This window comes from Sebastes umbrosus, chromosome 23 (genome assembly GCF_015220745.1).
Source record: "Sebastes umbrosus isolate fSebUmb1 chromosome 23, fSebUmb1.pri, whole genome shotgun sequence".
NCBI classification, from domain to species: Eukaryota; Metazoa; Chordata; class Actinopteri; order Perciformes; family Sebastidae; genus Sebastes; species Sebastes umbrosus.
This window is the reverse complement of record NC_051291.1, coordinates 17,003,537-17,075,625: the sequence shown is the minus strand read 5'-3', so window position 1 is coordinate 17,075,625 and position 72,089 is coordinate 17,003,537. Positions and strand designations below refer to the sequence as shown.

Here is a 72,089-nt window from a genome sequence, read left to right as displayed (position 1 = left end):
GTCCCGCGTCCCCCTGATGCTAGGCTGCTGAAACACTCGGTTATGGTTAGAGAAACATTGTGATTTCGGTTAAGCCTGTCTGTCGGTTTAAGAGAGGCTTACACGTGAACTGGTTGTTGAATCTAGCGGTCAGTCCTGTTCTCTACAAACAAAATAAGCGATTCTGCTTGGTCCGTGGCAATATTATGCTTGAGTTATACTCCCGCGGCTGTGCACTTGTGTGTTCTGTGCAGGCTGGTACAAGGCAGGCGCCTCTCGTGCACGCCAGGCATACATAGTGCTGCGGCAGATTGCACGTGGCATGTAATTTCTTTTTGATTTGGAGCTGCGTTTTTTTTAAATCCTTTGTCAGGCGGTCTTCGATTTATTTGATAGGCGTGATTGAATAGTTCCATATAAGTTTGGCCCAACACAACTACATGATTGGAAAAAAAATATATGGAAGAGATGGATGAAGAGGAGGAACGCCTGTGCTTGGTATTAATAAGTTGTTGCTGTTGTGACATGTAACACGTCCAATCCAACTTCTAGTAGTCACATTTTTCAGGAAGTATGCGGCGTGTCTCTGCGCGAGCTTTTCTGCAAAAGTATTAGGCATTAAGCCTCGGTTATTCTTCGAAACAGATGTGTAGACGGACAGCTGTGGTCACCACGCACGTGTAGCAGTTCTGTTTATACCGTCCACTTGGAGGACGTGTTCCACATGTGCACAGTAGATCGCTACGCCACCAAGTGTAGCGGCACAACAAATTAGCGGTACACTCTCTGATGACGAAATTTACTTCACACCGACCCTAGTGGACCCTCGTGTATTCGGCTTTAGCAACATGTTATCATCAAGTTCGGTTGTGTCAGACTGTTGAAATAAGGAAAAAGGCTGTACAGAGTTCACTATTTACTATTCTAACCAGTAGCCGATGTTACTTGTTGCGTATGATGCTGTTATGATTCATTCATATTCAAGCAGTTGACCCTTGACCCCTGCGAAGTCAGAAAGATGAGTGCATGATTTGACTTGAGTAAAAGTTCCATGGAGAGAAGGTTTGCTGTGGTAGTTCCTGTCAGCTACAGGTTTCACTGGTTAGTTTCTGTTCTTTTGAATCTGATACCTCCAGAATTTTAATAAAAAGTTCAACAGGAATGTTCAAGGCGAACATAAATTCTACATGAACGTCTGAACCATTGTAAATATTGAATGCAACCATTCACATTACATATTTCTTCATTTTCAAATAGCCTGAAAATAATAAAAGAAAATGTCCAATACGTCCACATTTGAAGCTAATAAGAGACTTTGTGAGGCTTTTAGATGGAAGTAGAACAAAATCATTTTTGCATGGAATTAGTTAGACAAAAGAAAAGCCTGCATTGACCAATTTTTGTTCGTAAGGGTGTTGAGTTGCCCAAACATAACCTTGAAGATGTTAATTACGACAGTATAGAAGCAAAGAGACGAAACGCCGGTGGTTTTTTTTCCGCTGCTGCCATTTTGGACTGAAAACGCTTATTATATTTATAATGATTTTTTGTTCAACACAGGCCATTTCGGAAAAATATGACAAGAGAATAGAATTTTTTTTTTTTTTACTTTTGTGTGGAACTTTGTAGGCGGACGTTTTACTGGCGTTTGGTAGTTGCTTTCAGTCCAAAATGGCGGAAGGTTGGGGAAAATGCAACACATTGGCAATGAAAAGTTTGCAAATTACTTTCCTTTTTATGTCGAAAAAAAAAAGCAAAGGCAAAAGGGAGATGTCACATTCTGTTTAAAACTGTTGCTAATCCAACTTTTTTTTTTAGGAGGCAGGGTCAGGACAAGAGAGGACGAAACAAGAGAAGGTACTAGAGATTTGGATCAACAAAGGACAGAGCAGAAATTACAAGCAAAACCGCCCGAGAATGACAGCAGCTAGGATTATTCACAGTAAATATAACATGTGGTTAATGTGAACCCCGGGCTGAAAACCTTCTCTCCGCCCGCAACTCTAATCAAAACCAGGTTGTGGACCGCACACACACACCGTGCTGTTTTCCACACACTCGATATAGTCATCACAAATGAGATGCCGCCGAGGCAAAAAAGAAAAGCGTCATATCTCTTATTTTAGGGTCTTTTCTTATGTAATTGTCAACATCTGTGCGTAACAATGTGATTTTACACTTTGTCCCTTGAAGTGTGGCAGAGGAACGATGCTAAGGGTTTGATAATTAGATGAAGTGCTCTCTCATTCTCTCTATCTCTCTCCCTCAGTCTGCTTTGCATTTGTTCCCTCCTCTCTGTCTCAATCACGTAACATGACTATCTCTGTGCGCTCGCTGCCTGTGTCTCCTCTGCCGTTACCCTCTGGCTCCCTCTCATTTTGACAAACTAGGACATGAAAATAAGCCTCCGCCGTGCCAGGAGAATGCTAAATACAGGCCCTCTTTTCTTTGGCAGTGCCTCTTTAATCAACTTCCTCTTATCTCTGCCGTGCATCCCGTGTTTCTCTCTTTTCAGAATGTAATGGAGGAGAAATCAGTACACCGCCAACGTCTTCTCCTCTCAACGCTCTTCCTCCTCCGTCCTCCGCTCGCTTGTTCATTCGCCTGACGTGGTGTTCCTCGCCCGCTCCCTTAATCTCTGTCGTTCCTCTTTGCCACCCTTGCTCATTCTCCGCCATGCTGTATCTCTTTCTGTCTCGTTTCCTCGTGCTTTCCTCGCTTCGCCCGCTCGCCGATCTCCCTCTTTTTTGCCTCGCTGTCTTTCTTCTTCTCTGCGTCTCGTCCCTCTTTGCTCTCAAATTTCTGCATTCCCTCTCCATTTTTTACACTTCTTCCTCTCCCATCTACCTCTGCAATTGTCTCGCCGCCCTCATTAAGTCCTACTATTATTTATATCGGCAAAATGTCAAACTGAATTCAATTCAACGGAACCGCCGCCATCAGTGGACTTGTCCCCGGTGTGGAAGTAAAGTTGGAATATGTAGGAAGCAGTTATGTCAGAGGTTGCATAAGCATGACCCAGCTTTACGTTGGACATTCACATACCAGAAAGACGCACAATGACACATAGAGGTGTAATTGGTAAATCAGTGGACTTATTACTGTGATTTCTATTGTACCTGAAAGGATTTTCTTAAGATTAATACCACACCGCCAGAGCATGTGGACAGGTGGAGTATTTAACATTTCATTTAAAGACAAAACAAAAATATATCAAAGTCAAAGGAAAGATAATAATAAGCTCAGAGCTAGTGACGTAGAATAAAAAGTTGGAAAGACCGCTTATGGCGGGCGGGTTAGATGTTAGATGTGTCCAACAAACATTGGACCTTGACTATTAACCAGGAGACCGGTGTTTTGTTTTGTCAGTTACGTTGGTGATGTTTGTGACGCGTTTTCCGTACTGATTTTAGGTTGTTTCCACACGTATTGTACTTAGTTTACGTACTTATTTTAAGGCCAACCATGATGTTTTTACTAAACCTAACTAAGTGGTTTTGTTACCTCAACATAACTAAGTGGTTTTGTTTCCCCCTGCTGGTACTGCACGCGTGTAATATTGACGCCTCGGCGAGGCAAAATGTGACACTGACACGCTATCCTCGGGTGGACAGGCGAGTCTATTCCACGCTTAGGCGTGATACAGGGTTTGTGTGTGTGCGCACACAGTGTTGTACAAATGTACAGGATCCATAGGTCACCTGTTGGAGCTCATTTTGTAAAGTGATTTATTGAAGTGAGTTATTATGTTTATGTGTGTGTGAGACAGTGAAACCAAGACAAAAGCAAAAACCTGAATCCAAAACACCGACTTGTCATAACAAACCACATTCTCCTCCTCTTCTTTATCTCATCCATCTTTCCTTTCCTGTGTTATTCTCTGACTTTGTTGTGTCCCTTTGTTTTGTTCCTGCCCGTTCTTAGTTTCCTCAGCAGTATACATTCTCATGTACGTGTGTGGTATTTATGTATTGGCTAATAAACCCCTGTTGAATGGATGCAGGCCAGACTCCTGTCGACTCCAGCATGCCTGCTTAGCATCGATTAAGTTTGCTGTGAACCACTGCTATTATCTCCGTATTCTCACCCTTTGTCAGTTTCTTTTTTACGCTCTGCTGTCCAGCTTCATCTCCTTCTGCCTATTTTTTTTGTCTTTCCTTCATTTCCTCATTTCTTTCATTTTCTCTGTCCTTCTTTGCAAACACAGATGTTGACCCTTCTCTCTCCCTCCGCTCTCTCTCATTGATTTGACCTGTGTGTTTTGTACTTTTACTGAACTAAATGCTGGTGGAGTTCGGTTGTGGGTAGAAGTCAAACCAACCACAAGGTTTGTGTGATAGTCAAAGTGACATGTATTAAGTTAAACGACACAAATGTATTGAATGAGTCTGCTGATCATGGCACCTTTCACGCTAGATATGCCCTGCGTAGTTATCAATGATCTGCAATTTGGTTACCATGGTAACAGGTGAGAACATCAGCAGATAGATGTGGAGACTTTACCCAAATAGTAAGGGAGAGAAAACGGGTTGAAATAGATGTGTTGTGCTTGTGGCCATGTCTTACAGCAGGTCTTCATTAAAAGGACAGTAAATAGTGACCAGAATCTTTTATTTGATGGAAACATTCTGCGGTACAAGACGCCACGTTTTCAGCCTCCGTTTATCTGCCCATCATTATTTATGACTGATGAGGTCAAGTTAAAGACTTGACTAATGATGCTCATAAACAACAATTTCTTTGTGCGCCCTTTGTTACAATTAGAGGAGATAATTAATGCTTTCAAATGCTGTGACGTGCAGTGTGACTGGCTGTCAATCACTGGAATAAAATTAGTTTTCCTCATGCGCTGACAATGCAGGACGGCAGGTCAACAAAATGTCCATGATTTACCGGTCAGCTTGGGTAACCTTGTGTTCACAATTCTTCGTTTGCAGTACTGTAATTCAACGTGAACCCAAACTGGAATAAAACTAAAAAGGAAAACAAGGAAACTGAACCGCACCTTTAGATTGTGATTGTAAGGTGATCATTTTCTGTAAAAAGGGCAGTTTGGTAATGCTTCAGTCAGGTGAATGAGAGTGTAGTGCAACGCAAAGTCCGTGAGGCTTAGTGTCTGTCAATGTTTAGGTGTCAAGAGTTGTGTTGGGCCAGATGTAGCGTGAGTACATATATGTTTGAGGGTTGTTTATTAGTATGGTATCCACCGTTAAAGGTGCTCTAAATGATATTCAGAGCATTAATACATTAGCAAACAACTATTTGCTATGTAAAGATATAGAGGAGTAATGTCTACCTGAGCAGAGAATGAAGTCACTCTCCCTCTCAGATCTGAAATTCTACGTGCTTTGTTGACATCGCCGGGCCGGGTGCACGTGCTTTTAGTGCATCTTCGTGCATGCGAGTGTGCCCCACTGGCTAGCTTATGGCTCTGATACGGCAGTTACAGCTGAAAATGTCGTCTCGACCGACGGCGCCGTCGGTGAAGCGTAGCGCCCATCCTCTGGTCCCCTCTCGGATTAATACTTTTAGCTCAGTCAGCAGTGTTGCATTTGTTTTCACAGTTAGCAACGATCCAACGGCTCCGCCGCTGCCATATCGAAGGCCGTGCGGATGCAATAGAAATGCTCCCACTCTCGCATTTATCACCTTTAACTGTTACTCTATTCAGTGTAGACCTTTCTCTTCTTTTTCCCCCTTAATTCTTCATCATCCCATCCTCTTTCAGTCGGTACACTCATCTTTTTTTTTTTTATTTAGAAGCTGTTGTTGCTGCCTAAGCAGAGCCAATATCGCCTCATTCTCAGGATCTCCGTCAGCCTGACTGTCTAAACTGGCCATTACAATAAAATAAGTAAAAAGAGGAAGGAAGTTGATGTTCAGAGCATAATAATCTGGAGATGAACATTTTGTGTCTCTCCCTCCCCGCCCTCTCATGCCCGGCAGTCTCTCTCTTACTGTATTTTGCTTCTCTTTTTTTTTGCTCAATAGCTGTTTTCCCTATTGCCATCACATTCCTTCCACCTCCATGTCTTCCGTGTAAGAAAAGGCCGCAGCCAATTACTCTGTGAAAGGGGTCAAACTCAAGTCAAACACTAGTCCTCCCACTCTCACTCAACCCCCACCACCCTCAAAACTCTATATTGGCCTTTTCCTTTATCCCAGTGGGGTCAAACATTACACCGTCGCTATCAAAGAGATCACACCAGCAGCCAGTAACATGTCAGGTCGAGCCCTCGCTTTCTTGCTTCCACTTCCTCTCCTCCCCCTCTCTTCTTTTCACTATTCTGTGTTCGTCTTCCCTGTGTTATCCTTATCATAATGGAGGGATTAAATAATGTATTAAGCTGAGCTATATTGCGGATGTCCAGGGGATGTCACGCAGTGGCTTAAACATTGCCCCTATGAATGAATGTTTTAAAAGGGTAAAGGATTCCTTAAATCCCAGAGACACCCTGCCAGTTTTGGGAGCGCGGATAAGTCCAAAGGGCAGAAGACAATTAAACCTGAGGATTTGATCCCTGTAGACGAGGCAGATGGGGGGGGGGGGGGGGGGGGGGGACGAGAGGCGGTAACATATTGCCAGAAGAGGAGACAGACTGACAGGCAGACTCGACAGGTTTCCTCTACACCTGGCGACGCTGTAAAATGCATTTCATATCCAGAGGTGATTTAGCTGGATTATATTTACACATGGGAATAAACTACGTCTCTATGCTATAAACATCGCAGTCTCAGTTGTCCCGCCAAACACAGGTGTCAACTTCCTCTTGTTTAATTTACATCTTTTCAGATTGACAGGAAACATAGGCATGCTGGTCATAAATGTTTTACAAGTAACAATTTAAATATCTCCCTGCCACCTGTTAGTTTTGCTTGTGCTATACACAGGCCAATGTGGAGTTCTTATTTCAAATGTTCTTATCTTTCATATTTTTTATGCTAAATGCAGTACCTGTGAGGGTTTCTGGACAATATTTGTCATTGTTTTGTGTTGTTTATTGATTTTCAATTATAAATATATACATACATTTGCATAAAGCAGCATATTTGCCCACTCCCATGTTGATAAGAGTATTAAATACTTGACAAATCTCACTTTAAGGTACATTTTGAACAGATAAAAAAATGTGTGATTAATTTGCGATTAATCACTATTAAATATGTTAAAGGTCCCATATCGTGCTCATTTTCAGGTTCATACTTGTATTTTGTGTTTCTACTAGAACATGTTTACATGCTGTAATGTTAAAAAAACTTTATTTTCCTCATACTGTCTGCCTGAATATACCTGTATTTACCCTCTGCCTGAAACGCTCCGTTTTAGTGCATTTTAACGGAATTGCGTTGCTAGGCAACAGTTTGGGTCCATGTTTACTTCCTGTCAGCTAATATCATTCACATCCACTGCAACAGGAAATAAACTGAGACACATTTAGAATGTTTACGTTTAAAACCACGTAATGGTCTAAATATTGTATATTTGTGACATCACAAATGGACAGAAATCCTGACGGCTTGTTTCAAACGCACAATTTCCAAATACGGGCTGTGTGTATTTCTCCGTATATTGAGCGTTTTGATAGTTTAACAGTATTTATATAGCACTTAAACCTATTTTATAATATAAAAGACCTAAAAAAGATCTAATTTTTTACAATATGGGACCTTTTATTGATTGACGGCACTACTTTGTGACTAAACAAGACTGAGGCTATACTTGGGCACAGCAGTGCTTCAAGCTAAATGCTAACGTCGGCATGCTAACATAGCAGTGACAACGCTAACATGTTGATGTTAAGCAGGTACAATGTTAACCACGTTCACTATCTTAGTTTAACCACAAAGTACAGCTGAGGCTGATGGGAATGTCATTAGTTCTACGGTTTGACCTGATCATAGCAGTAGATAAGAAGTTGGAGGTTTACCAAAAGTTATTAGAATCCATTGAGTGGAACATGAATGTCTGCACCAAATTGCATGGCAGTCCATCTAATAGTTGAGGAGTAATTTCCCTGAAAACCATAAATGTCAACCTCATAGTGGTACTTGAGGAAAAGTCAGATGATCACAAAGTCAGTAGGATTCATCCTCTGATATAAATATCTGTCGAAAACAGACTGACATTGCCTCCCTGGAGTCATGCCGCATATCAAGACTTAAAAAATGAGATATTTCAGAGTTTAATAGCAGTCGTGTACAAGTCAATGCAGCTGTGGATCAATACTGGGAAGACACACTGATAAAGAGACAGACAAAGTGGAGACAATAAGTCTCAGAAATGTCCCCCGGAGTGTAGTAGGAATACTTATAATGTTTTAATAATAGGGTGCAAAAGGTCATCTCCTCTTTTTTGTCCTCATGTCTCCTGATGATCATTGAGGGAACAAAAAGACCGGCAGACGAAGAGAATAAATCCCCGCAGAGCCAGAGACACATACAATGGAGGGAAAAGACGGCACATGTTTTAATAACTACCATCACGGATTGTTTTTGTACCACAGAAAAAAGCTTGTTTTGAACCGCGTCTTGGTTAATTAGTGATCATATCAAGAGTCGAGAGACCTGACCTGTGCCTCAGCGTTTAGAAATGACACAAAAGAGATGTAGAGGTTTGATCTTATTGTTCATTTAACACGTTAATGATGGGAAATTAGATTCTTTTAAAATAGGCTTTTACTCATCATGACTGACAAGACAGTAGAAGATCACATAAAAGACGTCTTTGAGCATAAAAAACTAAAAGGTACTACAGTAATTCATTCAATCTTTTTATCATTATAAAAAGAGTAAAACATGTTTGAGCACTCAAATGATAGTTTTAATGTTGTAATGATGGCAGTTTGAGAAAATCAGAACCTTTATTTCCATGACATATGCACAGTAATGAAAGCATCTTATTCATTATGAGGAAATTGACTTGAATCTTGGCCCATTTTCTATTCTATTTTGAGATATGTATTAACTCACATACAATATATACTGTAAGTGTAGAAATGACTGGAAAGTCCCCGGCAATGCGCGTGAATTGAATTAAGTTCAAGGTGAATTTAGCCTCTTTAGGCAAATCACCAAACGTTGTCATGTTAAATCATCTCTCCGCTGTTTTCCCATCGAAACACTCCGCACCTCGCGCTGTACCGACATAAATACATTCCTTTAACTTGAGTTTCAAAAGTGGCATTAAATTGCCCTTTTTAGTTCTGGAGTGGTATGAGTGTCTCGTGGGAATTTATGTTAATATTTGATATGTTAATATTTGTTTTGCTGTCAGCGAATGAATAATGCAGAAAAGCTGGAGTGAGGATTGGCACACACACTGGTGTGTTTTCATTGCTGGATTCGTAATGATTGTTCTCTGAAGGCTTTTTATTCCTCCCGTTGTGGCCTTTGTTTTTTTTTTGGGGGAGGGGGGCTCAATATTGCCATTAATACGGCTGTTAGCTGCATCACTAATTCATACACACACACATACACAAACATATCTGCGGGCACACTCTTATGCAATCCTACCTACACATTAGTTTTAAGGAAATAGTGTTTGTATTACAAATATCACTGCATCATTCTCTCTTTCTGCGCATTTAAACAGGCGGATGCAAAAGCATAATGGATATGAAGCTTGGAGGTTCAACCACCAAACAACACTTTTTTTGCATAACACACAGAAACACACACTAGACCGGTAGGTTAGATGTGTCCACATGTACATATGAATGCTGCAGCTACCGGGCAGATCAAAGCGTGCGGCAAACAATCGGAGCTTGATTGTAATTCTGTGTTAATTTCCATAATCACTGTTATAATAACATGCTGCTAATTCTGTATACTTTGGCCCTTTGTGCTGCAATTAAGGGTAACAATGGTGATTACCATAATCACGTTTGAAAATACACTGGCCTCAATACTTCACATTTATGCATTCGGTGCATTATTCACTACACTGTAAAATGCATTCCAAGCTGCCTGCAATGTGAAGGATATAACTGATATATTCAAGGCCTCGATGACATCGTCAGTCAGGACTTAACATGTAGGTCTAAGGCCCTGTTCAGACCTGGTATTAACATGCGTCCTCAGTGATCGGATCACAAATGGACAGCTTTGAGTTCGTCTGTTCACACCTGGCATTAGAATGCGTCTCCACATGACGTCTTCAGTGGCCACTCGTGATCCGATCTCACTTCCGCGCTCTATATGCAAATAAACACGTAGTAAACACACGGCTGATACAGCAGATGTTGTGACGTAATAGTACATGAATGTCAGTAGTAATATCCTACATATTTGTGACTTCTGGTTCATTGTATTAACATCAAAATAAAAGGTTATTGTATCGGCGGTCCCCGGGGACCTCTGCGACGCTGGCACAGCGGGGTACGGCGCTCCAGAGAGACGGGGAGGACAGAGAACAGGCGGGCCGGCGGGCGGCTGTCAGCTCCGCGCAAATCGGCTGAACAAAAACATCTCCGACAGTATGATAATAATGCACTTTGCGTGCCTAGTCTGATAGTCTGTAGCCTACAAACAAGATATATTTTAATAAAATACAGTTGTACCGACAGGATACAGTAGAGCACAGAGGCCGTTTCCATGCTGTTTATTCACCTGAGGGGCGCGGTCATCCCGCGGATCCCAGCGGGACATCAGATGAGTAGGCCTTAATGTAAAAGAGTGTGGTCATATGTGGCCCAGACCACCTCTGAATGTGATCTGAAAGATCCGATCTCAATGCGTCCTCAATGTGTCTTGAGTGTGTTCACACCTGTACTTAAAGCTGTCCACTTGTGATCGGATCACTAATGTTTTATGCTAAACGCAGTACCTGTGAGGGTTTCTGGACAATATTTGTCATTGTTTTGTGTTAATTGATTTCCAATAATAAATATATTCATACATTTGTGTAAAGCAAGCATCTTTGCCCACTCCCATGTTGATAAGAGTATTAAATACTTGACAAATCTCCCTTTAAGGTACATTTTGAACAGATAAAAAAATGTCTGATTAATCGCTATTAATCATGGACAATCATGCAAATTAATTGTGATTAAATATTCTAATCTATTGACAGCCCTAATATATTGTAAAGATAGGAAATGATACATTCAAAGTTTTATTTGTCACAGTAATATGTGAGATAAAATGCAATAAGATGTGTTAAAAGGATTAGAAAAAAATGTACGAAAGGAAAAAAGTTAAATGTACATATATCGTAAGTGCAAATATGCAATGTGTGGGAAAGAGCAAAGGATTCACTGAAGACTGTTAGACATATGCATGCACACATGCACTTTCTAACATATTTAAATTAAAAGAAATTATATCAAGCCTCATTAGAACAGCTCAAAAGATAAATGTTGACAGAGGTCGCACGAGCAAAACTTCCCCACAAAGTGTTTTAGGTAGATCAAAAGACACAAATCCACTTAAAACACAATAAAAACAAGGATGATTGTGTTACATATGAATGAATGAATATGAATATGTGCATTATTTTATTCATCCACTAAGGAATAAGCAAGGCAAATAAACTAATTGCAGCTTTATATCCAGAACATAAGGCAGCTTCACCCAGCATATTGTGTGTTATGACTAAGTGACCACTGCAGCCACATTAAAGTTTGATAGATCTTTGTCTAATGAGGACGGACTATTTTTGACCTGTGAGCTTGTTCTAGACTCAGTTGAGTACCGTAAATAAACACTTATTAGCACACTTATTTTTAATTAACTGGGCTCAAAAACAATAATTAGCATATGATTTGTATTAATATGGAAGTGGGCCACCAGCATCACTCATTAAGTAAACGGATTGCTGACTTGTTTGCTGTTCTCGGTCTGATTTGATATGGCATGATAGACTGGGAAGAAAAAGAGAGCGAGAGAAGGTTAAATATGCAAATGATGAGCTGCTACCCCTTCCGACTGAAAGAAAACAAGTAAAAGAAAGGCATACTGATGTGTTGATGTTTATAGTCTCTTGAAACTTAAAAACTTTAAAGTATGACTACATGCTTACACAAGGGGAACTATTGGAAATAATCCTTTATCATAAGCAGTCAAGGTTGTCAGCTATACAGTATTTGAACTTGTGACATCGACAGTAAAAAGTGTGCTTACTGCTCTGTTAGGTACCTCAGCTCTTTTTCCCTTTTTCACAATTTAGTTAAATTAGGTTTTTAACAAAAAAAAGCTAATAGATAGCTGTAATTCGAGAATACCCCCCATATCTCTCTTATAGCTGAGGCAATTATAGGGGACACTGCTTAATCAGCTGAATTCTAGAGGCCTGCAAGGATATTATCAGGTTGACTTATGCCCCCCATCCTATAGCTGTATACCACTAAAAGTAGAAATTATATTGTCTCAGACCAATGATAAAGGGCAGCGTCTGAAGGAAGGAGAGTTAGATAAAATAGTCTGAAGATGGGATGGGAATTTGCAAATGGGATTAAAAAACCATGAGGGTGTGAGGAATTAAAGTATTATTCAAAAAAAAAAAAGTGAATTAGTAAGTCGTGATTGGTGTTTAAATAGAATGAATTCTCCATATGAGGCCTGTCGATTAGGGAAGCTTTAAAGGGTCTGCACACCACAGGATTTATTCATTCCGATGGAATCGCCGCGATTAGAGGATCCGCTCGAGGAGGCAAATTAAATCCACGCAACACTAACTGACAATTGGCAAGCTCAGAGAGATTATTTTCTGTCGTCGATAATTTTGTATTGAACGAATTGTATTGTATTGTATTATATTCGAGTAGTCACTAGATCACCAGCCTTCCGGCCCCAGCTATTTCGAGGAGCAAATGTCAGTTTGTGGTGTGACCGCCGTTTAAAGCTGTCAGAGAGAGAGAGAATTTTTTTGGGTATTGACCAACGAGTTAGCTGACTTTTGGTGCCTTCAAATGGGGTCTTGTTGATAGGAAAATGATGATATTCCCAACGGCCCCATCTTTCTCCTCTGTCATAATGTCTTTGCATTTACTGCATTATGTTACCCACTTGCTAAATTGCTAAATTGTTAGCCTCTGTGGCTTCTAGATGCCGACAGTAACGTTAATATTACCGTTGCTTAGCAGCGGTGTTCTCACGACTTAACCTCTTGAACGCCAAGCATATTGTGTACACGACTTCCCGTGTTGTAAACACGAGCTCACGAGTTTCATTTGAAGACACCATACGAACAGGTGAGGTAGGAAGAGCTGGTCAGAGAGAGAGATAATTTATTTGGGTGTTGACCAACGAGTTAGCTTACTTTTGGTGCTTTCAAATGGGGTCGTGTTTACCGTGTTCATGAGAAGAGTGCATATGAACGCCCTCCTCTTGTGGTATTCACAACTTCATAAGTGGAAAGTTTCTGAGAGCTCCAAGTTCACGAGTTGTGACGTGTTTGTTGACGTTGTCAGAAATGGAGAAGGCCACGGAAGTTAATTTTTCGGTGCATAATAAGTTAATATATCGTAATTTTAGTCATATATTGGTTTTCTTTGTAATTCTATAATATGTCTGAAGAAAACGTTGATATTTCCAACGGCCTAATTTCTTTCCTCTGCCATTATGCCTTATGTTATCCGCTTGCTAAATTGTTAGCCCCTGTGGCTTCTAGATGCAGACAGTAACGAGCTCACGAGTCTCATTTGAAGGCACCATCTGTTCCGTCAGTCCTTTGTCTACGCAACACTTATATAATGTTGAATTTCTCCTTTTGGAATCAGCCTTGCAAATATTTGCACAAATGTACAGAATACACCAATTATCTACATGTATTTACTTCAGTTTATCCATGTTTGCTCAGAATATATTTGCTTTACATGATTATAGCAGCGACAATATGTAATATTGAACGTCTCCTGTGTGTGTGCAATTATGCAGCAATCATAAATAGACCAATCTTCCATTTAATTGAGAAAAGCCTGAGAACCACATGACTGTATTTTAGCGTGCGGTATGTGTTTGGGAATGTAAATGGGAATTGGCCATTATTAATTTGATCATTTACAACTGTGCTTTTACTACTGTGACACGTCAATATGTCTTCTGTAAAAAAAAGGCCTATTGTACAATTGTCCAATGTTACTATTGAAAAAAACAAACACATAAAGCACCCCTATGATAAAGTGGTTCCCAGGCTTTTCTCATGGTTTCAGCTTGTAAAAACAGTTTGCTCACAGTAGTACGTAGTATTTTTGATACAGAGTTCTGCTGCTCTGTTTTTTTTCCCCTCTGTATTTTGTTCGTACTTACTGTACAAACATCCAGTGGTCCAATGGTGCTGTTATATTCTCTCTCGCTGTGTGTGTGCTTCTTAAAGGGACATTTTGCCACTTTTTATGTGGATGATAAATGTTGTTCATTGAAGCAATAAATTCCCCAGTGCATGCTATATTTAATGAGTTCTCCTCAGCAGCACTAGAGTGAGAGCTGTGCAGGCAGTGCATACATGTACCAGGATGCATTGCAGCAACTCCTTGTACCTCCTCAATCCTTCTGCCTCGCAGAGGTGGGCGTTTCAAACGCAGGTCTGTGTACGGATTTGATACTGTACAAACATATCAATATGCAACATTACCATATTATCATCCTAACTGGTAACCTGTTTTGGCATTGCGTATATTGTTTTATGTTTTGATTGCACTTTATTTGCAGCTTACTGTTATCTAGTTTTGTTATAGTTTGCACCTACTCTAATGTTTATTTATTCTTTTTTGCAATATTTGTATTTGCACTCTTTCAAATTTGTGTTGCAAGAGCTGGAAAGCAATTTCCCTCATGATGTAATAAATCTATGGCTTTCTATCGATTAAAATAACGCATTATTATCACGTAAACTTTGACAGCACTAAATAAAATGCAATACATATCCCTTCAAATGTGAATGACCTCTGCGTACGCCAGCAGGTATGATTCTGCATGCATCCACAGGTGTACCTGCAGCCATATTTGATAGTCAATAGTGTGAATATAAATTATATATTTAGAAAACAACTTTATTCAAACCAACACGTTACATTGTGTTATTACATTTTCAAATAAATGTTTAGCATATTGCACATCATACTTTGACACAAAGTCCAGATCAGTCAACAAGCTTTGAGGTAAAAGTGTCCATTGTTAGCAACATTAAACTTTAGCAGCATTACACTAAAATTTTTTGCATATCATGTTCAAAGCTCGTCCGTTGCGTCGTCCACTTCATGGTATAGTACTGACCATTGAGGGGGGGTATTTGGCTCTGATGCGATGTACGACACAAGATGATGCGGTTTGCTTTTCCAACTCTCTCCCCTTGTAGCACCAACTCAAGAAAAGCAGCCAAACGATATCGTCTGCAGAGAGCAAGAGACAGAATAGAAGATGGTTTATTTCTCTGGAAGCTAACATTACTAGTACTGAATATATACTGTAAGGTTAGCAGCTATTGTAAACACAAAACACAGCGGTAATTCCAAGTTGCTAGTGAAGACAACAAATAACGTCAGGGTGCCGATACTCTGGGCATCTTTTTGGCCAATATTATAGGGCAATGGTTCCCAACCTATTTTCCTCAAATCGGCGAAATTTTCCCTTTAATCTTTGTTAAATGCACTGAGTACTGTGTGTGGGTTTCTCTAAATGGTAAAGTTTGGATTTACAGCACTACAGTACATGTTGTTTTTTCCCCCGTGATATTTTTAAATGTACATATGCAGATGATTGTTGGTGTGTTTAGGATTATAGCAGCTACTGTGGGCGTGCTTCACCCATGAGGCAGAAGGCTCCTCATTTAGAATATGTATAAGAAATGAAAGAAAGCCTTTGTTTTGCAGAGTGAGATTCCTTTGGTCTCTTTGAATCACTGAGGAAATAAAGGGGGAAAAATGGAACAAAATACATTGAATTTGTTTGGTAAAACTGCATAAATTAATGGAGTGACGGGACTCATTTAAACACATAGGGGCCAGGTTTACTAAAGCTTTTTCTTTCGTCTGTTTTTCAGGCACAGATGTGACCCATTCTGCCCCAAACACATGCACTGTATTTATCAAGCAGACATGTTTACAGAGGTTGGTCGTGTTTGCAGCTGGATTTTACACGCTATATGTGTATTTGTCAGGTTTGCAGCTCAGATGGGATTTAAAGAAGCCGTAGTGACGGAAATAAACATGAAATTGTGGTTTATCTTCATCACATTTCAATTTGAACTTAACCATCAATGAACTGTAAAATCACGTCACATGTGTTTGACTGTGTGTACATGCTAGTGCGTCTTTGCCCCTCCCTGTTCAGTGTGTGTAGCGTTTCTGCAGGTTTTTTTCGTGCTGTGTATGAATATCTGTGTGTATGTGCTTGCTTGCGTGTGTGAGTGTGTGTAACTGTTTTTCATTGACGGCTTTGCGCTGGTGGGGTTGGTCCACTGCTGAGAGGAGACCACTGGAGGGGAGCAGAAATCAGCATGAAAGCAACAAATTACACACACAAACACATATTTCTACAGTTCCATACAGAACTCCCAACTACACATATACATACAGGGGGAAAGAGTAAGCACACACAAACACTCACAGTTCCAACCCTATAAAATGTTTGCCTTCAACATCAAATACCCTTAATAATATGCATACCACACATACATCAATTCTAAACACACTGGGATGTGTAAAGTTCATAAAAAGCACCACTTATAGTCTCTTTCAACCCTGCGGTCAAGTGATGCAATGAGTAATGATTTATGAAATACATTCAACTAGCTTCTACTCAACATTTAAAGGCACTCGACCAGCCCATTTTAATTCGCCGATATATGTTATATAAGCCCGTACTATGCATTAATTTAAACTCTTCACAAGCTGAATGCAAGTATTTTTGTGACCCCTGTATTTTTTACCATTTGCTCTTTGTCATTCAGACTGATTGTGATACGGCTGTCATGGTGAAAGAATGTCCTCTGTGGTGATGATGATTGGCTCAACAGTGCGATATTTGGTATTATTGCAACTTTTTTCAAAAGAAAGCCAAATTAAATACTTGTTTATTGTTAAATGCTGAACACAGAAGGGCAACGAGGCGCAGCGTTTTGTTTTCAACTGAGGCGCTTTGGTTGCGTCTGGTTGCTATGATACGGAATATCAAAACGTCAGGCACACGGTAGAGTACTTGTTTTGGATGAAGGGAAGGCTGAAGCACGTAGGGCGAGAGGCCGGATCCGCCGGTCTATGTGTATTAATTTCTCCTCTATTGTTGTTGTTGTTTAGCACTTGTAGCTACATGTAGGATGTGACGATTGGGTCATTGTGGAGTTTTACCCAAAGTTGCAAATTTTTCAACTCTCGGCGACCAGAAAAAAACACCATACGCACAGCGCGTGGTGCAGAATAAGACGCTCTGTGGCTCGTCACGCTGCTGCTGTTTGTAGCAAAGTGTAAATTGCGGCACTCCCATTGCAAAGTATTAAAAAAAGGAAAAACTTGAACATAGCAGTTGTTTGTGAATGGGTCTGTCATTGTTGTAATAACTGTGAGCCAGATACTTCACTCATACCTGTACAACTGTACTTTGTATTTTCCCTAATGCCACTAACTAAGGATACAATTGATTTCTTCTGTTAATGCATTTTGCCTAATTAGATTGTAGGACCAAGGATGACGTATGTTTAACTGATTTTTTTAATACATCCAGTTTGATTTGGGGCAATATACATAAATATATTAAAGTTGTCTGTACAGTAAATATCAAGCAACTACACGCCGCTGGTTATCTTAACACAAAGAGGTGAAATAGGCGACCGGCACCTCATCAACACATATCTTTTTTTGTTTAAATCCTTACAAACATCAAAGTGTAAAAATGAACATTTGCTGTTTATGGAAGATTAATTGTCGGGTTGTTTATTGGGTGGGACCAGTTGCCAGGCAACCAGCGGCAGGCAGATTTAGTTAACTCTGGACTAGGAGAGTCGCGATATACCAGTATTGATGAAAACCATGATATTTAAAAATGAAATATTGATATCATGTTAATAATACACATATGATGATATTGTGTGAATAATCCAGCACCTCTTAAATCATTTTATACAAACAGTTATGGTTACAGACTCTCTCTCCACCTTCCCACACTTGTATTTTTAGTGTAATTAATTTGCCAAAAAAGAGATAAAACGCATAATCAACAAAGTTAAAGATGAATTTGACTGATACCATTTTTTTTTTCTCTAGATATCACGATTATGTCGTTATTGTGAATTCTTTTCATGTAGTGAAAGTCTGGTTTTGTGGCTGCCCTACTTTGGACAGAGTAGTTGTTTCCCCCTGTTTTCAGTCTTTATGCTAAGTTACTGTAATCTAAGCTAAACAGCTGCTGGCTCCAGCTTCATATTTACTGTACAGACACGAGAGTGGTATCAATCGTCTCATTGTACTCTTTGTAAGAAAGCAAAAATGTTTCACAAAATGTCCAACTACTCCTTCAAGAGTTAACACGCTATAGTTCGTCACCTCATCAGAAATTTGATGAAAAATGGTAAAACATTCTGAGATTCTATTTCAGCATTGCTACCCAGTGTTTTTCTTTAAACAAAGATATTTCTAATTTCTGTAGAAAACTCTTCATGTGTGAACTCAGTTTTGGGGGGGTGTTTTTCTCTTTGAGATATTCATTAGGAACAAAGCCTGTAATTTGCATTTATGATATCTTTTATCATTTATGGTAATGAATACCCACACAGGTTCACAACCCGTATCTTTCCATCATTTTCATCTATAACAACAAAACAAAAACAACATTACATGAATGACAGCTCTGTGACCAGACATTTATCTCCAAGTGGCACTATTCTCATGCCCAAGTTGTTGCTATGGAGATTCTAAATAATCTGGGATATTTAGTTTGTCCCTGTAGCTGTATATGTATGTGTGTGTCATCGCGTTTAAGCCTATACTGTATGCATGCGTGGGAGCTTTAGTGTTTTTCATTGCCGTTAGTGTGCATGTGAGAATGTGAGCGATGTGGAAGCATAATGCAGTATTTGTGTATCTGTGTCAGTGCGTGTGTGTGTGTAACGTGCATGTGAGCGTCTGTACTCCCTAGATAAGAATATGGTGTTACTGCTGAATAAAAGCCCTTTAGAATCGGCCCTGTGGGAAAAGTGGACACAGTTATCAAGGAGCCAGAGACCCTGACAAGACGTCAAGACTGTAGAAATAATATAACACGAGGATGAATAAAAGAAAACCTCGATAACATTAATTCTCTCTCTTGCTCTCTTTCTCTTCCGCATACTCCCACATGCTTATGACTTTGGCTTTCATACAATACCCCGTCTTTGGCAATTTTTTCTGTAGCATTTACATGAACTACATGACATGAATTGACTGTTATTTCTCTGCACCAGTTGAGATCCCTCAGTCAGGCTGTTCTCATACAGCATCCTTAGTTAAACCTACAAAAAGTAATGCACTGTAATATGCCACAAAATCAATTTGTGAAACAGGAAGTATAAAGAGCAACAAATGCTGTGTAAGAAGGTAGTTTGTCACCTAACTTTCGTAGTTATTTTAACCCAAACCACGATAATTTCCTGAACCTAACCGAATAGTTTTGTTGCCTAAACCTAAATAAATGATTCCCTGTGAAGACGGAAGTTTGTTTTGAAGACTGTATGCATGTAACGAGCGGAAATTGACATGTGTTGCTGGACATTCGTCACATTGCTGGTGTTCGTAGGAAATTAGCTCAGTAATGTGTGGATGATGGCCTTAAAGGTAGATTCAGAGATTGTTCAAACGACTTTAATGTCTCTCCTCTCTGACTTTTTCGTGAATTTGTTAGTGCTTTTTGTCCGCATTTTACAAACAAGATACTTAATACATTGTAGTTGTTTTGGCATGTTTAAAATATAGTCCCTGTCTTAACTGCTTACGACGAATTCATAAATTGGACAAAAAAATAAACTGTCATGGCAATGAACTTCCAGCGGCAGATTAGAAAGTAGGAGAAACATATTTATTAGTTCAAGTTTAGTTTGAACGGGTTGTCTACAGGATGCTTGTAGTGTGTTCAAAGACATTTAGTCTTCAGTATCGTTTTACTAGAAAACTTTGTAGACTACTTGTTGCTCGACAGTTCCTCTTTTGCCACAGGAAGTTTCAGCGAGCACATAGCAGTTCTATCAACCTACCTATCTATCTACCTACCTATCTACCTACCTATCTACCTATAGTATCTATCTATCTATCTATCTATCTATCTATCTATCTATCTATCTGTCTATCTATCTATCTATCGTATCTATTTACCTACCTGTAGTATCTATCTACATACCTCTAGATCTACAGTATCTATCTATCTATCTACGTACGTATAGATCTATAGAATCTATCTATAGTATCCTTCTATCTATCTACCTACGTATAGTATCTATCTATGTACCTATAGATCTATAGTATCTACCTACCTACCTATCTACAGTATCTACCTATTTATCTATAATATCTATCTATCTATCTATCTATCTATCTACCTACATCTATACTAGTCAACAAAAATGATTGAAAGAGTAATTTAACAGTCATGATGCACCGCTCTGATTCCTGACGGAGACTTGGCTCCTGAAGGTGAGATATGTGCAGGTCAGGCAGGTCAGCAGCAGCGTGCACAATAAAGCGAGGAAACCCAGGTAGAAGTGGTTTCTGCTGGCAGAGCTGCTCAGCGTGTACAGCACAACCGCAGCTGGAAGCAAGATGTCTAACTGAGCAGTCTGATTCACTTAGTAGAAGCAGCAACTAGTTGTCAGCTCAGCAGCGTCTTGGTTGCACGAGACAAGTTTCTAGTGAAGGATCAAATGTAGCTTGTGAGAGCCAGTGGTTCTTTTGAGTTTCTTAACTCTCCACGAACGCATTTTCCCAATATTTTAGAGTAAGCAAGCTATTAAATTGATCAAATCTGCCCTCTGAATGCATGAACATACTTCAAGGAATCTAGGGTAATCTTAAATAACCAAGATTGTGGTTATGTGGGAGTATAGCTGGTTTATGTGAATGACATGGTTAGCCTAATATCTGCTAATCAGTGCTAATGCTCTAATATGGCAATATCTGTTGGCAACTAGCCAGCTAGTTGATAAAGACGACTACTTGCATAAGCATTTAATGTTACACTACAGAATAGCTGCAGTAATGTTGACTCAACAGAACCTAAACATCCACACGTCACCGAAACAACAACAGTAGAAAGTAACAAAGAACATTTACTCAAGTACTGTTCTTTAGGGTGGAAACGATTCCTTTAATAATTTGAATACTAAAAATAATCTATGCAAATTCTTTACATCGAAGCTTCAGTGAAGCAGGGCGACTGACAAAAGTTCAGCTCAAAGCGTCGAGTCACGTCTCTCGCAGCCAGTTAGAACAGTACAATATAAAACAATGTAGTCAACCTAATTTTGTCGCTGACGCTCGCGCATGTCGCATCCAGTTAGGACACGGTGTAAGAGTAGAGAGCTTGGAGTGTGTGTGTATACATGCTATGTGAGTGGTGAAGCAAGAGAGAGAGTGTGGCGGCGATGACAGCGAGTGACGTTATCGACAGGAAGAGTAAACAGTGTTTGGTTTGTCCGTTCTGGGCTACTGTAGAAACATGGCAGACTCTGTGAAGAGGAATCGCTCCCTATGTAGATATGAAGGGCTCATTCTAAGGTAACGAAAACAATGGCAATTTTCTGCAACAACAGTAAATCAGTAACAGCAATTCAGTTGTTCAAGATGTGGTAATGTTAGGTAACTGACGCAACCATTACTAATGGTAACACAGCTCCTCAGGGATTGAAGCTGTTATTATTCTCATTTTGACAATCTAACCGGTGACAACACATTAGTTAAGGTTGTAAAGACTATGGCTGTTGGTAGTTGTTGATGGTTGTGTTTAAATATGCTGAATTGTAATTTTATGGATTGTTGTTGTTTGGACGATTAAGCTAAGACAGCTTATTTGTGCCAACGTTAGTTGTCACTTGTTGCCACTTGTTGCTTGATAAATATTCACGTATTCTGCAGCCTGATGGAGACACCAGTGTCAGTGTGGCAAGGCAGAGGCAGTATCCTTTTGTTGCTGAGCAATTGGGATTGGTACCGGAGTGAAACCGGGCGCTTACAGTCAAACTCAGCCATTTATCTGTTTTTTCCACACTAATTGGCAACTACCAAGACTGTTGATCGCTGACGGCACAGAGATACCATGTGATACCAACTTTGTTATACTATTGGCTCACAAGCGACAACCAAGCATCAGACATCTTCCACAGAGATAAACAAAATATTGATTTTGGACACGTTTTGGAAGTCAGATGGAGGCTGGTGGCGCCAAGGTTTTGGCCTTCAGGTAGCGTAAAAATGCGAAAGGCTCTCTCTCTCAAGCCAGTGTTTGGTTTGTCCGTTCTTGGCTACTGTAGAAACATGGCGAGGGAACAAAATGGCGGACTTTGTGAAGAGGACCCGCCCCCTATGTAGATATGAAGGGCTCATTCTAAGCTAACGAAAACACAACGATTCTTAGTTTCAGGTGGTTATACACAAAAGAAAACATAGTAATGAATATTATATTCCATTTCTGCCAATAGATCCTCCTAAATGCTACACCCTGTTCCTTTCAGTTGGTTATTCCTAACATCCACTAATGGAAACAAACATATCGGTAAGTGTGGTTAAGGTTAAACTAAAACTACTTGGTTAAGGGTTAAAGAAAGGTGGTGCGTAAGTGCTAAGTACTAGGAGGAGATGAGATGCAACCCCATGCTGCTTGTGTTCTTTTTTTTCTCTTTTTGCTGTGCTATACTGTATCAATGTCACACGACTCCCAGCACCGGCACAGAACGTTTGCTATGAATTAATAATGCAGAATACTTGCATATAGATGTCTTCAGAAGACGAAAAACTGAATTAGTTAAGGCATGTAGGTGTGCGTCCCAGAGGGCTGTTAAGTGATCACAAATTTGCTGAGCCTTCTGCTTTGCCTGTTATTTCTGCGTTTATATTCCCTGCCAAATGTTTCAATCTATACCTTCTACACCTCTATACTTACTCCCCTGGCTACCATATCAAACTGTAATGTGGAGTCGTTTTCATGATTCATCCAGTTTCTTAATTCTATCATTATACACACACACACACACACGGTTATGGCAAATTTATTATGAGACAAAAGGCCTCTCCCTGGTGGTACTGCTGGTACAATGGGCTTTCAACTAACCATTTAAAAGGCTTTATCTCTTATCATGAGGCAGCAAATTAATATTCCAAATGTTTTATGTCTATACAAGCGTGCATGTGTGTAGCTCTGTGTGTATTTATCTTTTTTGTTAGTATCTACAGTATTCTGTTGTGTGTGTGTGTGTGTGTGTGTGTGTGCAGATGAGTGTATTGGCATGTGTGCACAGACGCTGTGTGTAATAATGATGCAGTGCCTTTGGCAGCATTGTGCCTCATAAAACAATGGCCATCTTGTGTCATCTATTGTCCCTCTCCATTATAGCCACATTGCTGCTAATTTAATTCCATTTTTCTACAAATGAAATATCACCATTGTGTTTATTACTCTATTAGCTTTCTTGTCTGTTTTTCAAACCATCACTTCTTCTATTTTGTCTCGTAAACTGACAAAATGAAATACATTATTATAGTGATTTTTGCCTTCACACACCTGCACATACACACACGTTGCTAAATACATTTGTTATAGTCAGCCCATTATTGAATGAATGCAGTGAATGCTATACCATCTGCTGGCTCTGCTGCTGAATGCTGAGCGCTTTTCTGGCATGCTTCTATTTTGTTTCCTCTCTGTTTATCTTGATTTGTGTCTCTGTTTTCTCACCTTCTCTCTCGCTAACCTCAAGGCTGTCGCTCGCTCTCTTTCTTTGGAATGCAATCGCAAATGTTGGCGGAAAAAGCTGATTCGGTTGCCTGACAGATCGGGTGAGGGAATGCCATGGCCCGCCAAATATTTGGGTGACTTTTCAGACTGTCTGACTGGGATATTTGGCTGGTAGGCTGCCTGGGAGCCTGGCTGACCACCAAATGACGTAGGCTGCTTTGTGGCTGACAGACTGGCTGGCACTCGTTGGGCCTGCTGTACGGCTGGATGATTGAGCTACTGCCTGCGTGACTGACTGGCTGGCTCGTTGTCTAGTTTACTGAATAAATTAATATTTGGCTGGCTAACTGGACGGCAATCAGAGTGTTTAGTTTTGCCTGACTTAAATGCCTGTCCATCTGGTAGACTGATGGATGGCTGTTTGTCCATGTAACTTGTAGGCCTGCCACGGTAGTCAACGTTACCGGTCTTACATGGTGTTCAGGCATACACTGATTACATTACTTGCCCACCACCCCCTCCATCGCTTTGCTTCTTTTATATAAATAAAACCCATTTAGTTCATTTTCGCGTATCAGCGCCGTGTTATCAATACATAGTTGGACGACAGACGCTACAGACTGAGAGTGAAAGTGTCTGCTCCGTACAGTATCTCAGCACAGAGTTGCAAGAGTCTGATTTCACACAAGGGACGAGAGAGAGTCGACAGACAAGACGATGGCGGAGGCCTTGGTGTCAAAGCGAAAAGCAAAAGTACCTATTTGGCAATATTTTGGATTTAAACCCAATGCTATAAAGGAACTGTAATGTTAAATAAAAACAGAGCGGTCACAGCCGTAAAGTTGTATCGTTGCCGTTGTATTGGAGCCGCTTTGAGAGTACGAGTACATGAGCACAGTATTGGACCCGATCCCCAATACTGGTATCGGTATTGGTGCATCCATATTTGAGTTAAGTTCTGTCATTAGAATAACTTGAATAAGTAATGGTGTTTTGGCATTTATTTGAGTTATATGGCATCTCATTTTCATTCATTCTCACTTTTGAAGAAGTACACTCTTTTGTAGTAGCCCCAAACATCCAATGATAAAAACGAGTTGTCATTGATTTCCAACAATTTGGCTCTTAAACCACTAACCGATGTGACTGGATTTAACAAGCATATGGCATTATTTTACAGGCAATGTACTGATCTATCAAATGAAACGATGCAGCGATCTATCAATTGATCACCCTGACACTAATGTGAATGCATTCCTAATTATCCAAGAATAGCTATACAGTGCATACCCATTCAGGATTCTTACAGTAGCACCAGCATTTGCAAGGAAATGTATGGTTCAATCTGATTTTTTTACAAGTAAGTCAGTGCAATTTTTTAAGACAGCCTAACTGGAAAATCTTTGTTTGTTCCGCAAATTGGCTTTCTCTGCCCGCTGTATGCATTTGATTCGGCAGCCGTTGAATCAATAGCAGGCTTTTGTTGTGAGCATTTGTCTCTCCGCCTTTCTGTTAGTGAAGAAATGCTGAGTCAAGAGGCAAATAATGCTACTTAGGATTGTTTCCCCAGTATGCAGTTGATTGGGCCACTTACGAGTGTGAGTGTGAGTGTGTGTGTGTGTGTGTGAGTGTGTGTGTGTGGCTGATTCCAATTGGAGTGCTCTTACAATTGGATGAGTTGTTTTTCTCTGCGGTGTGATGACTGGATTGTTCAGGTTAAAGAAATGGGCTTTCTTTCACTTTAGTCTCTGGGCCCTTTCAGTATACATTTTTCAACATTATTAGAATAAATTACAAGCTGTCATTCACGCATTCAACACCTTAAAGGAACAGTGTGTGGCATTTTGGTGGATCTACTAGCAAAAATGGAATATAATATATTTAACTATGTTTTCATTGGCGTAAAATCACCTGAAACTAAGAATTGTTGTGTTTTTGTTAGCTTAGAATAAGCCCTTTATATCTACATAGGGAGCGGGTCCTCTTCACCATGTTTCCACAGTAGCCCAGAACAGACAAACCAAACACTGGCTCGAGAGAGAGCCTTTCGCGTTTTTGGCCACCGTAGTTCTCCGACATGCAAAACTGTGGTACCGCCAGCCACCGACTTTCAAAACGTGTCCAAAATCAACATTTTCTTTATCTCTATCCGATGCTTGGTTGTCGCTTCTAACAAGGCTTGTGAGCCAACAGTATAACAAAGTTGGTATCACATGGTATCTCTGTGCCGTCAGCAATCAACAGTCTTGGTAGTTGCCAATTAGTGTGGAAAAAACGGATAAATGGCTGAGTTTGACTGTAAGCGCCCGGTTTCACTCCGGTACCAATCCCAATTGCTCAGGAACAAAAGGATACTGCCTCTGCCTTGCCACACTGACACTGGGTGTCTCCATCAGGCTGCAGAATACGTGAATATTTATCAAGCAACAAGTGACAACAAGTGACAACTAACGTTGGCACAAATAAGCTGTCTTAGCTTAATCGTCCAAACAATAACAATCCATAAAATTACAATTCAGCATATTTAAACAAAACCATCAACAACTACCAACAGCCATAGTCTTTACAACCTTAACTAATGTGTTGTCACCGGTTAGATTGTCAAAATGAGAATAATAACAGCTTCAATCCCTGAGGAGCTGCGTTACCATTAGTGATGGTTGCATCCTGTTACCTAACATTACCACATCTCGAACAACTGAATTGCTGTTACTGATTTACTGTTGTTGCAGAAAATTTGCCATTGTGGCTCCTTTTTCCACAAACGACCAAAATACTGTCAAATTAACGTGAAAGACTGCAAAACAACACACTTAAAGTCAGACAGAGGTGGCCGACACATTACCACTCAAACCCTCTATTTCATCTAACTTGGCCGTGAAGATCTGGATTAAATTAATAATGTGAAATAGATGAGACAATGAGACAGGTTTTATTTGTCCTCGTTGACAGGATGTTTTGCAGTGAGAATATTTGTCCGTGTCCTGCAGCCTTGACACCATTTTTATTTCTTACGTTTTCTTGGTGCCGAAAATGTGTTTATGCCCCAAGGCCTTCTCTCAGCATCAGGTCCTGTGGCCTCTTAGCCTTTTGAAGTATCTCTTTTTGTGAAAGTCTCTGGTGTTCATGAGTTGGCTGTCTGTTTTTTTCTTCATTTTCAAGTTGGAAATATCCTACAATATTTGTAAAGTTAAATTGTTAAGCAGTGGTTGGTATTCAGTTGTTGCTTAGTAGAGTGTAACTACAATTACTCAAATACTGTACTTAAGTAGAGATTTGATGTACTTGTACTTTACTTGAGTATTTATATTTAATGCTCATACATTGCACGGCAGCTAGATTCTCGCGATATCACATATCACTTGAAAATCCATCTTGTCAGGCTTCAAGTAATGCGTTTGTGTTTGGCCAGCCAGTGACCGGACCGATCAGCACTCTGTGCAGCTACAGGCGTGGTTTAGGTGTGTGTAACGCGATGACACGGAGAGGCGACTGTTCGTTCAAAACAACCTCCTAAAGAGGTTAGCGTAGATGCTGCAATAGCAACAGTTATATCAGAACTGGAGAGTATTTCTCATTTGAAAGAAGAGCAAAGAACGGCACCGAGGGCTTCTCTCCTTGATGGAAATGATGTCTTTGCTCTTCTCCCGACTGGCTTTGGCAAGAGTTTGATTGACAGATGGTTCATCCAATCACCTGCCAAGTATTTTTTGAAAGCGCCTGCCCTTTTCTAAACAGTTTCAAATGACGACTTCTTAGATGGTTCTGTGTAACAAACCATCTGGCACATCAGACTTACTTCACACTTCTACTCGTCTACAACTTAGAGGGAAATATACTTTTATTACATGTAATTGACATCAATAGTTACTAGTTACTTTACTGTTTGAAAATGTAATTTAATAAATTTACATACAAAATATATGATGAACTTATAAAATATGATGCACTGTTATACATTAAGGTTTGGTTAAGTATTCTATGGCTTGTTGCAAGAGCTCAATTTTATGTTTAATAGGGGATAAATGTTAATAAAAATGTGACTATGTATTTGTACCTATATTAATGCCATGGTTTGGGTTCAAATAAGTATGTTAAGGTTAGGGAAACATGGTTTTTGGTTAAACATGAATACTTCCCTAAGGTTAGGGGACCATTGTCAGCATGGTTACAATAGCAAACATGTGGTTATGGTAATGGATCGATTGTGGTAATGTTAAAAGAAATAATACAAATAATTCAGAAACATACAAACAAACTGTCCAATGTTTGTTTTTTTTAAGTCTGAGATGGGTTTACACTATTCATGACATGGCCTGTAGGAGTCTGTTCTTTTACAGGGAGGTCATAGGTTTTATCACTCCTGACCTCTGACCCATGAGATGAAATACAAGAATGCACTTGATGTCTAAGAGGGATTCATATAGGTGCAAATACATAGTTCCATTTTTACAAAATATTGAAACAATTTATCCCCTATTGCTAGGAACAATGGGAAGACAAAGTGATGGATGGTGGAGATTATTGTTGGACGCATTATGCAATAGGAAACTAAGAGAAAGATGAGGGAGGGTTTGAGCTCTAGCACAAATTCATAGAATACTTAAAGCATATAGGCCTAGACCCTTTTAACCTTGCCTTGAGGTGCACACATAGCCCTAAGAGCATCTGTGTTTTCCTTTTATAATCACTCTCAAATGCTCATTACTCTCAGCTCATCTTGCCGTCCTGTCTTTCCTCACTCTCATTCCTTCACCCCGTCTCTGCAAAGTTTTTCGTTTATTTCCCGTCAGAAAAATCACAACGACAGACACAACCCGACAGTGGCCGAATCGGTAACGCGAGATATCAAGCAAAATACACTTCTCATTACAGCGTAAAAAAGACAGGTGAGGGAAAGTGTTTTTAACCGAGCTCGCAGCAACAGTTGGACAAGCATATCAAAAGCGTATTAGGAGCAAAACATGAATTTCTCAAAGTAATCCGTCCTCAACTTTGGTGTTCAGTTTCTATGAAACCAAATTTAAAGTACTCAGCTGTCGATTCTCCCTCTCCCACCCCTCCTGTGGTTTCCACTGGCAGGTTGCTTTGCTAAAAGATTTCATTTTTAGGATTTTCTTTCTGTACATTTTCTCTTTCCATTTCTCTTCGTCTAGTTTGCTTTTCTCTCCCTTTCACATCGCTATATCTCTTATTGTTGACTATTCTTAATGTTCTGTCTCGTATACATTTTTGCTGTTTTTATATATCTATATTTTCTCTCCATGTCTTTCCTCTTTGTGCACCAACATTTCTAAGGACTGGGCCCTCTTTCTATCCCCATTTCTTTCCTTCTTTGTGATAAAACTGTCCATGAATCTAACAGAGAAAAAAAAATATCTCTGAGTAACTTAGTTGACACAGTGCAGTGACAGATTTCTTGGCAGTGCATCAATTAGACTTGTCAGACAGCTGAGCTTGGCTCTTTTCTCCAAAAATGTGTCAACCTCTCAGTGATCTTTCTGTAATCATTCACTCACTCACACTCACACACACACACACATACACACACACACACACACACACACACACACAGTCAACATCAACAGACTAATGTCCCCATGGTTTTTTCCGGTCAAGACTCTTTGAGTGCTGTGTAATGTACCCAGGCACATTGGCACGCAGTCCTGGCAATCAATCTGACCAGGATTCACCAACAGGACAATTGACACATGCACACACACTGATGCAATAAAATACACACCACCGCTCTGCACTGCTCTCATACGGCGGTTACAGCTGATAACGCCGTCCCGACTGACGGCGTCGTCGCGGAAACGCAGCACCCTGTTATCTCTGTAAGCACTTTCGCTGTTTTTTTTGCTGGCAATATGTGAAACCCAAAGTGTTTTGAATCTTTACTGTATGTGTAGTGTTTGCCACTTTGGATTTAAAATGTGAGGGTGCAGGTCATATCCACGCGGACCCTCCGCCGATTTCTGCTTTGTCGTTTCGGCTCGCTGCGGTTTGTTTTAGTTTGACGGATACGGAACGGATTTGACGTTATGTTACTCAGACTACAACAATAAAAGCGGTAACTTCCTTCTACCTCCGCATAGAGTCAAATGAAGCAATTATTTTGATTCTGGCATTAAAAAAAAAATGATTTTAAAACCTTAAAAAAAACAACAAACAGCTTTTGGACATTTTTTTAAATTATTTTTTCTATTTTCAATTATATTATTTCTGAACAAATCTTTTGTTTATCATTTTTTTTTTTTTTTTCCTATTATCATAATCACAGAGAAACCCAAATGTATCGTGAGAGATTTTCAGTGCTTTAGACTCCTCTTTACCTTCACCTTCTCAGAGCTCATTAAAGACACACTCCTGCTCCACACTGCACTGCTCACATACAACACAAATGTACTTGAGGTAAATGCCGACATACTAGTATGCTCATGCATAAAGACCCATACCCAGGCGTACAGTATGCAGAGGTATGCTCTCTCTACCTCCCTCTCTCTCTCCCTTCTGACAGCCCAGCTTGTGTTAAGCAGTCTACAGAGAGCCGGTGTGAAAACAGCCAGGCCAAGAGTTAAATGACTATGGGATTTCTCCTAACGTCAGTTAGAAAGTCCCTCTGGTCAGCAAAACCTGCTCGCACATGTCAAACTGTCTTGTTAGCCAGCCACCTGTGTGTGTGTGAGTGTGTACATGTGTTGGATGTACCTGTCTGGTCATCCAGTCCATAACATGTATGTGTGTGTAGGACTGCAGGATGGTGTTGTGAATGGTGTTGGTTGGATAAGTTGTGGCACAGGCGAAGAGAGGAGCACTCAGGCATGTTTTACAGGGACAAACACAGGTGAAAAGATTAATAGAAAACAACACAAGACTACAGCCAACAGGGCAAAACATCAAACTGAATTACTTGAAGTACAGATACAAGGATTTTCAAGTGCTTAACTCGAGTAGAATAGCAGTCAGTTATATGTACAGTATCACCCACTGTCTAAATTGTCTTGTGAACCTGAATCATGGATGCAGTTCATGCCTGGCTCAGCTCACCTTGTGCTTGGGAGAGTAAACAGCTTGAGAGCACTGGTTATTTTTAAAGGTAAGGATTTATGAAAAATGTTTTGGCATATCAGGTCAATTAAAGATTAATCGTTGAAAACAAGGCCAGTGTCACAAGTAATTCCAAGTACATTTAGGAGTCATAAATTACTGATAGATATTTAAAATGAGCTCAAGGTGCATTTTTTGTTTAGTACGTTAAAGGTTCTCTATATGATATTTAAAGCATTAATATAGCCGAAAACAACTATTTTCTATGTTAAGATATAATGGAGTAATGGCATCCTGAGCAGAGGATGAAGCCGCTCTCCCTCTGTGTGTGTTATAATCCGAGCTTCTCTGTGCTTTGTTTATAGCCGGACCCAGCGGTGCGTGCATATTGGTGCATGCTAGTCTCTCTAACTTATGGCTGCCGCTCTGCACTGCGCTCATACGGCGCTTACCGCTGATAAAGCCGTCCCGACAGACAGTGTCTTCGCGAAAGCGCAGCGACCACCCTCCGGTTAAAACTATTAGCTCCGTCAGCACTGTTGCCGTTGTTTGCACTGTTCATGCTGTTAGCACTGTTCATGCTGTTAGCACCGATAGCTGCTAGCCGCCATGTTGAGAACCGTGTGGAGGCAATAGATAAGCTCTGAAGTTTGAATTGAGAACCGTGAAGTATTTATTTATGAATTGAAACATCATGCAGAGAGACCAGAGAGGGGAGGAACTAGTCGCTAGTTGGATTAGCATACAACTCTGACAGAGTGAGGGGAAGTAAAGGCAGCGCAGAGGTACGATGGCCAAACAAATTGGTCCCCGCGCTCTGCTGTTATTTGTTTAGACAGCCTAAGATACGTGAAAACAGAGAGGCGACAAGGAGAAGCTCTTTGGCCCCCAGTCTCAAAAATGTTGATACAGAGTGTACAATATCAGTAAATTGTTCAGATTTTTATTATTTTATATCATTTATTCATTTATTTTCACCAAAGATCTAATACCATGACCACCTCCCTGGGACGGGTATCATTCACTCAAAATAACTTTGCCTCTTAACGCAATCCAGGCAGGGATTCTATTTTGTCGCCACAACGTAATTGGGGGAAACAGTTTAGTACTATATAAATGTAATCTCCAGGTGACAAGGTTGCCCTGCTGACATCACTAGTGTTATTTTCTTAGACTTGAAGCTCCTCCAGAGCCACAGAGGACGTTATGAATATTGTTTTCACGGACGGAGTAGTATTCCCTGTGACTCGTAATCTGATGTTATACAATTGGTGGAGTAGAATACAATTTCCAAGTAGAAACCTGAAAACACACTAGAGGAAACCAATAAATGAGGCTGCGATGCTGCTCTGTTCTAACATGGAGAATAGAGCAAAAAGACCAGGCAACTCTCAGGTGTGGATGTGTGTATATTTCTGGATGTTGGAGCTTGTATGTTTAGGAAAATCTTTACAAACCTTCCCCTGGTTCCCATATGAGAAGGGGAGAATAAAATAGTTTACATTAAATGTAATATGCTATAGTGTAACATAGTGTACAATAAGGGAATACCCCCTCTCCTGCAGGGTATAAATAATATATATAAGCACATTGTGGCCTACCACAGCTGAATTAAACAATCCATATGAACGGGAGAATGTGGGCTCTTGTTAGGATAACATTTAATTCCCCAGATAAACTCTATACAGTACATATTTAAATTTACATACATATGATCTTTTGACTGCTGACTTTTTCTCACCCTCCGTGCAAACCATGAGCAAGCTTCTAGAGATGCTTGATTAGACAGATGGACTCAAATCCATCACTAAGCAGATGGCATGAAATTGTTTATAGTTGCAGCCACTGAAATAGCCCACAGACACAAAAAAAGGCCATCTGGGTACATGTGGGGTTTCCAACATCAACTCATCTTTTCATTTGTCATTTACTATCACAGGATCCAATGTAGCGATCCCCAACGGTGTTGTCAGTAACGATACCAATGCAGAAAGTAGCTTGATGACTGCAGGGAAAGGGGTGATTGGGGTTAAAGGGTAATTCCGGTTTATACAACTCGGGTGTTAATTTTGTAGTGTTGGCCATGATTTCTATCGGTCATTATAACATTGTGATAACCAAAGTAATTGCTGAGATCTGGGAACACGCCAACATCACTACAATGAAGTCCAATGGGGCAGAAAACATGAGGGAGTCTGTAAACTGTGATGGATGTTTACAATTGGCAGTTAAGGTAAAGGTCAAGGTCCACTTACTTGCTTGTTCAGGAGCCTTTGATTGCTCAGTTTTATATGGAACGAGATGGTCAAACTTTCCATTAATCTGAGCACTTGGGATTAAGGATTTCTCGTCCATGTTGGCTTAAAAGTAAAGACAGAAAACTAAAGATTTAAGTGGAGAGAGTGGACGTTTAGTAGAGATTGTTTTGACAACTGCTGTATCTAAGGTCAAGAATGAACTGTTAAGCTCAAGTTTTGAGTCAACATGTATAGTAAGTCCTACAAGTGCTCAGGATAAGGGGAAGTTTAAACATCTACAGTTCTATGAAAACCAAGGAAACATCTGCTGATCAAGACCATGTCATACGGTCAAAAGCTCCAGAACAAACCAGTGAGTGGATCTTGAGTTTATTTGAAACCTATATGATCATCTGACTGCTTGTTTTTGTTGTCCCATCTGACTTGTAATAGCAATCCAAATAATGTTTATAGACGTTTCACAAACCAATTATTAACCATCAACAAAATGTTACAAATATATATTTATGTAATGTTTATAGATGTTTTATAAACAATTTCTTTATGGTTTACAAATAATATGTTAATCATTAACAAATACATATATATATAGTATATAAAATGTTATATCTGGACCAATGAACTGTTCAAATAATAAATTATAACATTACTAATAATTAGTAAACATTATTGATTATTATTTTGTTGTTTGTTTCCATTTATAAATGATGGTTATTATAAAGTGTTACCCTTATTTTTAATGATGACATTCCCAGATTCCATTAACCAACTTAGTGAGTGCTATGTTATCATGCCAGTAAAAGTGATGGCAAAAACTACAAAAAAAAATAAAACCGAAGTTGTAATCAATCAGAATTATATTTTAATTCAAGTGGGAAGGTGCTATTTTAAGTGTTATGTCTAATTAAGCCCAACACAACAAGAGAGACCTACAGCAATGTCTGCTATCACATCTACATACCTTTTCTTAACACATGCATTCTCACCAATATCATGCATTCTTGCTTGCAACTTTCAGTGAACTGACCACACAATACAGCATTGGTTGCACAGGTCGATCCTTTCAGCCTCGTCAGCAGTTCAGAGATGGAAGAGATGGAAGTGTAACAGCAGTCATGTTCTTAAGTAATAGCTAGCCCTGCAGTTCAGAGGCCAAGTTGTACTATTAGACATAGTATATAGTATAAGAAACCTGATTCTGCTGGCTCGGCAGCCCACTCAACAGTTCACAAACTTAAATTGCTCCAACAAATATGAGCCTCATTACGTTGAGTGAATGAGTTTGACAGCGATTTGAATTGCAAATGCTTTTCAAATACAGGCCGCGCTAACCTGTTTTGTTTTGGTCAGCTGTGCGTTTTGCATATAGAGGATATTGAGTCTGATGAAGTCTCAGAGTTCCCTTTGATGTCTCCCCTGATGGCTGACTGTTGGGAGAAGGCTGACTCATTGTCGGACAGTTTGCTCTGTGTCGGTGGGGAGAGAGACGGAGAAAGCGCAGTATAGCATCAGGCATCACCATATGGGTATCTGATCTCTCAGCTTGGATCAATCTGCCAAACCTGTGGGAGCTTGGCTGTATTCACTGCACGCTCCATTTCAAACACCTCCGATATCTGTCAGTGGGCTAAGGCATACGTATCTATGATATTCTTTTCACAGATGCTATCACCATCTTGTATCTGCTCTGTAGTGTCAAATTATGCAGAAATACCACAAAGAAAGCTTAAAGGAACAGTTTGAAATTTTGGAAAACATGCTTATTCATTTTCTTGAGTGCTAGATCAGAAGATCAACGACATTCTCATATGTCTCCGCTAAACATAAGGCTCCATGTAGGAGATGGTTAACTTATCTTAGCATAAAGACTAAAAGCAGGGGGGAATAGCCTATCTCCTTAGCTAACTAGTTATAATTTGTTTGTTTAATCCGTACAAAAAACAAATTGTAATAACAACAAGTTGTGGTTTTCACTGACTTCCTTGAGTCTCCGATGGTTGCTTCACAGTTCACAGTTCACAGTTTTTCAATTTGGGTTGTTGAACAGATTAAATAAATGTTTTAATTTGTGAAATTTAGATTAGACGTTATGGTAGATGGATTTTTTTTTAACCATAAATTGACAGTAGGCAGTATATTTTTGGCATCATTGGGCAAAAATTCCATAATAACCTTTCAGCATATTAGAATTCAAGTGTTCTAAGAGAAAACTAGACTTCTGCACCTCCTCATGGCTGTTTTCAGGCTTTAGAAAATCTAGCCCGTGACGGGAGACTTTGACCAATCACAGGTCATTTCATTGAGAGAGCGTTCCTATTGGCTCTGCTCCGGTCATGTGACCGGAACTTGCCGTTCCTTCACCAGATTTCACAATGGCGGCGGCGTGACAAACTTTCTCATTTTACAGCTAAACCGTACACTACAAGATGATTCTGAAAACATTTGAGGCGAGAAATAGGCATTAACGTAACATAATATTAATTCATATTTGATCAGCGCTGTCTAGTTTGACCGTTTGGTCGGAGTGATTGACAGCCGGCTCTCATAGACGGCAGTGGGACAGCGGACCTTAGATCAGCTCTTACTGCTTGTTTTCCTCCGGTATGTGAAATCTTGCAGATGCTGTTAGGAGTACCGGAGGACACCAACAGGGTACCTGTTTCACGTACTACTGTCACGATATAGCAACCGTTTTATAAAGATAACTTTTTTTTAAAATCATATTTGCTCCAATATTGCCTACTTCAGCTTTAACAGACAGATGTGGACAGATTTGAGAGTGGTATCAATCTTCTCATCCAACACTTAGCATGAAAGCATATAAGGATATTTTGCAAAATGTCAAACTGTTTTCTTATTTCTGTGTAGATCATGGCAGCCACAATCTGGACACAGTCAAACTTGATCTCGTATTTCAGCCCTGCTCTAGCCAACATTGGCATGCCAACCATTGATGATGCTTAATTGAATCCTTGCAGCAAATGGTCCCCAATCACTGCTGGTTATAAGGTGCCCAGGTGTTCATTACTTGCAAATACTAACGATAACCTGTTTCATGACGGAAAAGAGAGGAAAAATTAGATTGTTGAGACACGAGTGGTGTTCTGTCACGATTTGAGTTGCAATTAATTTGAGTTGTTGAGTCATGCTTTGCCTGTTGTTATTAGGGCCAAAGCAGATAAAAGCTTTGCAGAAATCATCATGTGGAGAAGGAAGTGGATCCAAATTGGTTGTATGCACTTCATACACAGCTACACACAGTTTAATCCACGTGGGAGTCCATCACTGAACACAGATCTCTTACACACACCAGTGTGTACCAGCGTACATTTACCCAAGTACTGTACTCAAGCACAAATTTGAGGTACTACTTGAGTATTTACATTTTATGTAACTTTATACTCTATTCCACTACATCCCGGAGGCAAACATTTTACTTTTTACTCCACTATGTCTATCTGATAACTATGGGTATAGTTTTTTTCAGATTACAATTTTTCAAAAACTTCCTTCTCAGAAAAAAACATGTATCTCCAAATTTGGTGTATTAGAATTTGCAACTGACTGGGTCCAGTATGAGACAGGCTGTCTAGTATAGCGACCGGTTGGGTCAAGTATAGTGACCGGCTGGGTCCAGTATAGCGACCGGCTGGGTTGAGTATGGCGACCGGCTGGGTCGAGGATGGCGACCGGCTGGGTCGAGGATGGCGACCGGCTGGGTCGAGGATGGCGACGGACTGGGTCAAGCGAGTGACCGGCTGGGTCAAGTATAGCGACCGGTTGGGTCAGGTATAGCGACCGGCTGGCTCAAGCGAGCGACCGACTGGGTCGAGTATGGCAACCGGCTGGCTCAAGCGAGCGACCGACTGGGTCGAGTATGGCGACCGGCTGGGTCAAGTATAGCGACCGGTTGGGTCAGGTATAGCGACCAGCTGGCTCAAGCGAGCGACCGGCTGGGTCGGGTAATGCGTCCGGTTGGGTCGGGTGTAGCGACCAGCTGGTTCGAGTATAGCGGCCAGCTGGGTCGAGTATAGCGGCTTGCTGGGTCGAGTACAGCGGCCGGCTGGGTCGTGTATAGCAACCAACTAAGTTAAGTATAGCGACGGACTGGGTCTAACGAGCGAGCGACTGGGTCAAGTTTAGCGACCGACTAAGTCAAGTGTAGTGACCGACTGGGTCGAGTATATAGAAACCGGCTGGGTCGAGTATAGTCACCGACTGGGTCTAGCAAGCGACTGACCGGGTAGAGCGAGCAACTGACAGGGTCGAGTATATACTTTTACTTAAGTAAATGATCGGAATACCACCACTGACACACACCATGATAAGCATGCGTAACAAACACAAGCAGACATGTTTATCAAAACAGATGAAGGTATCTTATTATCCTAGGTGAGGTTCACTCCCCAATGCTCACACCCTTTTTGCTGTGTGTCAGAATTTCATTATTAATTCATTGAATCATTTTTGAAGGGGCAAGCAGGGAGACTGTCATTGTGATTCCTCATTAGCTGTTATCAGAAACATGAGCTGAGACAAAACACAGGCTCATTGTGATCACAGATACTGAGACAGAGTGAGAGACAGAAAAGGATGGAGATGGGGTTGAATAAACCCCCTAGAGACCCCATCATATCGGCAGAACGACACTCGCACTAGCTAAATTTTAAGCTGAACACTCAACCATACTCATAGCCAGCCTCATACAGTATGCACACACTACATGATAATAAGTTGTTGTGATGAAGCAATTACACAGAGTGTCTCCTCAGAGACTGAGCACTGTAGCCCACCTGAGCGAACTGTCTCCTCTGGGATGCAACACATGTCCCTGAATACAAAATCACTCCGATTTGTCACGTTTGTTGAACTCATTGAATACCTTTAAAAACAATGGAATTTGATACAATAGAATTGCAACATATACTGCCGTTTTGGAGCTTATAGTGTTCAGTTTTGTTGAGACTGACACTTTGGTGATGTTATAAACAAGAGCAAACTAAGAATTTCGAGCAAACAGGACACGTATGTTGATAAATCTTCAGCCTCTGATTGGCGATGTGCCGAGTTAGAGCTCAGTGCCATTACGCGTTACACGCAACCTTCTACCGTGTTTACCTTGATTATATCATGTGCAAATAACACCAGACCGCTACAGAATAACCGAGCACACCTCTACACACATCAGACCGGTTGGTTTATAATTCAGTATTCTGCTGTTTACGCAGGAGATGTCTGATTACAGCGGCTCATCAATCCTGTCTTAGTTTTCAGCAAAAGTGGCTTTTAATATTTACGGTACAATGTAGGGCTGGGCGATACGGCCAATTTTAATAAGTAATTTCATATCTCAATAAAGATATGTATAACGATACCATTTTTTTTGGTAATTCAATAAATAAATAGATAAATAACCACAAGGTAAAGCTTATTTTTGTATACACCTGTGTGAATGAAATACTTGACAAATGAAAAGTAGAGTATTTCGTCTTTTACAAACTTTAGTGCAAAATGAATATAACAATTTGGAGCGAAATTATAGAGAAAAAATAAATAAATACAGGCCTCACCTCTATCTTATCTGAACAAAGGGGACGGCAATGTAATATGAATCAAAAACAGCTGTTAAATACATTTTAGAGGACAGGCGGCAGACATTAAGGCCCATAATAATTTATGAGGCTGAGTCTGAGAAATGTTCCGCATGTTGTGCCCTTTTGAAGCAATACAGCTGATCGCTCCAGCTCCGCTCTGGCTCCCACATGCAAGGAGCGTAAAGTTTCGTCCAAATAAGGTAAATATTGCCATAACGATGTCCGGCCGTTACTTTTTCGACATTACGATAGAAACGATATAGAAAAAATATAAACAATAGACATTTTCATACCACTTGACGATATGTATCGACATATCGCCCAGCCCTAGTATGATGCGACCATCTATGACGTGAGATACAGTACGATCAAAAAGGAAAATAGCGTTCATATGAACAGCTTTTTCTTGTACTTGCGTGTTTTATTTGGGGCCCATTGTGTTTTTTTTCCTATGTCACTTTTGTCAGATTATGTTGTTATGCAAAGAAATATTAGAGTAGAGAACAGTCTGGACAGAAGCCATTTAACAAGCACGTTTATATAACTGTTCTACTGTAGTACCATTCAAGAGACACTCTTGAAGCGGCCCTGTAGTACTCATGTATAATATACGGGATGAATGCAGAGTGGCATACTACTGCGTTGACTACTACTGTACGTTTACGAGTCCATGGCCCATTGATTCCATGGGGACAGGTAGGCGCGACAGGGTGAATACATCATGCCCATACATAAGACAACATAACCAGGCATGAGGGAAATGAGCAGGGAGGGAAATCCCCTTAGGCTAACTGCCGTCTACCTCTTTAGCCACTGCATCAAGGTGGGTGGGCAAAAGGTTAGGGGTATGAGTGTATGAACTGTGACTATCGTCGCCATACTGTATGTGTTTAGACATTTTAAACTGAGAACATTGCTACGAAATGATGTCATTTTGGATAGTTTGGTACAGTTGGGTTTTATAAACTATATTGACCATTACAGTTTTTCATATTTACACAGAGAAGCTGCAGATAATGTATTATAAATGGTACAATTCAAGAGTCGACTGACGTCACAGGTCCGCACACTCCATGTGTGGCCTACCTGGATACTGTCCCTGCCCTTCTGAAAATCATCCATCAGTGAAATTCTGTTGCTTCACTGGGACTTCTCCCTGCCTCTTTCTTTCTCTCTCTCTCTTTTTTTTTTTTTTTTTGCTGCTCTGCAGGCTCTTTCTCCTGATTAACTCTGATATGTTTGCACAAATTACCACTGTAGCGGACAGCCTTCCTGCATAATATTACAGTTGGCGACCTTTTCATTAACAGGCAAATTATGCTGGCTTTCCGCTAAGCCACCGTCGGGGGGCCAAGGGCAGGGCGACTGTGGTCAGGTGACGACTAATCTCTTCCAATAATGCCGTTGTGTTCGTGAGTTGGCAGTAAATGGAGGGAAAAGAAACTGTATTTTACAAATCGTAGAAGGGGAATGCTTTGTTTCTATTTATTCTATATTAATATGGTAGTATTAATACATTTCTATCTGACCATTCTTGGCCATTGTTGCATGGTGAGTAGCAGAATTATCAAATAGCAGCTTCTCTCAAAAGAAGGGAAATATAATGCTTGCCTAAGCCTCGCTTTGGCAAGGTTACTTGATTCCTCCTCTTATTCTTTTTCAGTTTACCTATGACTCACTTCTCTTCCCCTTCTTTTTCTTTGTCTAGCTCTGTCTGTCCTTGCCATTGTTCGTTTTAAGATTAATTCTGAATTAAGGGAGTTCGAGCACACCACATCTCTACTCAGTCACTCTTTCTTTTTCAAGCATACAATGAGTGTCTGGTGTTTACACACAGCCATTATGTCTGCCTCACGTATAATCCATATGATACATACAGGTCCTTTTCACTTTGAGATTTTGAGAGTCGGAGTGATAAATGACCGTTTGAATGAGGTTGGACGTTCAGGATTAACACAGTCTGTTCTGTTTCGCACGGCTGCCAAAAGAAAAACGCCCGCGTCTTCACCGAGTGCTATTCCCGACCCTAATCCAATCTTCATCACAGAAACAGGTGGCCTTGGCTACCATTGGGGCGACTTGAAGCAGAGATGAATATTAATGAATTGATGTCTATAATTAATGTTGGCATACCAAAAAAAGATATGCATCAACACACCGCGTCTAATGGCTTCATAAAGGATGAACACACTTCATGCTGAAGCCAACATGCTGTTCTTTTCCTTTTAACTCGCCTTTCGATTTACATTCAGATTTCCGACGATGTAAAAAACTAATTCTCACATCACCTACTATTGCATTTTTTCTTTTCACCCTTTTCACTTTAACCGAGAAAGTTCTTTATAGAATACATTAACTAACGATACATTATACATTCGCCATTGCCTGAAGGTTAGTTGTAGAAAGAAGAAAGGATGTTATGTTTCTGTTGTGCCTCATTTTCTTTTCTCTTTTGTTTCAGAGAGAAAAAACAGATATTTCTCTTTGAACCAAGGTCAAGCAAATTCCTATTGAATTGATTACTTACACACTGTACAGGGGAAAAAAGAAAAAGGGGAGCAATCTAAGTTTGTTCTAATGTGGGCGCCCTTCAGAGAAGAGAGGTGATCAAATCGAGGTGGGGGGACGCGAAATTGTGTTCTGCCATTTCAACTACAATGTCTATTACAGTTGCAGGTGAGCATACGTTTGCATACAGTGGGATGTATGAAGATTAAACGGGTACTCTCAACTAAGAATATGAACGAAAAATGACAAAAACTTAGATTTAGCAGCCATTCCATTGTCAGAAAGTTCGAGATCTATAGTTCAACATTTTGGAAATATGCTTATTTGCTTTCTTGCAGAGAGTTAAAGGTGCTAAATTCAATATCTAGAGCATTAATTGATCAGCAAACAGCTATTTTCTATGTAAAGATATAGAGGAGTATCGTCTACCTGAGCAGAGAATGAAGTCACTCTCCCTCTGTGTGTGTTGTAATCTAAGCTTCTCCTCACTTTGTTGACATAGCTGGCCGGCCGCGCGTGCTTTTGTGCATGTGAGCGTGCCCCACTGGCTAGTTCACAGCCACCGCTCTGCTCTCATACTGCGGTTACAGCACCCACCCTCCGGTTCCACTGTTATCTCCGTCAGCCCTTTTGCCGTTTTTTGCACTGTTTAGCCACCGTTAGCTGCGATCCGTCACCGTGTTGAGAGCCGTTGAGAGGCAATGCTCCCTGTCCCGTAATAAGCCCCTTTAAGGCCTTTACACACCAGGGACGTGAAGATTAAATGACACGGAAATGCGAAATACTGCGAATAATACATTTTCTAGGGCTTTTATTGTGAAAGGTAAGAATGGAAGGAGTGTATCTGGTCTGTGCTGCCTTTGTGTAGGTTTAAAGGAGTAATAAAGTTTGCCGTCCTAGTTCGGACTACAGCCTCTGTGTTGTTGTTTCATAAATATAGGCGCAACTCAATCCGTTCCACACAATGTGATTGATTGATGCCTTTATTTGTGGTGCGAAAACTCCGAAAATCTACTTTGTGCCGAAAAAAATTGCTTTGCTTTTTCACCACGTAATATTCGCATTTTGTGTGAAAGTATTCATGACAAAAACAACAGTTCGGAAAAAATATATTGACATGCAAATTAATCGCACGAAAAAAAACTGCTGCCTTTAGATGAGAAGATAGACTCTCATTAATGTCTGTATGGATCAAACTTTCATCTCGCGAACAATAGCTTTGTTTATTATACAACAAAGGTTAAATTAGACTCTGCAACTGATGGAGTATTATTCCCAGAGATGTGGGCAAAAACAGTTTACACAATGAATGACAGTGTAAAAACAGACAATTTAATGGACCACTACTGCACCAATTAATATCTCAGCGGCTCCCCTTAATGAGGATTTCTTAAGATGGCAGCAACCAATTAATCTCCCTTCTGATCATGAAATATCTTTTTTGTCACTTCAAAGGAATAACTCTAATCTGTAACACGGGGATTTGATATTCCGAACGTCGACAACAAAAGGCTTCAATGAACGGCTTTAATCTGCGTCTTTCTCATTTTGCAATTGCAGAGAAAAAAAACATCAATCAAATACATCTCAGTGTTTTCTCACGTCCGAACTGTGAAATGTTCCCCAAGGGGACATCCGTCCATGTATGATTCTTCCTGTGGATTTATTTTTTTGACGTGAGATGATTTGAGGGTCCATGAGTGGGAAAGACTACATTGTTTGTGTCTCTCATCCTCTTTCTCTCATTTTGCCCTCCTGTTTCAACTCTCAACAATTCAGATAATATTGGGTTAGCTGTCGGTCACAAAGTTGCTTTACTCCAAGAGCTTGCTGTTTCAGACTGTTTTGCAGAAACGAATGATCACTAAACAACATTCAGTATTTATCTTTATCTATTATTGTCTATTATACGCTTCATTTAAGAAAGGAATCACATCACAAACGTACACTACAGGGTTGAGCAATATTGAAATTCCCCTATATATCCACCGACAATATATAGGCAGTAAGCTCTATTTTACACCAGGGCATGCTGGGATCAATACATCAGCTGAATCAACTGGTGAGGTTAGTTTTATTAAATAACACCTTTATCAACATTGATGTCTGCTTTTTGCCTTTTTTTTTGCCTTATGGATGTCTCAGGTCTCTCTTTCACACACTTGCTAACGTCCCGGGCCTCCTCGCTGGCGTCTCGTCACCCCAAAAAACACATGAACTGTCTAGTAAACAAACAACATGTGCCGTGTGCCTCTTCTGTCTCTCTCTCTCTGTCCTCTCGTACACTTCACGGCTGGCGGAAACGGAGTCTCGTCACCCCAAATAAATGCATGAATTTCCTAGTAAATGAACACAACGTGCGCCTCTTCTGTCTGTCTCTCTCTCTCTCAACCTCACACACCAACACTCGCTAACGCTAAGCACACAACCAACGCACTGACTTATTCTTTAAACATACATAAATCCCCAATGAATAGACCAACGTGGGTCAACTTAGTCCCAGCGGGCTGCCGGGCTTGCAATACAATGGAGGAAACCTTGCTGTCTTCCTGAAGTGTCTGCGGCTTAGTAAGTCATATTGGCGATCTAATGTACCAGTATTCACCATTTCCTTGAAACTGGCTTTTTCAACTGTATGGATAGAAACCATCGTTCTGTTATCGCGGAGAAGTGACGACCATTATTGTGGCCGACGAATATCATGTTGAGCGATAATCTTGTTATAGCGCCCAAGCCATGAACACTACAGTATATCCCCCATAATAGATGATTCACAGGCCTACACTGCCTTAAAAAGGCAGAGAGCAGTAACTACAGACACAATGTTTTTCACCAAACTGTGCACAAACCTTACAGAATCATAAAAAAACAACTACAGTAAATACTGCACGCTAAATGTTGCGGGGAAAAGTATCAACACAAAATATGTTATCGTTTCTTCTGAAGCTTTCCTGTCCGTTTTAACTCATTAGCTCATTTTAATAAATTCCTTTTTAGATTTAATAAATTTAAATATGCGATTTAAAAGGTATAAAAATCTCTCTTTCCACTAGAGTCAGAGACAGCAGAGACGGCATTTACTCCTATTCTGTAAAGTTATGCCACAGAGAGCCGAAGTGAAACTGGAACTTCCAGAAATCAGAAAACCTCATTCAAAATCCCACTGACGTTTGTAACTAGTGTTAAATATTGATACATATCGATACTGAATATTTGAAACTGTTTCAATACACATGTACCAGCTGTGCTTTCTGCTCCCTCTTCTTTTCTTTCCGTCAGCGAGTCGACGCACACACACACACTGCTATTTATCTTCTAATAAAAAAATCTACAATTTTATGCCCTCAATGTTGTGTACATTTTTCCCGGAAGTATTTAAAGTGGTATCAAATATCAATATTTTTCCAGATATTGTATCAAAGTTAGAAATGCCAGTATTATGACATTATTTGTAACTATGCTAATAACTGAAATTGAGTGAGTTTTATGGATGTTGCCGAAGTCCCGTAAAACGAAAGTACCCACGCTGCCGAGCTTGTAGTTTTTTTCTATAATCGTTGTTTAACTTTGTTAAAATCACGGAGGTTTAAATCTTTTATAGCAACGGCTATAGTGGAGACCGCTTTGTGTGAGATTATGGACAGTAAACCCCAACAATACGCTTCACTTTTTCAGAAAGGCTGATGCATTGAGTTACAGAATCTAGTGGAGCTTGTGTAGTAACCTATATAGTTTACAAGATATATTATGCCTCTCGCACCACAAGGACAGTTTATTTGCTCTACAACAAGGGTAGCATAGCCATCTAAGATGTGGAAAGATATTAATAAATCATAAAGTTTCCTTTCTATTGAGCCTTTTCCTACATCAATGAGTCTAAATAAGTTATTCTTGCCTACGCACAAAACCGTTTTTTTAACAGGCATCTTGTACTTAAAGATGCAAACTGATCGACCCCCCCCCTCCCACTTTCACCCTTATATAAAATGGACTGACCTTGTAGGGTGAATTAATTCAAGGCGAGACCTACCTTGCTCTGTTTTCCAGCATCCAATGGTCCGGAGGGCAATCATGAGTTTCAGGAAGGACTTGATGAAGTGGAGCCTGATGTGAAGAACAAAGGCTTACTCCATCTTGGCTCTATCGGGCTGACATCTTGGGTCCTCGGGGAGTTTTAGCTCCCTGCCAGTTGTTCATTCTCCGAGTCACGCTGTGCAACGGTTATAGACTGGGGGAAACAAGAAAAGAAAGACAAAGGAAAGGGTTTACTGGAGGCAATGGGTGCTGACTGGGATCAAGTGATAGCATTGCATTTGACTTGTTAGATATAATCTCATTCACACACTTGCACTATGATACCACAGTTCCATTTGCAATAACCAGGGCTTGAATTGGGATACAAAAAAAGAAGGTGGCAGTACTCTACAGCAGCCCTGTACACCATGCAATTATAGCTTTTATGAGAAAGGGTTCGCTCTGGCCTCAGTGGGTAAATTACCAACTAGGGGGCTTATGAATGCTTTATGCGAGCTGATCATTTTCAGACACACAAAAATTCAAATGAAAAACACGTCTTTCAACCATTTTTCTTTCAACCAGAGCAAAAATTAGACAGCCGCACAAAGATCCGACAAAAGGCCGAGATTTCAGAGTAAACTAATGTATTCACTGATAATACATCACGAGAAGCTATTTCACTCTATGATTTAATAGAGGCTCCACTCTGAGACACCATGTGATTTGTTCATTTTTATTGTTCTATTTTCCATCCAGGGATGGTATTCATTTACAGGCAGCAGTATATCCCAGGGTAAAAAACTGAGGAATTCTTTTGTTTCTGGCCCTAGTCAAGAAAATGAAACAACCCCATAACCGCAGCGCACCATGAATATATGATTTATACGACAGCTTCGAAACATGAGTAAATTGAGTTCAGATGGGTTTACCAACCAATTCATCCAATTGTCAATGAAAACTACCTTAAAGTGGGTTTACAGGCTCGCACGCCCATCTGACCGGTCCATCTGTTGTCCCTACATCAGTACGGTACTGCAGAGCCTTTACCGAGAGCAGAATTTGGAGGCCATAGCAAAGGTCTAAGCTATTATCCAGCAGCTGTCAGTTAAAATGCACTATATATTACATTGCCGAATAGCAGTTTCACATACTTTTTTGGGGATAAACAAGAGCGATCTACCCTGATACTTAAAAAAAATACTGTGTGTACCCGTATTCATTATTAAGGGGCATTAAACAAGTAAAAGCGTATGCAATTGGCTATAACAATATCATACATTCCAGAAGAGTATTTAAGAGATCAGTGGGGAGTAGATAACAGATGGTGGCTTTGGAGTGACAAGGCATCAGCAGTGAAATAGAGCTAGGAATGTTCCTCTGGGAATGACTCTTGCGCCATGGCGTAACTATACCTGTCACAAATTCACTTGAGTTGTGCTTCGCTCAGTGATTTTGTTTTTTTTCTCTGTCACATTGTTCTGCATTTCATTTTCGTATTTACAGTATATACAGTGAAGATTAGGGATATTCAACAGTGATGAGGTGAACCCAGGTAAAAGCTATTATCCCTTATTGGTGTATTCATCTATACTGGTTACGAGGGCGACGACGTAGGTAAGGAAAGGCAGATCATTTTCTTGACTGTTATGGTTTTCCCCTTCTTATTCTGATTTTTCTGCATTCATTTTCTACCTCTCTTTCCCACGACCCTTAGCAGGTTTGCACTGTCTGCATCTCTCTCGGGGATCACTGCATTGCCTTCCTTGGGGGATAAACACACTAGCAATTCACGTCCCTTCGGGGCGCACATTCAAACTGACCGGTCGCACATCAGGTTCACTGTAGATGTTATAAAAGATTTACCAGCTCTGCTAGAATAATTCATGCTGTGCTGTATTCACTTATGTAATCAGTAGTATTTTCCCATTTACCGTAGTTTGCTGTGGAACGTGATATTGCGTAATGGAATGAGTGTAATCAGCCAGTTTCATTTCTAAAACATTTTGGAGCAAATGACTATATAATAGAGGGAGAATATATATTATTCTCTATATTTTACATTATTGTATGAGCAATATTTGTCAACCTTTGTACAAAACAGTGTAATTGTGGTTTATCACTAAAAGAAAACACTTTTGGATGTTTATAATGTTGTCAATATCAATGTAGCCCTTTACCATTTGTTGGAAAACAAGAAAGACTATACCCTATTCACAAGGGACTAGTGAATCATTCACAAGGGATAAACAAAGTCTGTATTTTACTGACATTATCCCCCAGATATCAAGGCATAACATCCGGTTATATTAAAACAAATATCACACTATATAATATTTAGAGTGCATGTGAGTGTGCCCAACTGGCTGCCGCTCTGCACTGTGCTCATACGGTGGTTACAGCTGATATCGCCGATCCGACCGACCGCCTCGGCGCAGAAACGTAGCGCCCACCGTCCGGTTCCCCCTCAGGTTAACACACTGTTAGCTCTGTCAGCACTGTTGCCGTTGTTTGCACTGTTCATACTCCTAGCACCGTTAGCTGCGAGCGCCGGATCAGCAGTCGCCATGTTGAGAGCCGTGTATATGCTCCGAATTCTCTATAGAGAACCTTTAATATTATAAATATTTTTATATTATATAGGCCTTTTTACGCTTATATAATAGTCACAAAGACCATTTTCTCCTGTGCCCATGCAAATGTTCTCATGTTGCATAGCGAGATGATTGAATTTGCAACCAAAATGCCATCAAAACTTTCATTTATAATTGGCCACGCAGCCTCTATAATTCTAGACCGGGAAAGAGGCAGAAAAACAAAAAAAACTTGCAAAGAAAGAAAACATACCACCCTAAATAACCGAGATGCTGATTCGCATGAGATTAATATCATCACAATATCTATATTTGGCGAATTTTTACTTGACAAATTATGGACATAATAGATTGTTACGGGATTAAGATCACAGACGACCTCCACAAATTATTTATAATTACCAGAAGTCCCCAGGTAATACAAGTTCCATGCGAATATGGCTTAAGAGTCCACAGACATGCTATTAGCTTTTGTATTTAGTCATATCTGCGCCAATTGTTTGTGGACATACATGTTTGTGCAAAATTCCACTTCTAATAGATGTTTAGATATTAAGAGATTAAGATATGGCACTATTAGTAGAGGGATCAGGAGGACAACCACTCACAACACAAGATGAAGTAATATTCAATGCTACAGAACACTTCACTGTACAATATCTCTGAATAAACTATCACCACCATCAGCAAGGACATGAGGAGTTGCTTTTTATTCTATGTTTCTTTTGTGCATGAATGACTTCATTATTAACAAGTAACCTACTCTTATAATCATCCAAAGCTCCAATGTATTCATTCTTTAATCTCTTATCAATTCAAGTTTTAGTCTGTACCAGGAGCAGTTACACCATGGCAACCACTTCTGGGTTATGCAAATGCCTCAAAAAGGTCTCTGCACCTGACATAATCTTATCTCCATACACTGATCATTTTCACACCTGCAATGTTTCAGAAGTAAAAGGCATCAATGTATTAGTTTTTCTTTGGTCCTGCCCAAATAAACAAAAACTACATATAGAAAGCAACCTTGCATTTCAAAGCATTTGTTTCTGTTACTTCAGGAACAATTTCTAGTTTTTGTTTTGTAATTGAAGTGATGGCTGAGTACACAAACTGCTCGACACCATTCGAGCAGAGGCGCTTTAACCCTCAATGAGCTTAATAGTCCGAAAACCTCTTTAGCAGCTGCTATTTAAATGAGAGCACTCCTCAGGTGTATTAGCTGTAATTCACCGACATAGGGTCCTGTCAGTGGTAACGAATGGCAGGAGGACGATGGGCTAATGTGTGAGGTATACCTCCCGGGCCACTCAACTCTAAAGTAGCCGACTGGAGCCCATTCTGAAAAAAATATAGTCTGTTTCTATTAGTAACTCCGTATGGGCCCAGTACTAAAAAGTCCTGAGTCAGGAGGAAAAGGGGAGATGAGTGGAAGCAGCAAAAATAGGTGGAGGAAAAAAAAAAAGAAAGGTTGTAAAAGAGCTGGATGGATTCTTTCCTTTTTGTACCACAGCTGGCTGAACCATAGACGGGTTTCTTGTATAGAAGAGTCTGACCACCAGATACCATTATCATATGACGTATTGGTATGAGATTTGTTTATCCTTATGAAATGGGTAACTTTAGATCAGACATAAGTGTGACTTTGGGGACCAGTGTCTGTCTGGTTCCTTAGCGGTTCCTCAACAGGTATAACGTTAATATAAAACTGGAGACTAGGATGTTGGTCTTGTTATTAGTGCAACCAGTCACACAGCAGCTCTTTGTATGTTGGACAGGTGAACATTAACATTAAACCCCCTGACAGCCTGTCTTAGCGGTTAGCCCTCAGTCGGAAACGTAACGCCAAAAGTCGATACAATATTGCTGATATGTCCGATTCAAATTTAAACAAACGTTGGCTAATGTTAGCTTCCACGGCCACTTGTTGTTGTGACAACGGGGGGAGGAGGAGCGGCTTCTCTGGTACACTACCAGATGTCTCCCCTTCAAAATGTAACGTTGCGGTATACCAGAGTGAGCTTTCCCCCAGCGTAGTCGCGTAACATTACATTCATTTAGTATGTTGTAAAGAAGTCTTTTATCACTTTTAAGTTTTAAGGCATAGCCTCTGAATATATATCAATATTTCCTTAAAGTGTGGGTTGATCACCCTGTTGTTGATCAGTTCATTTTTATGGATCTGTGGAGCATTACAGCTCGCCATGACCAACCGCCGCTTTGGAAAAGCAGTGTGACTAGAATACTTTTGCCCATCAGGCCTGGATCCATAATCTCCTTCTGTTTTTGGCAAAGGCATGTGATCCCCTCGGAATATTAAACATTTTCAATCCATCTTTTCTGCTGTTGGTGCAGTTTACTGCACAACAACTCCTTGTCATCTCTGTTTTTGGAGCTTGGCTCTGCCAGACATGCCGTGCTTTCTGCCCCCCTCGCTGCGCTCGCCTCTCTATGATGACGTTGCACAGAAACCCGTCAATAGCTTTGGCGACAAAAAGTTGTTCCAGAAGAAAAAAAAAAGTAAGATTTCAAAGAGAAAAAATGATACAGTGATTATCCACAGCAGGCACGTAGATACAGTTATCTTTGCTGACCAAATTTCTCACAAAATAATTTAAAGCAAGGTAAGATAAGACGAGGTGAACTTAAAGCGATTCTTTGCATCTCTCATGAGTTAAACAACTGACTCATATTTCAAAGCTGTAATCCACCATCCTGTCAGAGTCAATGTCATTCATGTGCTTGTACACATTGTTCATTCTGGTGACGGAAAAAGTTAACCATTCAATCCACAATCACACAGGCCGGCTTTATTTATCTACGTGTCGCTTCACGTCAAAAACCTCATTATTAATACGTAATGACTTACCAGTAATGAGGGTTCAATTTGTCTGTCGATGTGCTCGCAGATGTTTGGACTATTACATGTTTGATATTACTGTTTTTGCATGAAAATTACTGAGCACATTCAGTTCAGTGCATGTTTTAATTCATTTACATTTACAGGACCTGAGAGCACCATCACATGGATGTCTTATACTCATGTGCGCACTTCCATTGAGATTTAATGCTGATTAGAATGAATAATGTATTAACATTTGCTCGGTATCTCCAAGGACACTATTTACTGCAAATTATAGGACGGGAGAGAAACACACATTCACATAGATGAATATGCTTGATTTAAATAGGTGTATCCAAACCCACACAAACAACACAGACTGTGCATATGAACAAACACTATGCAGATATAGACAATTGCCCACTTGCATACTGTATATAACACCTGCTCTCACTCACTCACGTGAACAAAGACTCACACACGCACAGCAGGACGTTCTCATTAGCTTGTGCTAATGAACATAAATTCAATATTGCCTGTCAATGAATAAACAGACTAAATAAAGTAATCAGGTTTCTCCCTGTGAGGGACTTTTTTTTCTTGCAATTTAATTAAAAATACCAACATAATGCAATTAACCTTCACATTATATAAGTCATTGACTAACATCTAAAGCCTGTTGGATGTATGGTCTGAATAGAAAGAGCGAATATGGGATAAGACTCTTCACATTGTAATTTGTTGCAAAGTATATTTTTTTTAAAAGTCCTTGAAAGAAAAAGAAACTTTATTTCCCTTAAATCCTGGATCACTGTTAAAACCTGAGTGTACTTTCTTCTCACATAATAACCATTCCCTGCTGTCATGTCAGAATAAATTATTACACTTCTATGAATTACAGTATGAAATGTTCAGAGAAAGAAAAACACCATTTAAGATGTGGGGCTTGAAAGAACATTGAGGTGGAAGGATGGTCTAATGAAGGAGTATAGGTAGAAGGAGTTGCCTTATGGGAAATGAAGGATCTATACTAGGTGAATCTTCACTGGTCTTTACTATTCAATTATGCTTAACCTGTCAGTGATTCAAATGCACAACGATTATCAATGCATCGCAGAAAATAAATCAACTTGTTTGAGTGGAAATCAATTTTTCTTCACCGCTTTAAAACAGTAGTCTTCACTGTGCTGTCACCCTGGAGGTATCACGGCTGTCACTGGCATCTACTGGTTTTAGAGCAGTGAAGAAGAACTGATTACAGGTAGTTTGTCACGTGATGATGGCAAACAATCAATCGCATCATACATTTGTTTTGGTAATTAAAGCTGAAGTAGGCGAGATTGGAGCAAATATGATTTTTTTTTTTTAAAGTTATTTTTTTAAAAACGGTCACTATATCGTGACAGTAGAACATGAAACAGGTACCGGAGGAAAACAAGCAGTAAGAGCTGATCTGTGGTCCGCTGTCCAGCTGCTGTCTATGAGAGCCGGCTTTCAATCACTCGCGAACTCCGACGAAATGGTCAAACTAGGCCGCGCTGATCAAATATGAATCAATATTATGTTACGTTAATGCCTATTTTCTTGCCTCAAATGTTTTCAGAATCATCTTGTAGTGCACGGTTTAGCTGTAAAATGAGAACGTTTTTGACGCCGTCGCCTTTGTGAAACCTGGTCACATGACCGGAGTACAGCCAATAGGAATGCTCTCTCTGAAATGACCTTTGATTTGTTAAAGCCTGAAAACAGAGCCATGAGGAAGTGCAGAAGTCTAGTTATCTCTCAGAACACTTGAATTACAATATGCTGAAAGGTTATTATGGAATTTTACTTTTTTTTTTACTTTACTAATTTTATTTTTACTGCTTACTGCCACTTTAATCAAAGCTACATATCACAAATGCTAAGATAAAAAGGAAACAGGTTGGGACAAGTAGAAACAAATAGCCAAATTAGTCACACTCAGGTGGAGATGTGTTGAGGAAAAGGTCAGTGCACAAGTAGAGGAATTCAAAACACATGAAGTGTGTCAACCAACAGGCTGATGTGAAGATGATGTGAACGTGGGAGGCTATTTTATCCATTTAAATTATGTCTCGTGTACCATGTGATTAAACTAGCAAGAGCACATTTGAAAAGATTTAATTTTAAAGCTTAAAGCTGCATCTATATTCATGTCAGTGTTCAAAGCAGATGGAAGCAGGGTGAGAATTGAGCCTTGAAGATTAGATCCTGTAAATCAGGGAAACAAACAAATGTGCATGCTTGATAAAGGAGGGAGCATGAATCCAGAAATGCATGTACAGTACGCTTGAACACACACACACACACACAGATTCTGCTCCTTGCATACAAAATAGAGTCAAACTGGTTGGCAGAGCAACGCAGTGTAATTTTGTGGGAGTGCAAAGTGGGTTTTGATTACAGGCCTGCGGAAGAATAGTTGACCCTCTTATCCAGCATATAGAAGATCCAGTTCATCCACTCCGTTCCTCTGGCCCTTTACAGAGTAATGAGAGCCTGACTGAACCAGTGGACCTTCACTCTCTGCGCTGTTAGCTTCTCACAACATGAAGCAGAGCTGGCACAGAGGTTTCAAAATGAGGTCTGGAGGTCCCAAAAGGCCCTCGTAAGTCATTCCAGGATTCTGCCAACCGGCAGAGGAGTACTTAACACTTGACTATTATTCTGCTCATTACAACTGAGAGAAGACTGATGATTATGGACATAGTTCACGCTATGCAGAATAGACAGCGCTGCAGTTATCCCCTAAATCACAGCAGACATTATACTTTGCACATGTGAAAGTGGCTATTTTAAGTCTAATTGTGTGTTGTAGAAATGGATCAACTTAAAGCTACCATGTGGAGATTTTTTTTTCTTTTTAAAAAGGGGAGGACACTATTGATTTGTTCCTGAATACAAAGATGAGTTTTACAATGTTGAAACCAATGACAAAACAGTCTATTTCATAAACTGCCGCTGAAACGGAGATCAGTACTGCAGCGCTGGCTGGTGGCACTGAAGAGAAAGAGCTCTCCGATACATCGAGTCCAGTTTCCCCATTTGTCCGTCCTCTCCCCTCTCCAATCACCTGTCTCTCCTCCTCTGCTGTCTCATTCAGACCGTTCAAAGACAGGGTCACTAAGAAAATAAACGCCAAAAGCACAACTTTATTCTGAAGCCCACGTTATAACGAGTGTTTATGTAATTTGCCGGTAGCTTCTGCTAATTAGTCAACATTACCGGCTCAACATTAGCATACCAAAACTACCGTCACAAAGTAAAACTTATCACCAAAGCAGACACCATCGGCCTAATGTTACCTGTGTTCTCCTTTGAATAACTTAACTAACTAACGTTCGTAATCACTCCGAGCACCAGAGCGCACTCTGGCACAAACTGGTCCTGGTAAATTCGGAGCGCTGCTGGAATGTAACGTTTACGTTCAGTATTTTCAGAGCACCTTGCTCTCGGAGCGGTAGAGTGTACTTTGGGCACTTGAATCGAAGCATTAATGCAGATCTACCGATTGCATATTTTTACTGAATATCAGGGCAGCCCCAACGTTAAAGGTTGCCGGGCTTGCAATACCCTGACTGGCGGAAACAAATTGTGAACAATGACATATTATTATCTTATAAAGATTGTATGGTGAATGTGTTGAATGTGCAGACACGGTGCACCACACAAACGTAAGTCCAATATTCAGTCAGCTTTCTATCTTCCTTCTTGGTCTCTACCTACTCTTAAGGGAAACGTCTGGCTCTGTAGCAGCTAAATGCTTCACTATGTTCACCATCTGATCACTAACTTTGCTGTGTGATGCTGGGCAGGTAGCGTACAGTGGGAAAGAATGCTGATGAGAGCGATGAGACTGAAACAAAACAATGCAGTTGTGAGCCATGAAACCAAAAGAATGAGCTGAAAAAGAGCTGCAGAGTCGAAAGGGGATTTTAATCAGTTACTACATGTGACTCCTTTCACCGTTAATCTAGTCATTGCATCCATAGTTAACATGAACATACTGATTAGATCAGCTTTACAAAAACAAATGATGTCTTCAAAAAGATTGCTTTTGTTAGTCACTTGAAGGAATAGAAGAAACAAACTTTTATCCCCTTTTGGAGCTCTTCACCACCTGCTCACTAACGAAGTAAATAAATAAACAGCAACTGGCTAAATAAATGGGATAATTCCTAATGACAAGAGAACAACTTAACCACAAAATGCAAAAGCCTTTTCCTTCAAAGTAATTTCCCCTGGTATACCCTCACTTTTATTCTTTTATTCTCCCATGACTTCTCTCTCTGTCTCTCTCCCTTCTCTCTCTCGAGCACTGATACTCAGGCGGTCAGGATGACAGATGAGAGGAATGCCCGAGTTGTCAGAAGCTATTCTCTACACACATCTGTCAGCTAACCGGTGTTCAAAGACAGAGAGACAGAGAAAGATAGAGCTGGGGAGAATGGGTAAAATGACAAAGATAGAGAGAGTATGAAAATGAAGGAGAGGGCATAATAATAACGCATTGTGATTATTAAAACAGCTGGAAAAAAAAGATGAAAAATATCTTTTGTTGCTCAATCTCGTACAAAATGAAATTGGTGTTAAAGCAACAGGAAAACAATACCATTAGAGAGAAGAACGACGGAGACGCTGTCAAAGGGCAGCGCTCTGTAGTCTTCTGCTGGTGGTTTGTCAGAGTGTTGATTAAGCAGCGCTCTGTTAGATCACCTGCCACGTTACTCAGTGATGTTCATGTTCCTGCTGCTGCTCGGGGTGTATTTTAGCTACGAAAACCCAGGTTTAAGCTATTTCACATCTCTGACCTGAGAGTGATGAGTTTGTATTAGGGCTTTCAATCGATTAAAATAGTTAATCGCGATTAATCGCACATTTTTTGTCTATTCAAAGTCTACCTTAAAGGGAGATTTGTCAAGAATTTAATACTCTTATCAACATGGGAGTGGGCACAAATGCTTTCTTTATGCAAATGTATGTATATATTTATTTTTGTAAATCATTTAACAACACAAAACAATGACAAATATTGTCCAGAAACCCTCACAGGTACTGCATTTAGCATAAAAAAATATGCTCAAATCATAACATGACAAACTGCAGCCCAACAGGCAACAACGGCTGTCAGTGTGTCAGTGTGCTGACTTGACTATAACTTGCCCCAAACTGCATGTGATTATCATAAAGTGGGCATGTCTGTAAAGGGGAGACTCGTGGTTACCCAGAGAACCCATTTTCATTCATGTATCTTGAGGTCAGAGGTCAAGGGACCCCCTTTGAAAATGGCCACGTTAGTGTTTCATCACCAAAATTAACGTAGGTAGGGAGCGTTATTTAACCTCCTTCAAGACAAGCCAGTATGACATGGTTGGTACCAATGGATGCCTTAGGTTTTTTTTGGGTTTCATATGACGCCATGATCTTCACTCTAGCTTTAAAACTGCACACTACAACGTATAAATCTCAAGTTGTGTTAAAGAAATTAGTTGCGTTCAAATCTGCGTTACTATCGCGTTAACTTTGACAGCTCTTAGTTCTCATCCCAACTCATCACATACTGACGCTTCGTCAGACCCCTAAACGTCACTTTTCGGTCGCAGTAAACACGTGCTTAACGTTGTGAATCAAACAAAAACACTTGCTTAGGTCTAGGCAACAAAGCCGCTTAGTTAGGTGTAGGAAAAAGACAACATGGTTGAGCTTGAAATTACTACGTTTGTAAAGTGAAAATGTGACTTGACATTTTGAACATGGGACATAAACGAACAGCTGATTGTAAAGCTAGAGCACACGAACAGCGGTCTCCTTGATGAAAAACTCTTGTGTTGTTGAGCCCATCCACTTCCCCTCCCGCCCGGTTTTGCGTGTCTCTTTTGCTCTTTAAACTACGTCACCACAGCACTTTCTCTGAGCGTTACAGCTTGACACATTAGAAAACGCTTAAATACTTTCAGTGCACAATAGATAGTGATATAGTAGGGTATCGGCCTTTGGTTCTCATTGTAGATATTCATGTTATGGATGCTTGCCTTCCTATAAAAGCTGTCCAGTATACCAATTGGGTTGTCTGCCTAAGCACTATACACATTAATCGAAGGATAAAAATTACACACTGGCAACACTGGGGGAAAATTAGGCCCAGATTCCTTGCTAGTATAAAGTGGTCTGCCACAAGCAGTTGATTAGCGCGGCTCTCTTTTATCACCTGTCACATTACTTTAGTCTCTGTTCCTGCTGCTCCTTGAGAGATGCTTCAGCCAAGAAATGCAGATTGAAATCATTTTTCACCCTGACTGGGAATTTGGCATGTAATAAAAGAGCTGCGGAGTTTCTGTGCTAATATTGGCAGGTTAACATAGAGCATATTAAACATGTAGTTATACTGTGCATTGCAGTCATCAGTTTTCTGCTCTCTTTGTGAAGAGTGAAGCTGATTCAAACTGACATGATATGAAACGGTTGTGTCAGGTGAAGTCTTTGGGAAAGTTTAGCAATCTAAACTGGGCTGAAAACAGAAGTAATAAAATAGCATGCAGCACATACTAGAAGTGAAATGCACTGAAGTAAAGGAACAGTTTGACATTTTTGAAAATGCTTTTTTGCAGAGAGTGAAGATCAATACTACTCTTGTGTGTGTACGGTAGGCTAAATATAAAGCTACGGCTAGCAGACGGTTTGCTTAGCTGTGCACAAAGACTGGAAACAGGTGGAAACAGCCAGCCTGGATCTGTCACATAAATCAATAAGTATGTTTTCTTTAGTGTATAATCATCTGAAAATAAGAATCGTCGTGTTTTCGTGACCTTAATGAGCCGTTTATATCTACATAAGGAGCGGGTCCTCTTCACGGAGCTGACCACCATGGTCATCGCGCAGCATGAAGGGTAATATTAGTGTCAGTAGTCAGTATATTTTTGGCATCATTGGGCAAACATTCCATAATAACCTTTCATCGTATTGTAATTCAAGTGTTCTGAGAGATAATTAGACTTCTGCACCTCCTCATGGCTCTGTTTTCAGGCTTTAAAAAATCTACAGGAGACTTTGACCAATCACAGGTCATTTTATTGAGAGAGCGTTCCTATTGGCTGTGCTCTGGTCATGTGACCAGAACTTGGCGTTCCTTCACTAGATTTCACAATGGTGGCGGCGTCACAAACTTTCTAATTTTACAGCTAAACCGTGCACTGCAAGATGATTCTGAAAACATTTGAGGTGAGAAATAGGCATTAACGTAACATAATATCAATTCATATTTGATCAGCGCGGCCTAGTTTGACCGTTTGGTCGGAGTTCGTGAGTGATTGACAGCCGGCTCTCATAGACGGCAGCTGGACAGCAGACCTCAGATCAGCTCTTACTGCTTGTTTTCTTCCGGTATGTGAAATATTGCTGATGCCGTTCGGAGCACCGGAGGACACGGAGGAACATGATTTTTTTCAGGTTACCTGTTTCATGCACTACTGTCACTGTTTCATAAAAATAATTTTTTTAAATCATATTTGCTCCAATCTCGCCTACTTCAATTTTAATTAATGAGGTTCTAACTTATATAGAGTCGTATTGATCTTCTAATCTAACTCTCGGCAAGAGATTGAATACGTGTATTTCCCAAAATGTCAAAACTATTCCTTTAATCTGTTGTACTGTATTGCTACAGCTGAGTGACAAGTACAAATGATTTGAAAGTATAGAGTTAATTTTTATATTGATTAGCAAGTATTAAAAAAAAAACTTGAAATTTCTGGTAGTGTCTGTATAGGCTGACATATTCAATTTGACCTATAACATTAAACCACTGGACAGCAAAGCCAAATTGGATGATGTTGCTCTTCTGAATGGGAACATCTCTAATTGTATACATCAGGATCACTTTACTGGACAGTGAAAACAGCTCTAACCGTAGAAATGTCAGCAGATTATCTCATCTTGGGTTTAGAGACTATATAGAAGCTTGCGGTACATAATAGTGGTGCATGATTTTTTTAGTTTACCAGGCGAGAGGGGTCCTAAAAATGCGAGCCTGTGTCATGGAGCTTAACCCGTACTAGGAGAGTGACAATATCTCCGCCTCTGCAGTACTGACTTTGACCTTTCGTCTTAACCATTACCATTTAGTCTGCCAACTTTATAAGTTAACTTATAAGTGCAAATGGCTTGAAATACTTTTTCAAAACCTCACTTCTGGTATGACTAATGTAGAGTTGACTCCTGGGGATAGTGCGAGAGGAAAGGCCATATGGGTCATTAAAATCATAAGGGGTTTTTACCTTTGAAGCATGAATGTGCTCAGCAAATGTAATGGAAATGGTGCCCCATTAGATTATCTTGCTCTGAACCAAAGTGTCGGATGGACTCACTGATTGATTGACTGACCAGCAGACATTCATAGATCAGATCTATTTTTGCCTTATGGAGCAAAAATAGATGGTAACTGAGCTTGATTTGTACAGTATAGAACTGTAAAATTCAAACCCTAGTGGCTCTTTTCGTTTCCACCTGTCGACACTGTGAATTCCTCATACAGTATGAGGCTGGGACGTTAATATCTTTATTGTATTTCCGCTCCCTTGCACAGTTTCAACAAGTTAGCAGGTTGTATTAAAGCGCGGTGAAGAGAACAGCTCCTGTATTGCTGTGGCAGCATGGTTTGCTAAGCTTTCACCCTCTCTCTCAATTGCTATAACACACACCTCCGTGGCCTTGTGCTGCCAGGCGAGCCCCGTCGAGACCACAACAGAATACTGTAATGAATTTAAAAAGCCGCCAAAAACTTCTCTCTCTCTCTCTCTCTGCTGGCCTTAGGACTCAATTTCCCTCGACAGCGCATTGAGTTGGAATCAGATAACTGACAGAAAGTGTGGAAAATCTAATGCATATCAAGTGAAGAGACATGCTGACACTCCCCAGCGACAGAAGCACTGTGCTCTGAACTCGCAAAATACAAACCCAGCATAAAGCTAAAAGGAGTGGAGTGGAATAAGGGGGGAGGTGGGAAGAAGAAGCTTTGGGGGTCATAGGTGGGAAGGAGATGAGGGAATATTGTTTTTATTCTTTCTTTCAGGAGACATTAACCAAAATAGGCTTCGGTGTCCACGCCTGACAGGTGTAGCAATTTACTTTTAGGGGTCAGTCCACATGGGATAGATGTTTTTATGAATGGTACAAGTAGAGGAAAAGGTTCGCCGAACACATTGTCTTGGTAAACCTGTTAAATCAGGACTCAGTGGCGTCACCTGGTGGTTCTGGACATAAAGTCAGCTTCAGCCCCATCTGGGTCCGTCCAGCCTGGAAACCCAGTTTAACTAATTGGGAACATGTAATCGGTCCCTCTCCTCCGGCCAAGCAGACAGTAGGTCCCAGTCGTCCAGCCACAATATTAAACAGTTATTATAACACATAATTTGTTTTAATCTCACTGGCATGAACGCTGCTCTCGTTAGGAGTTAGTTGAGCGCAAAAGGGAGCTGAAACGAGAGTGAATATTGGACACACATTCATCAGATGGCCAGAAACACAACTCCAAATGAATGCTAATATCGCTCTGTGGCGTTATCAGTGGTTATCAGCCTCATAGATGTGGTTCAGAATGGGCCTGCTACACCCACTAGTAGGTTTCATCATCGATTCACATGGTCGATCACGAAAGAAGACGTCACAACCTCTAGCGACTGTAGTAATTATGACAGGACCAAGAGCATGAAAAAACACACAAAGCACAGGACTTTCACCCAGGAGACTGGAGTTTATATCCCGTAACCATCCTGAAACCAACAACTTGTTGTTTTCTTTGTGTTTACAACGTTCAGTTTCACAAGCCAAGGGTTTTCGTTGCACCTACACTTTATGAAGGTAATAAAATAACGGCAAACACTTATTACTCCCACATTGTTAACAGCTTCATTCGTTCCGTTCTGACCTTTCACAATACAAACCCTACACATAAACACTGCATCAAGAGGCAACTCAACAAAATAGCTTAATATATAGTTATATTGCTTCATAGCTTGTCGACGTCTCAGTGGCCCTGTTCAGACCTGGTATTCATATGCGTCCTCAGTGATTGGATCACAAGTGGACAGCTTTAAGTACGTCTCTTCACACCTGGCTTTAGAATGCATCTCCACGTGCGTCTCCAGTGGCCACTTGTGATCAGATCTCACTTCCCCGCTCTATATGCAAATAAACACGTAGTAAACACACGGCTAATACAACAGCTGTTGTGACGTAATATTACATGAATGTCAGTGGTAATATCCTACATATTCGTGAATTCTGGTACATTGCATTAACATCAAAATAAAAGGTTATTGTACCGGCGGTCCCCGGGGACCTCCGCGCCGCCAGCACAACTGCTTTTGCCAGACAACAGCGGGATACAGCGCTCCAGAGAGCCAGGGAGGACAGAGAACAGGCGGTCGGGTGTCAGCTCCGCGCAAAGCGGCGGAACAAAAACATCTCTGACAGTATGATAATAATGCACTTTGCGTGCCTAGTCTGATAGTCTGTAGATATGTAGCCTATAAAAAGATATATTTTAATAAAATACAGTTGTACCGACGGGATACAGTAGAGCAGAGAGGCCGTTTCCATGTTGACAAGCGCCCGTGTCTGCCTGTTTATTCACCTGAGGGGAGCGGTGATCACCGCGGATCCCAGCTGGACATCAGATGAGTAGGTGATCCTTAATGTGGCCAAGACGCATTCGCGTACACACTGCTAAAAGAATGTGGCCATATGTGGCCCAGACCACCTCTGAATTTGGTCTGAAAGATGTGATACTGTACACCAGTACTTAAAGCTATCCACTTGTGATCGGATCACTGAGGACGCATGTTAATACCAGGTCTGAACAGGGCCAGTGTTTTTGTTCCGGTGCTCTGCACAGATCTGACACCTGCTTACCCGGCCGCTCTCATCCACACCGGTTGACAATCTTATGCTTTTAGGTTCATAAAACGTACCCGAATTCACGAATCTGTAGAACATTATTACTGATGTCTCCCGCCGGTTAAAAACAACAACACACAAACGAAAACGATGTAGGTTAGGTGTTTATTTCAGAGCAGGGAAGTGAGATCTGATTACAAGTGGTCACTCGAGACCCATGTGGAGACACATTGTAATACCAGGTGTGAACTGACGGGTTAGAGTTGTCCACTTGTGATCAGATCACCTAAGAAGATTGTTAATGCGAGGTCTAAACAAAGCCAATTTAGCTCAGGTGAAATGGAAATTCTTAATTTCTGAATGCTAGTGTGACTGTGACTATTTGTTATCCCAGGGGTAGATTGGCAACCTCTGCGGGGTATTCTCTTTGTTTACCCCATCCACCCTCCTTGTGACCCGTCAACGAATAAACTGCTATTAGAAGGACTGATAAATGAATGGATGGCAGAATTCTGTCATATTTTACTCCTCGCTCTGTTTTTAATAAATTCACTGTGTGACATTTATGACTTTTTTACACCACTTTGCTTTTGTGCTTATTACCACGGAAATTAATTAAACCCCAGCAACCTTCACCTTGCTGAATTTTAACCAGCTAAGTGAATTTTCAGCTTGCTGCGTGAGATTTATTGTTCAGTACACTTGGGGGTCTAAGCAAAAATCATGATAGGTAGGTAGAGAAAGGTTTCTCTAAAGCAAGCAGGGGAGTATTTTTGAGTTTGAGAACTTTAAGGGTACTGCTCAATTGGGAGTCTGAAAGAGACATATATATATATATATATATATATATATAGAAAAGAAAAGAAAGAGAGATAAACAAAGGAATACATAAGAACAGCAGAGACAGGACTGCAGAGCATAAGAGTTTTCCTTTGTGTATGTAGTGTGTATGTGTCAGAGAGATGGACACTCACCAGTACTTGTTATCCTACTTGTCAATTGGTTTTAATGGCTGTGCCTATTGCCTCCTGCTTATCACAACCCGACATACGATATTATTATACAGTACCCCGAGGAACACAGTTCCAAACTAATGGTATTCCACCGGGCGGTTTGTTCCATTTTTCTAGAGTTTTATTCATGCGGTGAAGGATTTTCTGCTTTTTCACCAGCCTGCCTAATATTCATATAAAAGCACTTACACACATTATTACGGCTTAAGGAAGGAAGCTATTATTTGTTCATGCTGTGGCCACTGCTGTGCCTTTACAGGATGGTATGTGTATGTCTCCCTCCGACACCAAATCATCAATGTTGTTCAATTTAGATAATTGTCAGGGACTTATGTAGTGTGTACATTATGTACTTATGTATATTTGTGTACATATGTGTATATATCTATTTATCCTCTGTACCTCAGGAAGTGCCAATTAGGGCTTGAAACTGTTTTTCTAATGTACTAAAATAGAGATTTTAAATGGAGCGTTGTGTGTCACTGTACTTTTTTTTTTTATTAAGCACCGGGAAAGATGTGCGTGTGTTTTGCACACCAACAGTTCAATTTACCAAGAATTTTAAAGGTGTTAAATACGGTATTGGAAGCTTTTCTATTGCCTCTAAACGGCCAACGGTGAAAGTGCTGAAAATAAGCATAATAAATCCTCTTTAACACTTTATTTTGAAAACCAGACGTAGTCACAGGTGTATTCTTCCTCTAACTTTGCCAAGTCCGTCGCCAGCTCTCCTGTCAGCTCCGTTCTCTTTATACATCCATGGTCAGCTCTGTTTGAATTAATTTAACATAAATGTCAGTATATGGGTGCTCTACAGTTGTAGCGTCGGACGATTTGACCACAGAGATGCTAGTGACGGCTGGCTTGACCGCACGTTGCCGCAATACGATAACGTTTCCTGTCCGTGACAGAGTTAGCATGCAGCTTTAGCCGTGATGTCTAGCTCTGCTTTTCCTGGCAATGTGTGAAACCCAAAGTGTTTCCATACTTTATTGTATGTGTAGTGTTTACCACTTTGGATTTAAAATGTGAGGGTGCAGGGCGCATCCACATGGACCATATGCCATCACGTTACTTAGACTACAAAAATAAAAGAGGTATCTTCCTTCTACCTCCACGTAGGCTCAAATGAGGCAATTATACTGATTCTGGTATTAAATCGATTTCAAAATCATGAAGAAAAAAAAATCACGCTACATATGTGAATCAATTTCTCCCCCATCCCTGACGAATATGCATGAGCGGCCGGCCCGGCGATATCACAAAGCGAGGAGAAGTTCCGATGACAACACACACAGAGGGTGAGTGACTTCATGCTCTGCTCAGGTAGACATTACTTATCTATATTTTTACATAGCTAATAGTTGTTTGCTGCTATATTAATGCTCTGAATATCAAATTCAGCACCTTTAAGTAGCTGATGGAACCAGTTTTTATGTAATATCACATATATCTCTTTTGTTTGTTATCTGTGGGATGATATCCCAGTCTAGCTTGAACAAGGAATTCTTACTAAAGGTCATAGCACTGCAGAGCGCATGGTGTGACACATGGCATTTAGACCCACAACCGAAAGCAACACTCATATCACATAAGTCATATCACACTTTTCCAATATAGAGCATTGATTAAGATGTGATTCCTCTCCCTGTTTGAATCAAAGCTGACTTATCTTTGACATTAATCCCGAGCCAGGCAATTTGAGAACGGATAATAAAAAAAAAGCATAAGAGGTGTACCGCCAGTAAAGTCTTAAGTGCAACATCTTATGTCTAACGCAAAAAAAAAAATCAATATTTACTCTATCTGCAGGGATGTCAAGAGACACGGATTTCCTTCTCCTCATTTCTGTAGACTGCAACTTGTAATGTGATTCCAGTGAATTGTGTTCCAAATCCCTCTTACAAAATGTCAACACAGTCTGTGAGGACATATTTGAAACTAAACCCCCAAAGTAGTTAAAGCTCCGTAATAAATAAATAAAAGCTTGAAGCCATACTAGCTGTTTGTACAAGCAAAATGTTTCCAGTAAACTAAGCAATGTATGAAAAATGCAGGGGGGAGGGGTTGGAATTGTATTTAAAACCTTTTATACCGCAGACACTGTTGGACTTACTTTGCATCTTTTGTTGTGACAGGAGTGTGTTGATGTGGAAGTGCTACATTTTTACCTTTTTTCCTCCTCTGCAGTCTGAGAGCATCAAGCCTATTTTGCTGATGTGAACTTTTTATTGTGCGCTGATGCATAAACCATGTCTTTTAGACTGAAGAACATTCGTTTTAGGAGAGAGTGCACTGGAATGGAAGACTACCTGTGAAGGAGATGAAACTTATATTGAGTTGAGAGAAAAAGTAAAATTTTATCCTCAAGGTCAACGGAGTAAAAAAAAAAAAAAACCTGACAGGACTGGATAAGCTGTGTATTTTTTGTACGTAGGTGGACGTCCTCTTGGCATAGCTGCATGTAAGCTCTATGTTGCGCTATACCGTGCCATATATCACTAAAGCTCGTGTTCAGAGCGGCGGGAATGAGACTTCTGAGTCTGGTGATGTTTGTGTGATCGTGTGTGAAATCCAGTCGGCTTTCCGCCGCCTCTATCTCCCCTCGGCAATCGCTGAGTTATAACTGCAGTTTCCCCACACGGATTGTTTGCTTGTGATTCTTAACTATGTGGAAAGAGTTGTCAGTCAGATTGAGAACCTCTCTGCCCTCTAAATGGATGCAGTTCCAGTCATGCGCAAGGTGTAAAATGCACACACTCAAACGGGCATCTCCCCCCGCCGCGCACACATAAACACGCACGATTTCTCTCTCGCTCCCTTATTGCCATATCTCTCCTGGCGGGCTGCTCTCACTCTTCCTTTTGTCCTTTCTCCCATTTCTGTCCCTCTCTTTCCTTATCTCTCTGTGGAGTGGGGAGTTGGAGGTGTATTAGTGACAGAGTGACACGTGATAATGACTTACAACGAGATAAAAAGACCTTTACCACCCAGACTTGGCAGACAGGGATGGGAGGAGGAAGACGAGGGAGACAGGTAGCTCTACATCCATGCTCCTCTCATTACCTGCTGGCAGTATTTTAGCACTGGCACTGCTCCATCTTTCTCTCTGTGTCACGACCTGCCAGAGAGAAGGGAGGTAGTATTCCACCTCCCCTCTTGTTCTTGTACTATCTTTTCTATCAGTCTATACCTCTATGATTCACTTTCTCCCTTCTTTCTCACCAATTTCTCCTTCCGCCTTTCCGTCAAATTATTTTCCTTCAAATAATCCCGCATATAGAAATACATTTCGGTGAGAAATAGATGTAACAGCGCTGTTAATGTAATAAAAACATTAAAAACTTAATATCCAAGTCAATGATAACCTTAAAAATTCCACCAGTTAGGTCACCATTTTCACCCTCATATTAATATTTTGAATTAACTTTTTTTGTTTTACTTTGCACTTTTAGAAATATTAAGCCATTTTTTTTTCTATTATTTAAATCAGGATATATTTAATTCCGAGCAGGGTCTGTTGGCGTTGCAGCTGATTCGGCAATAATGGGGCTTTCCCTCAATTTGCACTATCTCTAGGTTTTTTGCAGATATCAAATGTAATTATGGTGTTGGCTCTCTGACTGAGATAAGCGACCTGTGAGGAGCGTTTAAAGCCTAGTCGAATGTGATCAGGTGGCGAACTCCGGCCGCCTTGGCGCCGCTGTCAAACGCATTTGGTGTTTAAATTGCAAATTTCGCTAGAGCGAGCTCAAAGTAAAATTTAGATGTAAAGGTGTGTTTCAAAGCTTTACGTTCTCCATCTCTTACTGCTTTCATTTTCTAGATCATAAGCATGTGAGAAGGGAAGAAATCAGGGGAATTGGAAGTATGGATATGCAAATGTAAAATGGTATACACAAGTGTTTTGGTGGAGGAAAAACACATGACTGCTTTGGTTTACAAATGACCTCAAAAGATGATACCAGTTAGTCTAAAGGTTGGATATGTCCACTTATGACCAGAGGTTAAATAGGTTTATGTCCTGGAGTTGAAATAAAGGGAAACTATTTAATTAAGATATTATTTAAATAGGTATTTATTTACTCAAATATGACCAGAAGTATGTGGACATCCCCATGTTTTGGTCTAGGGCTGTTTTCATTTGGTAAGGGAAATGTTATGCTACAGTACAGCAGACAATATGTTGGTATGTTCGATCATACGATTATTTGATCCTATGTACAGTTTCCTTTAACACCTTATTTTGAAAACCAGACGTAGTCACACGTGTATACTTCCGCTAACTTCTCCAAGTCCGTCTCTAGCTCTCCCTTCAGCTCTGTTCTCTTTATACATCCATGGTCAAATCCATCAGGGCCGTTTGAATGCATTTAACATAAATGTCAGTATATGGGTGCTCTACAGTTTAGCGTCGGACGATTTGACCACGGAGATGCGAGTGACGGCTGGCTTGACCGCACGTTACCGCAAATCAATAATGTTTCCTGTCTATGACAGAGTTAGCGTGCAGCTTTAGCCGTGATGTCTAGCTCTGCTTTTTCCTGGCAATGTGTGAAACCCAAAGTGTTTCCATACTTTTTTCCACTTTGGATTTAAAATGTGAGGGTGCAGGTCGTATCCCCGCGGACCCTCCGCCGTTTTCTACTTTCCACCTCCGCGTAGACTCAAATGACACAAATATATCAATTCTAACATTTAAAAATCAATTTCGAAATAAATTAAAAAAAACGTAATACAAAGGGGAATCGATTCTTCTCCACTCCTAGTGAGTAGGGTCTTAAAACATATAGAGTAGTATCTGTCAACCTATAAATGAAGACTTCCACTAAGCACCTGTATCAGCTATGTTTTAAAATATCACACATGCACTGGCCCTAGTAGAAAACGGTGTCTAAACTTGTTTCAGCACACGATGTCAAGTCAATAAATCATCTGACTGCATAATTACAGAGCAATCTCACACTCCTGTAGTGCTTAATCCCTCAACAGCGTTTCATTTTACCTTCCCACATGTTCAGACCCCCCAAAATATTCTCAATGTTACATTAACACTTGCATTACAATAACTTTGGGTCCAAGGAAACACAGGCAGACGTGCTAATGCTAATTACTAATTATCCCCTTGTTGATGGACACAATCTCACACACAAGTACCCAGACACACACACACACACACACACACACACACACACACACACAAACACACACACAACTGGGCATTAAAGTATTGTTTTGTGAGTTTGTTTGTGTGTGTGTGTGTTTGACAGCCCACCATCCCTAATCTACATAATCAAACAAGCTTCCCCTAAACACATTCTGCCGCATTGTTCATCAACTGCTCATTTAGTCTTAATTAAGACCTGCTTTGTTTTTCAAAGTTGAATTTGATGATGGCAAATTCTCCTGAGGTTGCTCACCGCCTCTCTTTTTTCCCGTCCTCCCCTCATGAAGTTTCTCACTATGTCATCAGCAGCTAATCTAAAAGCAACCTCAGCAAGTCGGGACTTTATTTGTCAAAACGCTCACAGTGGGGAGTTGCGTCTGAGGAAAAAAAAAAAGACTGAATGGTTCAGAAAGAGGAGGAGAATACCAATAGTGACACAACCCTCACTTTATACGTTTAACCTTAAATTAAGAAAGTGAGGCCTGGCAAAAAATGTTTCCCTCTTCTTAATCTTTCAATCCTTTTTCAGGAGATTTGGTACAAGCATTCACACAAAAACGCACACCGCTATGCAAACACACAGCTCAATAATAGCATACATATTTTAAGGCCTGAATACAAGAACAGGGATTTGAATATTGTAAACAGGTGCTGAATAGAGAGCCCCAGGATATCAAGGAGAAATAGAGTCTCCACACTGTACTGTGCTTCACATTCTATAAATATGCTGAAGCCAGAGACAAACACTATGTGCATATTTCGATCTATCACACTTATCATAAACACAGATGGATGAACACACTATTACACCCCTCCATACTGTAAAATACAGTCTATCGTGAATTATGCATATGGAATATAAACCTTGTGTTTTACATCAGAATAATGTTGCAGTTTGCATCATAACTGCTACAGAATATATCATTTATGTTCTATATGCATGTTCTCCCTTATGTGCTTCTGTCCTGCACATGCATAAGTATGTTTTTTTCTCCACAAGTGTGTGCTCACCGTATGTTTTTGTGAGCTGCATCCGCATAAAGTGTGTGTGTGATAGAGTGTAGTCAGTGGTGGAAGAAGTATTCAGATGTTTTACTTGGTAAAAGTACCAATACAACATTGTAAAAATGCTCCGTTACAAGTAAAAGTCATGCATTGGAAATGATACTTGAGTAAAAGTGCAATGTAATGCATTGTATTTTATGAGTTTCTCATATGTCTCATATGAAAAGTAACTAATGACTCCAGCTGTCAAATAAATATAATGAAGTAAAAAATATTGATATTTCCCTCTGAAATGTAGTGGAGTAAGAGTAAAATGCTATGGTGTCATATTTGCACAGTGCACATACTATACAGCAAACATTCTCACACATACAGTATACATACGCGCCAGCCCAGTTGCCAGGTAAAAATGTTTGGCATTGTACGTTTCTGCAAACCACAGATATGTTAAATGTCCATATTTTTACATTTTTTGTTCAGATCAAGTGACGTAGTATATTGAGCGACCATTATCGAAAGTTACGTGATATAATAACGAGTATAACAAGCGAGAAAGTCCACTACAGGTGGGTGGGAGTGGCGGTGGACAGTTCCAACAAACACAGGACTTTCACCCAGGAGACCGCTGTTAGTGTCCAGTGTTAAACCATTAATAAACGTTGACTTTGTTATGTAACAATGTTACGTAACGTTATATAAGAAAATCAGCTAGGGGCGATTGTTATTTATTTATGCTGGTTATATTGTTACATTTCATTATTATTATTATTACGTTATCATTTAAACAAAAGCCATGATTTCTAACTTTAACCAAGTAGTTTTGTTGCCTAAGCCTAACCAATTATTTCACAACCTTAACCACGTGGCACTGTGCGTTTCTACAAGCCTGAAACAAGAATGATTTAAAACATATTTTTAAAGGTATTTGTGGTTCAGAAATGTCGACAATCAATGTATCCTGTTAAAAACGTACAATGCCAACATTTTTTCCTGGCGACTTGGTTATATGTATATTCCAAAAAGAAAAATAATGCACACACATCTAATCTGACTGCATGACTATTATTTCTTTTTTGGAACACGTCAAGTACAAGATGTACAAGTCACAATCAAATGCCCTCCATGCAAGCCAACAACTTCCAAATAAACTCATCTGACAGAGCAAGAGACGTTCTGACTTAATAACAGCCATCGGTCTCCACAGTGGAAACGGCAAACTCTCATTACATTTGTGTATGCTGTGTGAGCGAGTTAGTTTGAAGCTGTGTGTGAGGTGTGATGAGTTGGTGTTGGGGTGTGTGTGTGTGTGTGTGTGTGTGTGTGTGTGTGTGTGTGTTAGACAGTGAGAGATTGTGTTTCATTAGCAGTGTTGTTTACAGACAACAGTTGAAGAGAGTTGTGAGTTGGAAAGAAACAGACGATGACTTCCAATCATTTAATTTTAATTATACTGACCACATTTTTAGGCTCTCTCTTTTACAAATCATGTCTTCTCTCTGGGTGATTTTTGCATTTTGTCCTCCTGTTTTCCTCTGTTGCTTTCCTTGTTGCTATTCTTCTCTCCCTTATTTCTCTTTCTCTCTCCCTGCTTTTTTACTCTCCGTCTCTCTCTTTACACTCCATTACTGCCAAATTCCCTCACTAGCATGTGTCCCCCTTGGCCTGAGGACTAGTGAATTCCCAGCCTTGGCAGGCCGGGAAGGCCAATATGACTGGCAGCAGACAGGGTGGGCTGCTCCAAGTCCATCACTGGGAACAAACTCACTTGGGTGTGAAGCAAATGTCATCCCGGCTCTTTTCATTCCTCCCTCCATCCGTATTTCTTCCAAATGGCTTGCTCTGTGGTTTATGCTTTTTTGCAGTAGACCAATTTCTATTTTTCTGAGCTATGCGAGTCAGAGAAGTTGGATAACGCTCTATAATGGTCGAAATTGATCTGCCTTTGCTTGATTTGGAGAATTAGCAGTCGGATTAATGAATAATTATTATTATGTGACAATGATTGATTTAGAACTTGAAACAAGGAATGACTGTTGTAAAGTAGATGGCATTTAGTTGAGCACATGCCTCTGTCAATATGTTTATTTTTAACCACTATATAGTAACTTGTCTATGAAGTCCTGCAGCTGCAACATGACATTAGCTTTTAACCAATTAATTCACACTACACAAGTTTAAAATGTAAAAAAACATTCACATTTTCTATGATACAGAACATTTCAGATTATAGGAAATTCATTACAATAACAAACTTATATCAACACTTTAAAACAGCAGCTCCAGTCAGGACGCAGGTTGATTCAGCACAATTTTTTTCAATAGTCATACTACTACTGCCAAAACTTGGAAACTTTGTCAGGGCTGCTGTGTCTAACCTAGAAAGTATTTCTGTCTCATTTGATAGGAATATATTCCATTCATCCATTCAGAAGTTATATGCCTTTTTGGAGATAACCACAAGCGCTGCCACATCCCGCTGAAACCACTTGGTGGAAAAAATGTTTCACATCTTTTTTTGCTCAATCATTTCAAAATACTCATGCAAATACATTCAGCTTTTCAGAAATGCTGCCACAACACAGATAGAAAAACAGAAGGGAGTGAAAAAACAATCTCCATTCAAACCATGACAAATTTGGCAAAGTTTTTGCAGTAAATTGTTTCATGTAATGAATAATGAATATTGAATAAGGCTGTCAAAGTTAGCACAATAATAATGCGTTAACGCAAATTCGTTTTAACGCCACTAATTTATTTTACGCATTAACGCAATCGATCTTGTGGTGGTTGTAGCTAGCTCAGTTTTAAAGCTAGAAGATACTGGCAACATATGAAACTAGAAAAGCTAAGGGATCCATCGGTACCAACCATGTCATACTAGTTTGTTGGGAAGGAGGCTAAATAACGCTCCAAACTTGTGCTAAATTTTGGCAAGGAAGAACTGTCATGGCCTTTTTCAAAGGGGTCCGTTGACCTCTGACCTCAAGATATGTGAATGTAAATGGGTTCTATGGGTACCCACGAGTCTCCCCTTTACAGATATGCCCACTTTATGATAATCACATGCAGTTTGGGGCAAGTCATAGTCAAGTCAGCACACTGACACACTGACAGCTGTTGTTACCTGTTGGGCTTGAGTTTGCCATGTTATGATTTTAGCATATTTTCTATGCTAAATGCAATACCTGTGAGGGTTTCTGGACAATATTTGTCATTGTTTTGTGATGTTAATTTATTTCCATTAATAAATATAAACATACATTTGCATAAAGCAGCATATTTGCCAACTCCCATGTTGATAAGC

General features: G+C 40.2%; 1 long non-coding RNA gene across 1 annotated transcript; it reads right to left on the bottom strand.

Annotated features, from left to right (window-relative positions):
- Nucleotides 1–14,948: 14,948 nt before the first annotated feature.
- LOC119482431 lies at nt 14,949–45,461 on the bottom strand. The gene is made up of 2 exons (XR_005205424.1): nt 45,267–45,461; nt 14,949–15,308 (listed from the first exon to the last, which is right to left on the bottom strand). It is a non-coding gene; the product is annotated as an uncharacterized LOC119482431 (long non-coding RNA).
- Nucleotides 45,462–72,089: the final 26,628 nt, after the last annotated feature.